This window comes from Thalassophryne amazonica, chromosome 5, assembly GCF_902500255.1.
Source record: "Thalassophryne amazonica chromosome 5, fThaAma1.1, whole genome shotgun sequence".
NCBI lineage: Eukaryota > Metazoa > Chordata > Actinopteri > Batrachoidiformes > Batrachoididae > Thalassophryne > Thalassophryne amazonica.
In genome coordinates this window covers 60,018,589-60,090,677 of record NC_047107.1, presented here as the reverse complement: position 1 = coordinate 60,090,677, position 72,089 = coordinate 60,018,589, and the positions used below count along the sequence as shown (strand labels likewise).

The 72,089-nt window shown below is 39.5% G+C and overlaps 2 protein-coding genes across 3 annotated transcripts; one reads left to right on the top strand and one right to left on the bottom strand.

The window, feature by feature from the left end:
- The first annotated feature begins 15,168 nt into the window (after positions 1-15,168).
- bri3bp (bri3 binding protein) lies at positions 15,169-29,948 on the top strand. Its single transcript, XM_034170415.1, has 3 exons — positions 15,169-15,489; positions 27,306-27,408; positions 27,672-29,948. The coding sequence occupies exons 1-3, from the start codon at positions 15,313-15,315 to the stop codon at positions 28,091-28,093; spliced, it is 702 nt and encodes a 233-aa protein (XP_034026306.1). The 5' UTR covers positions 15,169-15,312; the 3' UTR covers positions 28,094-29,948.
- Positions 29,949-38,523: 8,575 nt separating this feature from the next.
- Positions 38,524-70,893, bottom strand: wdr31 (WD repeat domain 31). 2 transcript variants are annotated; one of them, XM_034170413.1, is made up of 10 exons: positions 70,526-70,893; positions 53,409-53,475; positions 53,032-53,167; positions 52,741-52,815; positions 52,205-52,349; positions 50,281-50,381; positions 50,115-50,182; positions 44,892-45,057; positions 39,556-39,718; positions 38,524-39,477 (listed from the first exon to the last, which is right to left on the bottom strand). In XM_034170413.1, exons 2-10 carry the CDS (start codon positions 53,453-53,455, stop codon positions 39,275-39,277), a joined length of 1,104 nt encoding a protein of 367 aa, XP_034026304.1. In that variant the 5' UTR covers positions 53,456-53,475; positions 70,526-70,893; the 3' UTR covers positions 38,524-39,274. The 2 variants fall into 2 exon arrangements, with proteins under 2 accessions (XP_034026304.1, XP_034026305.1); XM_034170414.1 differs by having other exon boundaries at positions 44,892-45,033; positions 70,526-70,870.
- Positions 70,894-72,089: the final 1,196 nt, after the last annotated feature.

Genomic DNA, 72,089 nt, shown 5'->3' with positions numbered 1-72,089 from the left:
TGCAGAACGGATAAACCCTGAACCTCCCTTTACTACTGTGGGTTTGGATGTGTTTGGTCCATGGACTATTGTCACATGTCGTACTAGAGGGGGTACAGCTCAGAGCAAAAGATGGGCTGTTCTCTTTACATGCATGTCAACCAGGGCCATACACATTGAACTGATTGAAACCATGTCCACAGACAGTTTTATAAATGCTTTAAGGAGATTTTTCTCCATTCATGGCCCAGCAAAGCTCTTGCGCTCAGACAGAGGGACTAATTTTGTAGGAGCTTGCAATGAATTGGGTCTAGACAAGGACAACACAGCAGTAGGAAAGTACCTCCAGGAAAAGGGGTGCTCATGGACATTCAACCCCCCACATGCGACATATGGGAGGATCCTGGGAACGTCTCATAGGAGTAGCTAGATGTATCCTAGATGCAATGTTGTTGAAACACACTCAGATGTGCCTCACTCATGAGGTTCTAAGCACGTTTATGGCTGAAGTAATGGCTATCATTAACGCAAGGCCTTGTTCCAATATCAACCGATCCAGACTGCCCAGCAATATTAACTCCAGCAACGCTACTCACACAAAAATCAAGTGCTGTCTCCGCCCCATCTGGAAACTTTTCCTCAGCACAGCTCTTTCAAAAGCAATGGAAACAAGTACAACATCTTGCAGATACGTTTTGGAAAAGGTGGAAAGGAGAATATTTGTCTACCTTACAGAAACGCATAAATGGACTGACAACAAACCAAATGTTAAAGAAGGAGACATTGTACTGCTGAAGGATGCTCAAATAAGCAGGAACGAATGGCCCATGGGACTTGTAAAAACTCTGCCCAGCAGTGACAGTTTAAGTCCGCAAGGTGGAAGTGCGGATCATAAAAGAAGGGACTGCAAAGGTGTTCCTTAGACCCATCGCCGAGGTTATCGTTCCCCTTTCAGACATGGAGTAATATGTCTGATGACATGTAACATTGAAATGTTTTATTGCGTTATTTGGTACTTGTGGTGATATAATTTTATTATATCAAGGGGGGAGTGTCATGTCTATATGTTTAAGACAGTAATAATTTCACGTGGTTTAAATTTATGTTTATATTAATTGGGATTTGTGGAAGAGTTAAAAACTGGTTATAAATACATTGTATAATTTATGGTGGAAAAGTTCTGAAAATATGTTTAAGGGAAAACAAGGTGAGACATCGTCTCTAGAGAGGATCGTTTTAGTAGCAGCAGAGTGAGCACTCCTGTCTATCATGGACAATCTTTGTTGTTTTTCCTCTCAGTGCATGCAAACGTGGTTGAACAGCCTCATGGACACGCTGACTTGTTCTAAACACTTGAACCTTGGGAAATTTTCGTCTTTGTGAGTATTTACGTGTACAAAGCATCAAACTACTTATGTAGTGTTAACTTTCGAAGTTTTGGTTTTATTTGTGATATGGCCAGTACTTAATTGCCTGTAGTTTGCGTGTTCAGGCTAGTAATTGCGGTTTTCTTTCTGTTTGTTACAGTTACCACACACAATCATACGTTTTGTTACATTTGTATGTGAACAAGAAAGCTTCACTAAAGCAAGAAAAAGCAAGCCTTGTGTACGGAGTTTTCTTTATGGTTCGCTGGCTGTCCAGCAACATACAGACACGTGTTGTGAGGACAGCACAGTATTTAATGTATTTGTAAATGTTTTCTGCATTTGCTCATGCTGTCTTAATTTAAAAGTGTTGTGGCCCCTATCAACGTCTGTAAGAACCTCTCCATGACATTTAGATAGTAAACTTCACTGATAGATGATACCAATATTTACAGGTATCAATTTTGCAAATTTTCTTTGACATAACAGTGAACAAGAAGGTCCATTTTTCATGTACAAACAGCCACTCATCTAAAAATTGTAAGTCTGATGCAAGTACAGTTGTATGTAAACGTTTGTGCACACCTGATGATTTCCATGATTTTCCTTTATAAATCATTTGTTGTTTGGATCAGCAATTTCAGTTAAATATATCATATAGCAGAACTGATTTGAGAAGTGAAATGAAGTTTATAGGATTTACAAAAATGTGCAATAACTCTTTAAACAAAATTAGGCAGGTGCATAAATTTGGGCACCCAAACAGAAAAAAATGCATCAATATTTAGTAGATCCTCCTTTTGCAGAAATAACAGCCTCTAAATGCTTCCTATAGCTTCCAATGAGAGTCTGGATTTTGGTTGAAAGTATTTTGCACCATTCTTCTTTACAAAACATCTCAGGTTTGTTGGTTTCCGAGCATGGACAGCCCGCTTAAAATCACACCACAGATTTTCAATAACATTCAGGTCTGGGAACTGAGATGGCATTCCAGAACGTTGTACTTGTTCCTCTGCATGAATGCCTTAGTAGAATTTGAGCAGTGTTTAGAGTTGTTGTCTTGTTGAAAGATCCAGCCCTGGTGCAACTTCAACTTTATCACTGATTCTTGAACATTGTTCTCAAGAATCTGCTGATATTGACTGGAATTCATGTGACCCTCAACGTTAACAAGGTTCCCAGTACCTGCACTGGCCACACAGCCACACAGCATGATGGAACCACCTCCAAATTTTACTGTTGGTAGCAAGTATTTTTCTTGGAATGCTGTGTTCTTTTTCAGCCATGCATGCCGCCCCTTGTTATGTCCAAATAACTCAATTTTAGTTTCATCAGTCCACAGCACCTTATTCCAAAATGAAGCTGGCTTGTCCAAATGTGCTTTAGCATACCTCAAGCGACTCTGTTTGTGGGTGTATGCAGAAAATGCTTCCTCTGCATTACATCATACAGCATCTGTTTGTGCAAAGTGTGCTGTATAGTTGAACGATGCACAGAGACACTATCTGCAGCAAGATCATGTTGTAGGTCTTTGGAGCAGGTCTGTGGGTTGACTATGACTGTTCTCACCATCCTTCGCTTCAGCTTGTCTGAGATTTTCTTAGCCTGCCACTTCAGGCCTTAACTAGTACTGTGCCTGTGGTCTTCCATTTCCTCACTATGTTCCTCAAAGTGGAAACTGACAGCTGAAATCTCTGAGATAGCTTTTTGTATCCTTCCCCTAAACCATGATGTTGAACAATCTTTGTTTTCAGGTCATTCGAGAGATATTTAGAGGCTCCCATGTTGCCACTCATTAGAAGAGATGCAAAGAGGACAAATATTTGCAAATGGCCACCTTAAATACCCTTTCTCATGATTGAATTCACCTGTGTAAGGAGGTCAAAGGTCAGTGAGCTTACCAAACTAATTTTGTGTTCCAATAATTAGTACTAAATGTATTCAAATCAATAAAATGACAAGCGTGCCCAAATTTATGCACCTGCCTAATTTTGTTTAAATAATTATTGCACACTTTCTGTAAATACTAGAAACTTTATTTCACTTCTCAAATATCAGTGTGGTTTGTCTGCTATATGATATATTTAACTGAAATTTCTGATCCAGACAACCAATGATTTATAAAGGAAAATCATGAAAATTATCATGGGTGCCCAAACTTTTGCATACAACTGTAACATTGAGCAAATTTATACCAACAACATAATGGACTGGAAAGGTTAATAACAGTGCACTGCCAGTCACTATTGACAGTAAAATTGCCTGTTTACTTTGCCCTCACTGCTTCCCCCTAAAGCCTACCATTTTCTTGCAGAGCCTTCCAGCCTGTCTTCCATCAGCCAGAGCGGCCTTAATGTTTCCTGAGGCAAGCAGCACGTTGTAGGCCCCGGGGCCTGGAACCTCTGACACTACCTCTTCAAAACGCCTGGAGCGGTTCTGAAGACTGTGTCCACCGTGAATGTTTAGCTGAAAGAGTGAAGTTTTGAGACAACAAGGAGAAAGAGGGAGAATGAGTCTATGATCATATTTTTTAGTTGTAAACATGTGGACAACATTTTTGGTACTCCAATATTTTAAGTACACATTTTAATATACGTACAGTCAGAAATAAATGCAAACAAAGCAATTTTGTTTAATTGAAGCATTTTAAAAAATGTCCAAAGTATTTGGCAACAAGAACAAAACTAAAAGCTTTTTTATGGTGAAACCAAAAATGCTGACATGCACGCTTTCATGAATTGGGGAGCACAGTCTCGTTTGAGAGTGGGTGCTAAAGGGGTAAATATGATGCATATGATGTAATTTCTCTACTCCAGGGGGACCAACCACAGCATTTTCAATGGGTTTTTGGGCAAATTACAGGCAAACAAAGTGAAAATGCAAAGAAAAAGTGATGATGCAGTGGGAAAGTGGACATGAATTGCGGTTTGCTTATGACCCAGAGCACAAACGTGTCAAGGCGGTTTTGCAGGCGACAGAACGTAGCTACTCTGGTTAGCTGTGTAGGCTAACACTTACGGACACGACATCTCCCATTTGCCTCATCTTCCCTTCTCCAGTGGGAACCGAAAAAACACTTTTCACAACTGCTTCGGTGTTTGCAGCCAAAAACAAAACAGTACACCATTTTCCCGTGTGAGGTTATGCTGTGTATACGAGGTCTGTCAATAAAGTATAGGTCCTTTTTATTTTTTTCAAAAACTATATGGATTTCATTCATATGTTTTCACGTCAGACATGCTTGAACCCTCGTGCGCATGCGTGAGTTTTTCCACGCCTGTCGGTGACGTCATTCGCCTGTGAGCACTCCTTGTGGGAGGAGTCGTCCAGCCCGTCGTCGGAATTCCTTTGTCTGAGAAGTTGCTGAGAGACTGGTGCTTTGTTTGATCAAAATTTTTTCAAAACCTGTGAGACACATCGAAGTGGACACGGTTCGAAAAATTAAGCTGGTTTTCAGTGAAAATTTTAACGGCTGATGAGAGATTTTGAGGTGATACTGTCGCTTTAAGGACTTCCCACGGTGCGAGATGTCACGCAGCGCTCTCAGGCGCCGTCGTCAGCCTGTTTCAAGCTGAAAACCTCCACATTTCAGGCTCTGTTGATCCAGGACGTCGTGAGTGAACAGAGAAGTTTCAGAAGAAATCAGTTTCAGCATTTTATCCGGATATTCAACCGTTAAAGGAGTTTTTTTTAATGAAAGATGTGCGGAGGGATTGCAGCGTTGGCTCGCAGCCGCCGCGACGCTCCGCCACAGGAAAAACACCTCCGTTGGAAGCCTTAAGGACAAGTTGGAACATGTCCAGCTGTTAAACAATTTCTCATATACTCACTCCACTGAAAGCCATCAAAAGCCGCCTGGATTTTACAAATGGTTATCAACATGGAGGTGTTTTTCTTGTGCCGCCGCACCACGCCAGCTGCGTCCCGATGCGCGGACCCGTCCGCACGTCTTTCATTAAAAAAATCTCCTTTAACAGTGGAATATCCGGATAAAATGCTGAAACCGACTTCTTCTGAAACTTCTCTGTTCTCTCACGATGTCCTGGATCAACAGAGCCTGAAATGTGGAGGTTTTCAGCTTGAAACAGGCTGACGACGGCGCCTGAGAGCGCTGCGCGATGTCTCGCACCGTGGGAAGTCCTTAAAGTGACAGTATCACCTCAAAATCTCTCATCAGCCGTTAAAATTTTCACTGAAAACCAGCTTAATTTTTCGAACCGTGTCCACTTCGATGTGTCTCACAGGTTTAGAAAAAATTTTGATCAAACAAAGCGTCAGTCTCTCAGCAACTTCTCAGACAAAGGAATTCCGACGACGGGCTGGATGACTTCTCCCACAAGGAGTGCTCACAGGCGGATGACGTCACCGACAGGCGTGGAAAAACTCACGCATGCGCACGAGGGTTCAAGCATGTCTGACGTAAAAACATATGAATGAAATCCATATAGTTTTTGAAAAAAATAAAAAGGACCTATACTTTATTGACAGCCCTCGTATATTACACAATGGAGTGGCTGTCCCCATAAGTGGTCAAATCCCGCAATATCGTGCAGGGTTCAAACAAGACTGTGGTGCCCTATTTACAGTAAACCATCACTTCTACAGCCAGTTTTCTTTAGACAAGGCAGGGGGTGAATACATGAACATTTCCAAGACACTGAATATATCTTGGACATCATTTAAATCAATCTTTAAGAAATACAAACAGTATGGTGCTGTATGGTAAATCTGTCTGGAGGAGGCAGTTTTGAAAAACTGAGTGACCATACCATGTGTCTGTGATAGGAGAAATTGTTCATAGTAACTTCTGTCTGTCCACTCACAGTCTCATAGTGAAGTGGAGAAGAGAAGGATTTTAATACAACCTTCTGGCAAACTGTAGGTTAACATTTTCTTTTTGAGAAAATCCTTCTCCATCCCACTCCACCATGAAGCTGTATAACTGGTGATGCAACAGTTAAAAGTTCGTACATGTCAACCCCTTTGAGGGTCCACCTGTATAACCAAGTGAGAAAATAAAATTGACACAAAATCCTTATAACCTCCAAATCACACGAAAATCAGTTTTATTACAGTACACACAACTTTATAGCGGTATCACATACCTGGGTTTTTGTCCACATATATGTGTTGCCACAATGACATTAAAGTCAGGATCATTAGTATTTCCTCCACAGTTGAATTTCAAACAATAGAGTATAGTATTCATGCGTCAAGCTGCATTTTATAGAACTGAATGTGTCAAATTTAGTTATTTTTACAAACAAGAACTGTGTGTCACTAGTGGAAATACATTAATAAAATGAAAAATAAATTGAATATAATGAACAAAATAAAACATACCTCAGAACTTCATCAAGTGTATCGAAAATCGCCTCGCCAGTGCCGATGTTGCAGATGGCATGTCGATGATCCTTGACTTCACCCCTTGTTTATTAGGGATGGGTATTGATAAGATTTATCGATATCGATACCATTATCGATTCCCTTATCGATACCTCTTGTGAATTTTTTGCGTGCTAAAAGTAGGCTTTACAGGTTTTCTATGTCAGCAGGTCAAAGAGCTTTTTCTTATCGTGCACCTGCTCTGTGGAATGGTCTTCCTGTGACCATGAGACAGTCGGAATCCGTGGACATTTTAAGTCAAGACTTAAAGGCTATTTTTATTCTCTTTCTTATGAATAGTTTTTATTTTTTTAATCTGTTTTATTCTTTTACTTCTGTTTTTAATTCTGTATTTGAATTTTTTATTTTTTATTCATTTATTTAAATTTTTTATGTTGAACTGTTCTATGTGAGGCACCTTGAAACGGATTTTGTTGTGATTTGGCGCTTTATAAGCTGATTAATTAAATTGAAAACATTTTATTGAGTCTTAAAGTAAATAAATATGAAATTGGTCACTGGATCCTTAAACTCTGGACCTAAATAAACTCTACATGGTGGATCCTTGATCTCTGGACATAAATAGGAATAAACAAAATCTGTAGTTATTGTCAAAAGCATTTCCTTTTAGACATTATTGGCATAAATGTCTATCCATACATGACCTGAGCATGTCAGGATGTAATTTATAGAGAATACAGCATGTCTCATTTTGGGAGGAAAAACATTTTAGTGGATTGTAGTTTCTTATCTGTAATACAGCGTTTGTAAGTGGTTTCATTTTATTTAAAGCAGCAATTCATTTTGAAGTTATTAATTCCAACCGGACTCTGTCTCAGCAGTGTTTGGAGCTGTGCCAACGGAATGGAGGACGATTCTCATTTCTTGACTACAACAAGATAAGAGTCCCAGTTAGTGACTTTAATCCACACAAAAGTGACTCACTGTATTTTAATGGTGTTGAGAGGGGTTAAGAAGCAGACTTGCCGTTTCTGAAGAGCAGCGAATCAAAGAACCAACGAACTAGTGGATCGAAGCATTGCTTCAATGGCTCACGCTTCAAAGTGGAGTCGCGCTGCAGAAACGGTTGATTACAGAGCTGCTGCAGACCAAACCCTGAATATCCGTAAGACTTTATTTGTACGTCCGCATGACCAGGCTTGGGGAGTAACGGAATACATGTAACGGCATTACGTAATTAGGATACAAAAAAAAGGTAACTGTATTCCGCTACAGTTACATAAAAAAAATGTATTCAGATTACAAGTATACGAGGTCTGTCCATAAAGTATAGGTCCTTTTTATTTTTTTCAATAGAGCCTGAAATGTGGAGGTTTTCAGCTTGAAACAGGCTGATGACGCCGCCTGAGAGCGCTGAGCGACGTCTCGCACCGTGGGAAGTCCTTAAAGCGACAGTATCACCTCAAAATCTCTCATCAGCCGTTAAAATTTTCACTGAAAACCAGCTTAATTTTTCGAATCATGTCCACTTCGATGTGTCTCACAGGTTTAGAAAAAAATTTGATCAAACAAAGCGCCAGTCTCTCAGCAACTTCTCAGACAAAGGAATTCCGACGAGGGGCTGGACGACTCCCCCACAAGGAGTGCTCACAGGCGAATGACGTCACCGACAGGCATGGAAAAACTCACGCATGCGCACGAGGGTTCAAGCATGACTGACGTAAAAACATATGAATGAAATCCATATAGTTTTTGAAAAAAATAAAAAGGACCTATACTTTATGGACAGCCCTCGTATTTAGTAAAAATGGGGATTAGTTCGCGGGATTACAATTTTAATGCATTTTATGATATTATCTGTATTTTTTTTTTCTTTGAAGCAAAAACGTCCCTTCATGGACAGCGACATGACGTCTCCTAACCGGGCAAAATATTGATGAAGTACACGGATGTTAATGCATTTTCAATGGAGATTCGCAACTGAACACACTAGAAAAATGCTTGCAAAATACGTACTAAAATGCCATTTTGACCTGGATATCGAGCCAGTAAAATTAAATTACATTAAATTATGTCAGGAAAGTATTAAACTTACTCTGACACACACACATTCCCAAATATTAGTGTTGAAAGTTACACGGATCTGCGTTGTTAAGCTACGCTGCTAGGCAGAGCTGCTGCTGTGTTCAACGCAGCGCGGCTCCTAAAACCATTAGAATACATTTATTATGTATATATATTTTTACACAATTATCCTTTATTGACCGAGTTTCATTCATGAAGTCAGTGGTGTGGGTACACATCTCTGTGTGGGTGTGACTATGAGCGGCACAGCGCGGGTCATTATAATCTCATTATTTTAAGGTGCAAAAAAAAAAATCTCCAGTCTTGTCGAACAATTTTAATCACTAACGACAAGTATTTTAACTAGACATTGGTCTAGCAGTGGAAAATATCAACTAGACATAAGTGAAGAGTTAATGGTCCGTGTCATCGGGCGACACAGGTACAGGAGACATACAGCTGTTTATCATCCAAATATTACGGACAAAGTGACAAAAATAACCAAAACCACTTACATATGGAAGGAATATTGTCTCCCTTGTTCCTCCGTTTGTGGCTTTGCCAACATGCGCAGCTTTCTGGCATATTCCACGTGTTTCTTGAACTTCTATGCACGCAAATCACAAACTTGCCTGGAATTAAAATGGCGATCACGCCTCCATACTGACAGTATTTACTTAATGGTTTTCATTATGCTATTCTTATTTTGAAAGTTCAATAAGTGGACTGATATGTTAAACATGGTGCGAATGCTATGTGAAAGACTAAAGTAAGATAATTTTATGTTTACTGAACAAGTAGCACATTTTTTGTTTTGTATATTGTTCTGAAAGCCACTTATAATTACAAATTCATCCACACAACGCCTGAGTTTTCATTATTCTTCATTTGTTTGGCATTTTTTGTTGAAAATTTAGCAGGTGAACACTGAGTGTGTTTAAAACAATATTGTGGTGCTCTTAATTCATAATGTGAAGTAAAACAGCATGCCATGTAAAAGAAACAGTTTTATTTTTGCTTAATAAACTGTTCTATGTGGTCAAGACTATTTATATTTAGTTTTTTGTCTGTATTAGCATATTTGATATTGGAGTAATCCAGAACTAATTGAAAGTAATCAAATTACATTACTTTAATATTATGGTACTTGGATTACGTTACGGACTACATTTTTCAACAGGTAACTGTATCGGAATACATTTTTAAAGTAACCCTCCCAACCCTGCGTATGACTCTGAAACTCGGAAAAATCTGTATAATTTACGGACAGTCCTTATAGGTTGACATGTATGAAAGTTACACTGTGCTCAGTTTCTCCAGTAAAAACCACAGAGGCCTATAACATCTTCAAAGCTGTCATGGGTGTCCTTGTGGCTTTCCTCACTCATGTCCTCCTTGTGCGGTCACTCAGTTTTTCAGAACTACCTTGTCCAGCCAGATTTACCAGTACCATACTGTTTGTATTTCTTAACAGTCATGCAAATGATGTTCAAGACATAATCAGTGATTTGGAAATGTTCACATATCCACCCCTTGACTTGTCTAAAGAAAACTGGCAATAAAAGTGATTTACTGTGAATTCATCAAAGGGTGCCGATGTATATTTTTGCTTGTGTGTATTTGCCTCAACAGGTTGTTTTCCTTTTTACATGTTGTTATAATGTATTAGTTATTTTAAATGTGATATTACATATTTCTTTTCTAGAGCTCAAGCTCCCATATTGACAGTGACTCCACACAGATTTGTGGCTTGGTTTACAGCTCATTACTCAGAACAGGTCTGAGCACGGTACAATGAAAGTCAGCGATGACTTTATAGCTACTGAATCTGCTCAGGCCCAGAGATCTTTTTATGGCAGTGATTGATTGGAAAATGCAATACCTTGACAGGTGAGGAATCATAGTCTCCAGGTCCTGGCAGCTCCTCACCAGACTGACTGAAGACTAAATCTCTGCTGGACAAAGAAAGGAATGGAGCATAGCCACCTGGAAAAGAAGATTACATTTCTTATTTAATATTGCATTTTATGATTATAGCAGCAGTATAGACCAGGTCAAAAGAATCACTAAAAGCGTAATATTGCCATAACATTCTTATCATTAATGACGAGTGCATGTAAGCTGCTGATCTGAAGTGTAATTTTAAAAACTAATAATATAGTCATGATAATATAGGTGCGTCTCTAAATCTAACGAAAGAGCAACAGAAAACAATCGGACTCAAAAATGATAGACTTAAATGAGCACCTTTCACACAGTGCCAACTGAATTAAAAGTTAAAGACCCCACTATGCATAGCTGATATGTACTGAATTCAACAGAAAGTGTTTCTGTAGCCTGTGGCTGTTTAGTCTAAAGAGGTCTGTGAGATAGAGGTGGGCGGGTCGATCCTAATATCGATAATATCGATACCAACACTGGTATTGATATTAAACGATCCTCGTGTAAAAAGATTGATACTCAAGCTTTTTTTCCTTCCGCACGCAATGACTGCTGCGCACGCAGATTAATCAAAGTCTACTCTCTGTCTGTAAGAGCAGCGCTGCACTGTGTCACACAACACGGAGCAGCCACCCTTGTATTGTGGTTTGTCAGCCCTCTACCTCAGGAGATTTTGTTTTAAGTTGTGTTGAGTGATTTTTTAAACAAAAATGTTGATTGTGATAATAAAGTATTTTGTTGTCACGTACAATGTTTGGTGAATTCCTATCCTATGTCTTTTGGATCCTTTGAATCTATGAAGCTTAAACATGAAAAGGTATCGATATCGGTGACACTGGGCCTGTATTTACTTGGTATCGGATCAATACCAAAATTCCCAGTATCGCCCACCTCTACTGTGAGATTTCTGAGGGTAAAGTACTATTGTCTGCAGATAGCCTCAAATATAAACACAGTCATTTTAATAATGTATTCTCTGATAGGTCGTGTATTTCTCAAATTAGCTTAATGTTGATTTTTTTTTTTTTTTTTTCCTGCCCTCCTACCTGGCAGCTTGTTGTTGTACTGGATGACGTCATAGGACCCGGGGCCCACTTTAGCCGAGGTGCTGCTTTTTGTCGTGAAGATGACTCTTGGAGAACGTCCGTACATAACGGTATAACCAAGCTCTCCACAAACATCAGAGTACAATAAGAATAGACTTTAAAAAATTATGCTGTTGAAACTGAAATTAAAACTTCCGCGGTGTTCAGTGCTGCACCGTCACTTGCCTGCTGTGTTTTGTGAGTGCACCGTTGCCTGGATACCATATACATATACATTACACAGCACAATTAAACAAAGCGACTTAAATTTAAAACAAAAGACTGTCATCAGAAAAAAATTACGTTAAAAACTGATATTCCATCACAATGGTTATATATTACATAAACTTTATAATTGTGTGTTAGTGTCATACAGCTCTAGAATTTGTGTCGACAAAATGCAGCCCAATGCTGCCATCTAGTGGTAGAATAAAACGTCAGTCAGACTGTTCCTTGTGATTAAAATAATAAGTTTATATAATTGATTAAACGTTTCGGTGGCACAGCCACTGTTTGTCAGAAAAATATCTCTTACCTCCTCTGATTGTGTTGTGCCACTCTTGTTGTCCCTTATTATTTGCAGTTTTGTCCTACTTTTTAGCCCGAGTCATAGTTTAAAATGGAATGTTGTCACCCCCAGTTACGTTAAAAGGCCGTTTAATAAACGTCTACGCCCACCGTTGAAAAGATGTTCATACAATTGTAGTGGTATTTTTTAACCTGTACAATGAGTAGCTAGCAAAGCACGTCGACATTCTTAGTGCTGGCAATAAAAACGGTGTTGAAAAATGGTCTAAATGCGAACGTTTATTCGCAAACTATAAACTTTCACTTTTAAACCGTTTCGTCTATTCAGTGTTAAAAATTTCCCCTTTGGAAGTCTTAATTAATCCAGCACATAGACCGACTTTCATGTAATGATGGAAGCGCTCACATAGTCCATTAGCCTGGGGGGTGATACGATGTGGTCCGGTGAAGCTTCACCCCCAGGCTGTCAGCGATCGTGTTCCATAGTTCTGACATGAACTGTGATCCTCTGTCTGAAGAGAGGTCCGCCAGGGTTCCAAAATGAGCAACCCATGTACCAATGAAACACCCGGGTCACGTCAGTGGTTGATGCGGACATCAGCGGTACTGCCTATGGCCACCGGGTGGTCCTATCCACCATGGTGAGGAGGTGCGTAAATCCTGAGGAGGAGGAAGGGGTCCCATGAGGTCCACATTAATGTGGTTTGTATTTCTTAATAATTGATGTAAATAAAATCCAAGATGTATTCATTGACTTTCATGTTTCCATCCCCTGACTTTGAAGAAACCTAATAAAATTAAAATAATAATAATAAAATTGATAAAATAAATCAATAAAATTGATCAATAAAATTGATTATTATTTACAGGTATTATCAAGTTTTAGAGATTTACTTTCAGTTTGAATTTGAGGAAGATAATTTTAGAAAATTTTATTCTTTATATTTTTTTCTATTTCTTGCATATGAAATGGAATAAACAAATTAAAATGTGTGAAATTCCAAGTGTTCCAATACTTTTGAATGAGTGTGGTATTATTACTGTTTTGTTTAAGAGTGTTTAATTTTCACTGTTGCTGCACTTTGCGTGAAACCATAGTCATATCGTATATCATACTGGTAACATTGAGATACGATAATGTTTGGAAAGTGTAGGAACACGGACCCACAACAGGGGGCGCAAATGAACGGACAATGGAGAAAGTCAAATCACAAAGTTTTACTGTTGTGAATTCACACAACAAACACAACAGATTACAAATACAGCAGTAACCGAATTCCAAAGGTGTCGTGTGGGCAGGCTCGACGATAGGAGACGTCTGTCCGAGTCGAACCGGAACCACCCGATTTCCTCTGCCACCGAACCCCGGGGATACTGGAGCCGCCAAGTCCCGAACCCCAGGTGGCCACTGCCTCCGCTCGTCGGATCCGGTACTGCTGGCAAGGAACAGAAACAGTCAGGTGTGGGTGCGGCTGCACCCAGCAACACACAGGGTGGAAACACCACCTCCACCTCTTGTCAGGAAAATACAGGTGAGTGCAGGAATGTGAGTACTTATCCAAAATACAGTCTCCTGCTGTCTTTTCTCTTTCTGTGTAAAGGCAAAATGTATTTAATGGTCAAAAGATAATCCGTTAGGCTGGATACGTTACCTCCTTGGTAGAGCGATATCTCGGCAATGAGGTGGAGATGCCGTCCTGCTGATATACCTCCCTGTTGATTGATATCAGCTGTCTCGTCTCAGGTGATGGGTGACAGCTGTCACCCTGGCTGCTCCTGTGAGGCGGCAGCGCCCTCTGGTGCCTGGAGCCCGCACTCCAGACAGGGCCCTCTGGTGGTGGTGGGCCAGCAGTACCTCCTCTTCAGCGGCCCACACAACACGATAATTTGGCTCTATTGTACAGCCCTTCTGGCAACTAGCTGAAAACTTTGAATATTAATTTACATCTACATTTAAAAAATGCTTAAAGTGGAAGGGGGTTAAGAGGGCTGTAATTAGGGGGGGTCTGTGGGGTGGAGCTCCCCCCCCCAGAAGCTGCAAGGCAAAAAAAGAAAAATACTTAAAAAGGTAGAAAGGTTTTAGCCATGCTAATGCTCCCCTGAAGCATTTGCTCCCAAAAAAAATCTTAAGGACCTAAATGACATGGTGAGATGCTGAAGAGCTTCACTCATTCATGTCTGCGACATGTACATATTACATTTATTAATTTCTACATTCCAGTATAAACCGTCTCCTGTTCTGTAGAATTTGTTGGACTCTTTAATCATCAGTCGATCATCAAAACGAATCCTTGGAGATTTCGTGGGTCAGTTTTAGAGAGTTGTCAGATGTTTTATCAGCAGTTGCTGAAAGTCCACGATTGTGTCCTTGACTACTTAGTGAGAGTAGTCAAGGACATTTATTTAGTCTTAATGCATGTTTGGTCCTCCAAGACTGAGCAGATTGGCACGGACGTCAACTATGTTGACGCGTGGGGGCAGCAGTGAGCTAGTCTGACTAAAAAATCACATGGCAAAACGTGCTGCTTTTCAGGACTATCGAAAATCTGATAACTCCTGAAGGCAGATTCCATAAATTGACGCTTATGTTGCAAAACCAACAATTGAATGCTGCACCGTCCCGGGCTATATAATAGCTGTTAGACTATTAATCCGGCATTCTAAAAGTGTCGAGTCATATGTCATTGCTTTTTGCCAGTTATCTGATCTGTTTTGTTTATATAGTTTATTGGCACAAAAAACGGGAGTATTCGCTATCAGGTTCATTCATGATCGACGGCTGTTTATTTGTTAAAATGCATACATGTAAATCACTGCTAGCAAAACCCTCAACCCGACGAGATGTTGAAGTCAATATTCCGACAGTCCTTGAAGGTATCGTCCGCTCTTGGCTCCACCATCACGGTGTCTTTTTCCCCCGCCACACTGAGGTGCACTTTGAGGCAGCTATTGGACTCATTTACGTCCATATTTCGGCTTGACATCACGGTATTTTTGACGCAATGAAGACAATCAGGTCGGTGGCGGTGTTCTTGGTGCTTTTGGTGTCTCTGCTGTGCGTAGCTGAATCTGCCAGGAGTCGAACCAACAACCAGAACAGCTTCCGACGGGCAGCTAACGGTGTCTACCAGACTCTGAGCAGCGTGTTCGGCGAGGACAACATTAGAGCCTTACATAAGGTGAGTGTGGTCTGTTTGACCTGTGGATGTCCTACAGTCTGACGGTGTATGAGAGCATGAAGAGGAGGCGTGTGGGCCTCGGCGGCGATGTGACGGATGCCATTTTGAAGGTTTTATCAGAATGGGCCCTTTTTTGTTGGCTGTTATAGGTTCTCTCATAAAGTTTCCTCATAAAGTGTTTCCTGCATGTAACTGGAAAAATATCAGATGTCGAGCCACACTCGTGATGTTCACTATCAAACTGCAGTGCTGCTGATGCACGTTCGGTTTTTTGTCATTACCCATAATGCAACGTATCGCTACGCAACAGTGCTTGGCGCGCGAAGTCATTGGAAGAGTTCCGGTTTGTGGTTTCATCTATGGCCATCGCTAATGTTTCACATTGTTCAGGAAGATCCCTAAAGTTTAGGGGTTTGTCAGACAGGCAACTCACAATGATCAATAATCTTTTGTATTTTGTGCGGGTCCTCAAAGGAATTGGAATTCTTACATGTGTGCGGATTAACGGAAACATGCCTTAAAGAGTAACGAATAAACAAGTGGAATGCAGATTTTTATTATTTTAATTTTTTTTTTTTTCCTAGCTGTTTTTAAAGAACAGACTCACTGAAAACTGTATAAACATAAAAAGCTTAGTAGTTCTGGTTGGTCGTCACATGTTTCACACATGTAATTGCGTGCATGCACAGAATGGATTTGGGAGGTGGAACAGATCTGGTACGTACAGGCCCAGAGGTGAGACTTACCACATTTCCAGACAGAAACAAGCCCCCCAAAAAAACGATGGGGCCTCATAGTCTGTTTCGAACACGCTTATCCTGCAGTCAGACAAATGTAAGCACTCATATTTCATCTATTCTGGCAGCTGTGTCCAGCCACTCTCTTATTGAAGCCAATTGTCACACAGCCGAAAATCGTCCAGACCAGTTACAACCTTTTATCTGACATCGGGTGGGCTTTACAGAGTGAGAGACCATTGGCTTACGTAAATTACTACAGCTAGGCTAAGATAGCTCAATGGATCAGTAAAAAATGTGGCTTATATGTATACAGTGCATAATTATTGGGCAAGTGTATATTCTGACCTTAACATGTCTATGCATATTCCCCATCTCCAAGCTATAGAAACCTTGGTGCTTATTGGATTTAAACATTTCGAGTGTATGTACAGGGTTGGGAGGGTTACTTTAAAAATGTATTCCAATACAGTTACTAGTTACCTATTGAAAAATGTAATCAGTAACGTAATCCAAGTACCATAATGTTAAAGTAATGTAATTTGATTACTTTCAATTACTTCTGGATTACTCCAATATCAAATATGCTAATACAGACAAAGAAACTAAATATAAATAGTCTTAACTACATAGTACAGTTTATTAAGTAAAAATAAAACTGTTTCTTTTACATGGCATGCTATGTTTTATTTCACATTTTGAATTAAGGAGCGCCACAATATTGTTTTAAACACACCCAGTGTTCACCCTGCTAGATTTTCAACAAAAACATGCCAACAAATGAAGGATAATGAAAACTCAGGTGTTATGCAGATGAATTTGTAATTAAAAGTGGCTTGCAGAACAATATACAAAAAAAAAAAAAGTCTACTACTTGTTCAGTAAATTCACACCATGTTTAACATATCAGTCCACTATTGAAACTTTCAAATAAGAACAGCATAATGAAACCATTAAGTAAATAGTCAGTAAGGAGGCGTGATCGCCATTTTAATTCCGGGCAAGTTAGTGATTTGCGCACATAGAAGTTCAAGAAACAGGTGGAATATGCCTGGAAAGCTGCGCATGTTGGCAAAGCCACAAATGGAGGAACAAGGGAGACAATATTTCCTTCCTAAGTAAGTGGTTTTGGTTCTTCTTGTCACTTTGTCCGTGATATTTGGTTGATAAACGCTGTATGTCTCCTGCTGTACCTGTGTCGCCCGATGACACAGACATTAACTCTTCACTTATGTCTAGTTGATATTTTCCACTGCTAGACCAATGTCTAGTTCAAATACTTATTGTTAGTGATTAAAATTGTTCCACACATAGAGATGTGTACCCACACCACTGACTTCATGAATGAAACTCGGTCAATAAAGGATAATTGTGTAAAATATAATATACAGTGGTCCCTCGTTTATCGCGAGAGTTACGTTCTAAAAATAGCCGCAATAAGCGAAAAGTAGTCCGCGTTATTTTTTTTACAATTATTATAGACGTTTTAAGGCTGTAAAACCCCTCACTACACACTTTATTCACTTTTCTCAAACAGGCATTAACATTTTCTCACTTTTCTCTCATGTGTAAACATTCTCAAAGTTCAAACCTTAGTAGAAAAATAAAACCAACCTGTGTTCAGGACCAAACATTTGGTTTGAGAAATAAAAATAGAACGTTTTCCTACAAATAATTATGAGGCTTTAGAACTAACAAATTAATTTTAACTATCAACCCTACGAGGTTTGACACATAAGAAATTATAATAGTGACTGACCAGTATTTCACAGTTCCTCTGATCACGCCTCTTCATCCTGGCGGCCCCGCCGCTGTCGCGCCTTTTTCCACTGAGCCACACCTCGGTGCAGGTGTCTTTTCTCCGAGTGAAGAACACAGTTACGGGTAGTTGTTGGCTCTCTTTTTTTCTTCTGGGCGAGAAGATTCTTATAAACAGACACCACAGAACACAATGCGCGTACTCTCCCCACTTCGCGGTTGCCGCGACTGGCCTGCTTGGTGAGGACGCAGAACACAATGCGCTGTAAAAAAAAAAAAAAAAAAGCATGCAAAACTGCGATGGCCGCGAAAGGTGAACCGCGTTAAAGCGAGGGACCACTGTATATATAAATGTATTGTAATGGTTTTAGGAGCTGCAGCAGGACGCCTGACCTCAGCAGCTTGAACAGCGCAGGATCCGTGTAACTTTCAATACTAATATTTGGGAATGTGTGTGTCAGAGTAAGTTTAATACTTGCCTGACATAATTTAAATGTAATTTAATTTTATTGTCTCAATATCCAGGTCAAAATGGCATTTTTAACACGTATTTTGCGAGCATTTTTCTGAGTGTGTCCAGTCGCGGATCTCCATTGAAAATGCATTAACATCCGGTACTTCATCAATATTTTGCCCGGTTAGGAGACGTCATGTCGCTGTTCATGAAGGGACATTTCGTTTCAAATAAAAAAAAATATTATATACAGATAATATAAAATGCATTAAAATTGTAATCCTGCGAAGTAATCCCCATTTTTATTAAATATACCTGTAATCTGAATACGTCTTTTTTCTGTAACTGTAGCAAAATACAGTTACCTTTTTTTTTTGTATCTTAATTACATAATGCCGTTACATGTATTCCGTTTACTCCCCAAGCCTGGTATTTATTGTGTAATAAGGTAGGGTATTGGCATGAAGTGATTAATACATGAATCAAGGTGTGCATAATTATTAGGCAGTTTCTTTGCTTCAGGCAAAATGGGCCAAAAAAGCATATTTAAAACCTTCAAAAATCAAAAAATGCAAGCTGCTTTTCAGAGGGATGTAGCACTCTTAAAATAGCTAAGCTATTGAGGTGGGATTACTGAACAGCCAAGCGTGGGGGTTTTAGTTTTTTGTTTGTTTGTGTTTTTTTTTGAAAATTAGAGCTCCTAGCGCAATTCTATTGTATTTGCATTAATAGTAAATGCCCACCAGGTGGAGATAGTGCTCCATGTCAAGAACCTTAAGTTACAGGCTGCTGTGGGGACACTACGGTGACCTGTTGCCAGTGTGGGCACAGCTAACCAATCAGCTAACTGAAAAGTTATCTTTTTTTAACGCTAAACCAATAAACTGCCTAAAAACGTATCGGAAGCTATAGATAAGTGATAACTTTCAATTTTGCCTCAAACACGCTCTTAGGTACTAAGAAGCTGATTTTGAGTTTAGACACTGCCAAAGCTTCTGATAGAATCAGTAGCGATCACAAACACAAACAGCCATTGGGCCAGCACTTGTCTTTGTGTACTCTGCTCCCTGCTGTAGGAGAACATCATTTACCTGACATAATACAGTGGTCCAGTGATGAGGTAGAGGTCTTAAAATGGAAAGCAGGTTTGAATTATGGTTTTGCTTTATAAATAAAATTATTCTGGATAGAATAAACTACATTAATGTAAACTCTTAAAATGTACAAAGTGATATATAACACATCTGTTAATTTTAAAATAATGCACTAATTCTGAAGATTTGAACATTAACACACAGAAGCCCAAAGGGATTATGGGTAAACTATGAACCAATAAAGGAATAAATAAGGGAAAAAAAAAAAAATTTCCAGTGTGTTGTCTTCATCTTCCCTGGGTTTTTTGACTCTCACACATGGAGCGAGTTGCTGTGCTCCATTTGGTGTGGAAAGCTGACAAACATTGCCAGTGGTGCCGTCCCTGGGTTCACAACATCCTCATGAGACGTTCCCAATTTGGGGAGTTTCATTATTGCTGCAGCTTCTGCAGCAAATAACTGGAGCTGCAGGAGCTCCAGTTTGATGACCTCCTGTCCCGTTCACGCGCGCACATGTAAACAAAGTAAAGAAAAAAACTGGCTGCCACTGCGGTTCCTTGCTCTCTCTCCCCTCAAACTCTGTCATTGTGTTTAACAGTCACCATTTGTTTTATTATACATCTGTGTAGTTTAGGGCTGCCACAACTAGTCACGACTACGTCGACTATTGAAACCTTCAACGACTAATTTATTAGTTGACGAGTCGTTTATTTTATTTAAGTCTGTTTTTGCCTCACTTCATAGTTTTAGGCAGCGAGCCGTCCTGCTGTCATTTGGACGTTCAAACTTGGATAAGATGGCCAATTAAAACAGTGGCCGTCTTGTTCAAAGCAGTCTAAAATGCGCAGTTTACCGACAGAGGTGTGTGTGTGTGTGTGTGTGTGTCAACTGAACGGAGGCACGAGATGTTAGGTCAGGGTTGGGCAACGAGGGCCGAGACACTGCATGTTTTCCTTGCAACCAATCACCTCAGCAGGTGGGTTGCTGATGAGCTTCTCCCTTGAACATAAACACCTGGTTGTCAATGAAATCACCTGCTGAAACACCTGAACATTAATGAAATCACCTGCTGAGATGATTGGTAGCAAGGAAAACCTGCAGTGCTTCTGCCCTTCATGGCACATGATTGCCCACCCCTGCGTTAGGTTCTGCTGAGAACCATCAGTGCATGTGAGACAGCGAGCATGGAGCAGAGCGAGAGGATTTTAACCCAAGTGAACATGTTAAAAAAAACAAAAAAAAAAAAACGTGGAGCTGCCTTTACTCTCTGAACTTTCTCTACCCGTGCGGTTTTGATGGCACCGACCTGTTCAACACCATGTGCATGTCGTATACTGAATTTATGAGCTCATGAGATGAAATAAACAGTTATACGAGTACATCCTTAAAAAATGAGACTATATAAATGAACTGAGCAAAATTACACATACACGGGTTTAAAAATAAAACCCTGCTGTTGTAGGAGCTGTACAGTGATGTTCAGAGGCACAGGTCACAAAAGCAGTGTGAGACTCTGAACTTTAATAGCATTATTTCCCAGATGTATTTATTTATTCAATCTTAAGCTTAATGTAGTGTTCAAGCACAAAACGTGACTGATGAGGAGAAGAAAATGACTTCATCACACTAAAATGAACTGGAGTCAGAATAAAAATACAAGCTACGATTTTTGTTATTTTTCAAAGTTATTATAAGCTGCAGCTATATGTTTTATTCATTTCAAGTGAGTACCTCTTATTTTATTCTGATTTATGTATACAAAAATATGGGGAGTCAAATCAGCCTGCTTTGTTCTGTTTAGTTCTGTTTTGTTCTGTTCAGTTTATATCATATAAGTTTTCCTGCACATGTCTGTGTTTTTTTTTTTTTTCTTTCCTTCTTTATAAGAGTTTGGTGTTTGCATTTGCTCCACAAAGTTTTACAACACAATAAAATGTTGTCACACTTTTCTTTATGGCAGTTCTGTAATTTCAGAAATGCAACAGAAACAACCACAAATCAGAAAAAGTTCGGAATATATGTAAAATGAAGATTAACAATAAAAATGTTGCACTATTCCCAGTTTCTCCACCCACAGAAGCCAAATGTTTTTCCAGAGTTGTGTCTTGGTGGCTTCCCTCACTTGTCTCCTTCCAGCATGGACGTTTAGTTTTTGAGAACTGCCTACCTGACACAGATTTACTATAAAGTACCACACTGTTTGTATTTCTGAATGATTGATGTAAATGAAGTCTAAGAAATAGTCACTGATTTGGAAATGTTCATGGTTTCATCCCCTGACGTTTCTCGGAAAATTATTCAGGCCTTAATTTAGGAATTTACGTATGATCCGACTAGTTGACTAATCGCAGAAATAATCGTTTGACTAGCCGACTATCAAATAGTCATTTGTGGCAGCCCTAGTGTAGTTAATAAAATTATCTTCACGGACGATTCGTTCGCACTCGCATGTGGAAAAAAAAAACTGTCTGCTGCTGCTGCTCTCCCCTCAAACTCTCCCCAGAGAGGAAGAGTCTGACACATCAGAGGAGGAGTTTTAAGGTTGATATAAGACTGACTTTTGGTTGTGCAAGTAACTTTTTTTGGTGCAAGTAATTTTTTTGTTACTAGCACCAGTGCAAGTAGGTTAAAAAAATGTATTCGACCCCTGCCTTTTGAATGCTTGAATAACGATGTCAGTCGCACAAAGAACTCAAATAATAGTGAAAACGTATTCGGTGCGGTGTCATAACACATCAATCAGTCGCTCCGTGAGGCGTCATGACATCAAGCTTGGTTCACATGGCAAGATAATTAGGCCGATATCGGACCCAATCTTCCCCTTCCGACAATCTTAAGGACACCCCAACAATCGTGATGACACTAAATCTAATCTTATCAGATATTCCTGCAATGTGTGGTGTGTTAAGAAGGACGTGAGGAGCTAAATGTGACATGCAGCTAATCAGAAAGCGAGGTGTGTGACCTGGGAATGTTTGTGTGTGAAAACTGTTGTGTATGTTGTTTTTGCCATGTGGCTGGCACGACACACTGTACAACTAAACCTGTCAGATCTATGATTTTTTTTATCTCCACGTGTGTGGTCTCTCAGGTTTTGGAAACCTACTTTAAAATTACCTAATTTTAAAATCCTGCGGTCAGACAACACTGTGATATAACCAGTCGCCAGTAGATGGCAGTGTTCTATGCATTTTGACGCCGGTTATATCACACGGCCTGAATCACAATTTAACAAGACTTTTCGGCTTGAGAAGCAACCTGGGCTTCATCTGGCATTTTTACATAAAACAAACACAATAACAACGTCTGTAAACCCAGAGAATATATTCACGAGAGTTTTAGGCACAATATACAAAGAGATTAATGCTGTTGTCCCTGTGGAGCCTGATCAGAGCATCTCAAATTCATTTCTTCTGTCGTGAATGTACTGAGATACCCATAATGCACCTGGACACATGTCCACACTAAAACCTTCAAAATGAGTGCATTACTTTAAAACTAAAACATATATCTGATATTTTCACTTTATAAAACTTCAGATGTGACGTTAATTTAAATAACTTGTCCAAAATTAGTTTGGTTAAAATTTTAACCATAAGTTAAAACTGTATGCCTCTGGATGACTTGGGTGATATTGCCAGTGTGTTAGTATGGGGTCAAAAGAAAAGATTTTTTTTTTTTTGTTACCAGCTCTCCTTTGCCTGCAGAGGATAGAGCGGTTTCTTCTAGAACCAGCTCTTCTCTGTTTGCAGAGGATAGAACTGTGCATCTACTACAAAAAGCTACGTCTGCAAAAATGTTAGTGGTCTAAAAATTAGCAGACCAAAACTTATCGGAATATAATTGGTCCAATGATGGTTTTCAAAGTTATCTGAAAAGCTAATCCGATAATGAAAACATTATCTTTGATAGTTAGCGGATTAGTGGAACTGTGCCCACCACTGCCTGTTGCTCATATTAGTGCATAATCAACAGGGTTGCAAGAAACCTGTAGAAATGATAAATGATGAAATTAACTGCAAAAGATGAGAAGAATTAGTAAGGTTGAACTAGATGGACCTTTTCAGGTTGAAAATGGACTTAAAACCCAAACCTATGTCCAGTTTTTACTAAAAGATACTTTGCTGAAGCAGTGGAAATTGTGCATAGTGCATATTTTGCATTTTGTGTCCCCAGTTATACAGCTTCACGATGGAGTGGTATATAGTAGAGCTGAAACAACTAATCGGGTTAATCGATTAAAATCGATTATTAAAATAGTTGTCAACTAATTTAGTCATCGATTAGTTGCTAAATAACTTTGTTTTACCGCAAATGTTTTGTTTCTTCCATATAATCAACCGAGCTTTGGTTTGAATCTTGAACCAATGAAGGAGTGCTTCGAGCTGCTGCTTTGTCGGTTTAATTTTTTTTATTTTGCTTTCTTAATTTTTCCCCACTAAAACCCTAAAGAGCATATGTCTGTGAGGAATATTTATCTTTTTTATGTTAAACTGACCTGTTATGGTCTTCTGAAACAGTTGATTGATGTATTTTATGCTAATGCCGATGCTAATGCATTAGCATGTCTATGGCGTTTTCAATGTTAAAGTTAGCATTAAGCTGCTGGCATTTCAGCATGTTTGTGCATTTGTTTTCTGTATAAGAATTAATGGCACAGCATTTGTTGTCGTAAAAGAGCCAAATGTATACAAATTATAATATTTTTAATTTATTTTTATTTATATATTAATAATAATAGCAACAATAATAATACTAATAATAACTAATAATGCTGCAATACAATTTTAGAGAAAGAGACATGAGTCACATGTGTCATTGTGAAATGACCACATAGTTTACAAGTTATACGGAGAATGTTGCACATATAATGAGTCAGGCTACAGTTTTTGATTTAGGTTTTATGGTTAACTGGTTATGCTAATTGCTCATTTGCAGCAACAAAAATACCTCTTTTTTCCCATATATTTTATAACACATATATTTCAATATTGTTTTATGGCAACTCAGCACTTTGATAAAGCAATGCCATTTGAAATAATTATTTTGTTCTTTATTATAAACTGTTTTATTCTTTATTATTTTATATTTCAACAGCCAAGGGACATTTGACGACTTGTTGTTTTTCAAGTATTTTAAGTTTTCAAATAATGTTCTGTTGTTAAATAAAGTGATGGAAGGAGAGAAAATTGTTTCCCTGGCACATTTTTAAAAAATTCCCTGCTAATCAGATTAATCGATTAATCATGTCGAAACCCCATCAGATTCATCGATGATCCAAATAATCCGTTTGTTGCAGCCCTAGTATATAGGAGGATTTTCCTAAAAACAAGGCCTGAAAGTTCGGCTACAATTTGGCAGTTACAGCTGAGATACAAGCCTAGATTTGATGTTTTGGTGAAAGAAAATCCTTCTCTATACCTATTCATCATGAAGCTGTAAAACTAGTGATACAAAGTGGTAAAACATGCACTATTCACAATTTCTCCAATCACAGCTACATAATCCTATAACTTCTGGGTGGTCTTGGTGGCTTTCCTCTTCTCCTTCTTGCACAGTCACTCAGTTTTTGAGAACTGTCTACTCCATACAGATTTACCATAGAGTGCCATACTGTTTGTATTTCTTCATAATTGATGTAAATCAAGTCCAAGACATATTCAGTGACTAAGAAATGTTCATGTATCCATCCCCTGACTTGTCTGATGAAAACTGGTAATAAAACCGATTATTTACAGGTATTATACCAAAGGGGTCCATTACTTATCCAACCCATCATCTTGGCTTTAATATAAAGTTAGCTATATCAAGTTGTAGAGATTTGTTTGGAGTTTCAGTTTAAGGAAGATAATTTTAGAACTTTTTATATTGAGAAGCCTGATTTACTTTTTGTATTTGAAATGGCATAAATGAAATCTGTGAAATACTAAGGGGCCAAATACTTTTGCAAGGCACTGTATTCCTCTAGCCCAGTGATTTTCAACCTTTTTTGAGCCGCGGCACCCTTTTTATATTTACAAAATCCTGCGGCACACCACTGTCATGTGTCACGTGTCACGCACCACTAACTCGACTGTCTCTACACGGTGCATTAGCACCTTAGCAACACGTGCGGTACAGATATGACGTAACATAGTATACTATAGTCATGGAGCTGTATATAAGAACTAGAGAGCGCAGTCCCATTGCTGCACACTAAACAAAAACATCCCTTCATGAACGGCGACATGACGTCTCCTAACCGGGCAAAATATTGACGAAGTACCCGGATGTTAATGCATTTTCAATGGAGATTCGCGACTGAACACACTCAGAAAAATGCTTGCAAAATACGTGTTAAAATGCCATTTTGTCCTGGATATCGAGCCAGTAAAATTAAATTATATCAGGAAAGTATTAAACTTACTCTGACACACACACATTCACAAATATTAGTGTTGAAAGTTACACGGATCTGCGCTGATAAGCTACGCTGCTCGGCTGAGCTGCTGCTGTGTTCAACGCAGCACGGCTCCTAAAACCATTACAATACATTTATATATATGATATTTTTACACAATTATCCTTTATTGATCGAGTTTCATTCATGAAGTCAGCGGTGTGTGTGTGCACATCTCTGCTTGTGTGGCAGCACAGCACGGGTCATTAATCTCATTATTTTAAGGTGCAAAAAAAAAAAAAACTCCCCAGTCTTGTCGAACAATTTTTAGTCACTAACGACAAGAATTTTAACTAGACATTGGTCTAGCAGTGGAAAATATCAACTAGACATAAGTGAAATTAATGATCCGTGTTATCGGGCGACACAGGTACGGTAGGAGACATACAGCTGTTTATCATCCAAATATCACGGTCAAAGTGACAACAATAACCAAAACCACTTACTTATGGAAGGAAATATTGTCTCCCTTGTTCCTGCGTTTGTGACTTTGCCAACATGCGCAGCTTTCCGGCATATTCCACCTGTTTCTTGACGAGACTAAGTGAACTTCTATGCACACAAATCACTAACTTGCCCGGAATTAAAATGGCGATCACGCCTCCTTGTCTGCACACCGCTCAGCGCTACTGCGCGCTTTGCTGCCATCTACTGGAATAAGAGCATTACACCATCTGCCACACTATTACAGCACATACACCCAATAATGGTGATATTTGATTATTGCCCACGGCACCCTGACGATCGATCATGGCACCCCGGTTGAGAATCACTGCTCTAGCCAAAACTCATTTTCCTATTTAACATTCTGGTTTGAGATTTATTAACCTTTTGGATTGACTAAACACTATTTGTTCAACGATAAAATTAATCCTCAGGAACTTGCCTAACAATTGTGCACACAGTGTAGGCCTGGATTCCTGTTGGTGCTGGTTAGGGGTGTCCCAGTCTGATCACAGTGACTGGAATAGGCTTAATCAAGGCTTTTGTTCTTTTTTCTGTCATTGATCTTTTCAGATAAATTAAAACAGGAGTCATACAGATCAGTGAGTGTTCTTGCCTCTCTGCTTCACGAGCTCTGTGCTGACAGAAACCACTGCTGCTTGCTGCAGGCTCACCCAGCAGCAGTGCAGTGCATATTTCTGCTCTGCTTCTCTTCAAATGCACATGAAATCTATATTAGTCACAAAGATCAGTGTGCTTTTCTGTCTTGTTCCAGGGGAAGCTGGTATTGAACATGCAACCACGACTACTGTTATTAGTTTGGACAAATCAGGTCTGGTCTGTCTTTGTTTTTGCTCTAAACACCCACACCTCTTTCTTTGATTCTGCAGTTTTTCTCCAAGACAACAGAGCGGTTTGTCCATGGTGTGGACTCTTTTCTTGACACCATCTGGAAGATCTGGACAGATCTGTTGGATGTAATGGGCATTGACTGTAAGAGTTCATTCTTAAGCTCACATTCATGACATTTCTGTTTCGTGTAATGTCTGACAGGGATAACTGGACACAGGAATGCATTGTCTTCGAAAAGAGCTTTGAAATAATGATTTTTGATTCTTTTTTCCTCCCTCTCTCTCTCTCTCTCTCTCTCTTTCTCTCTCTCATGTGCTTGCATTGACAATTTAGTTCAACTGTATGCTCGAAAGAAACACATTTCATGAGTTATTTTTCCTCTTCTCTCTTAATTTCCTTTGTAGCATCAAACATCAGCCACTACTTCTACCTGACATCTCTCACTAACTCCCCGGCTCGTATCCTGCTCCTCATCGCCATGATACTTGTGGCCTACTGGGTCCTCTCCATGTTCCTGGAGGGTTTCTTTTATCTTCTGCATGGCGTCTTTGGACGCTTCTTCTGGCTGGTGCGCGTCATTCTTTTCGCCTTGTCTTGCCTCTACATCCTACAGAAGTTTGAGAGTGACCCTGAGCGCACAGTGCTGCCACTGTGCTTCATCACGGCGCTGTACTTCATGACAGGGCCTGTGGGAGTATACTGGCGTCGGGGAGGTGGAGCAGGTTCACTGGAAGAAAAAATCGACCACCTTGACACTCAGATCAGACTGCTCAACATCAGGCTGAGCCGTGTCATAGACAGCCTGGAATGCACCAGCGAGCAGTAGCTGACAGAACCAGTGAGGTAGAAGGAGAGTTGGAGAGCAGTGGTATGTTGAATTGGCTGCAAAGCTGATTCCTTCTCACATTTGCAACAGTACAATTATTGCATATTCACAACTGTTTTCAGGTGAGGACAAGGCTACATATGAAAACAGTATTTAACTGTTTAAGTTCCACTTCATTTTGAGTTAGGTGAAATCCTCAGAACACTTGACCTGAAGATTATGTGATCAAGCGTTTTTATTTTTTATTTATTAATCTTAACTTTAAAGTTTTTGAGATATCTTTGCTACTTCTGTGAAGAGGTGATAGTTCAAGTGGTTTTCTAGGTACAGTCCTAATTTGGTGCCACGGCTTCTTTTTGGATAAACTCCGGTATGTATTGGGGGTTTGAATTTTTGATGTTTTAAAGCATTTTCAATACTTTTGTCACATGAACAAGCATATCTTGGGTATGTATCCTTGTGAATATTCATTCCTTATCTATTCCATCCACAAAAACATTTTCCCTTTTTGAAATGTTGAAATAGGTTAGCTGTATTATATGGTGGACAAATAGAAACACATTTCTTATATATCAAAGTCGCAAGATGTTAGACAATTGTTCATTTAAAAACTTATTTATTCCATTTTCAGTCCAAACAGGTATAGTATTGTAGAAGTCTAGAGTGTTGTTAAGTCACCAATCTATCTTAGCAATAGTTGACATCAGGACCTCTTTTTCCTGTGTGAATGGGTGTATGATGCATCAGGATCGTGTGTGTTTTTAAATTTATGAAATGGAACGCAGTGAGTATTGTAAAGCACCATTAAACTGGGAGAAAATCCAGAAAGGCAGCAATATCTCAGGGACTTGTTTTACAACTGTATCAGACTGCAAGGTTATCAAGTACACTGCAGTCAAAAGATGTATTCAAGTTGTTGCTAATATTGACATGAAATTTGATTATAAAACAGGCAACCTGAGTAAACACAAAATAAAGTTCATTAAATCATTTTTATTACTTAATGAATTCATGTGAAAATGTAATTGCCAGTTGCCTTCACTCTGTCCTTGAACTGGCTGTGACAGTTTTAGCAGCAACGACCAGGGGTTAAAGTGGGATTTGGCAGGTGGAGGAACCCTAAATTCCAGTGTGGCCATAAAATGACACCTTAAATAACTTCCATATTGTTTTGTACTGCAAGCACCGATGGACTCCAATGGACATGCCATGTGATCAGCTGACTTACAGTAGACAAAGACGAGTCTGCAGAAAGTTGTTGCCAACAACGACAAACACTTCAGATATCTGGAGATCAGTGTTTCCTGCCACTGAAGGATTTATCTGAACCACATTGTTGGGTTTTTGTGTATGAATCGCATTACGCAGCCATGTGCAAGACAGTGGTTCAGTGTTTAGCACTCTTGCCTCACAGCAAGAAGGTCTGGGGTTCAATTCCACCCATGCCCAGTTCCTTTCTGTGTGGAGTTTGCATGTTCTCCCCATCTCATCTCAAAAAAAAAAAAAAAAAAAAGGGCGGCACGGGCCAAGCCTGCTGCAGGCTTCACCCACTTTACCTCAGTTTGGAAGACGGACTGTTTAGTGCACATAAGTGCACTAGTGCACATAAACAATGTCAAATGTATATGTGTTGTCTTTAATTCTGATGTGCCATTTTTACGGTAAACAATAATTGTGGATTAATTGCTGTATCTTGACTGAGGTAATTGGAGTGTAAACGTAATTTTGTTGTTGTTGCACTTGTGTAATGACAATAAATCTCATCTCATGTCTGTATGGGTTTCCTCGGAGAACTCTGGTTTCCACCCATCATTTAAAAACGTGCACATTAGGGTCTGCTCCTTGCAATGTACCTGACCAAGGCAGCATCTCTACATCTTGTTCCCTGGGTGCTAGACTGTGGCTGGCCCCTGCTCCTAGTGGTTGGATTGTGTCTAACGTTAATCAAGATGGTTAAATGCAGAGGACAGTTTTCATTGTATGTACAATTAGAATAGATAGAACATTATTAATCCCTTGGGAAGACTCCTTAAGGGAAACTGAGGTTCCAGCAGCCTTGCATAGCAGCACACAGTTTCAAAAGTGAAAGTAAAAAACATTTGCAAATATAAATACCAGAAATACTGCTTGGTACTGGTTTACTGGCTACTACTGTTCCTCTGATTCCCATCCTCTGTCTTCCTGTTATTCCTCCTCCCCGAGTGAGGAGTTCAACAGTCTGATGGCCTGAGGGAAAAAGGAGTTTTTCGGTCTGTTGGTTCTGCACTTGGGAAGGAGTAGTCTGTGGCTGAAGAGGCTCCTCTGGTTGCTGATGACCGTGTGCAGAGGGTGACTGGCATCATCCATAATGTCCAGCAGTTTGTCCAGTGTTTTCTTCTCTGCCACCGTCACCAGAGTCCAGCTTCATGCCAACCACAGAGCCAGCCTGCCTGATCAGTTTGTCCAGCCTGGATGTGTCCTTCTTGGATATGCTGCTTCCCTCCAGCACACCACTGTGTAAAAGAGGATTCTGGCTACTACAGACTGGTAGAACATCCACAGGAGTTTCCTGCAGATGTTAAACGACTGCAGCCTCCTCAGGAAGTATAGCCTCCTCTGTCCCTTCCTGTACAGGTGGTTGGTGTGGGTTGTCCAGTCTGCTGTCCAGCCACAGCCTGAGGTACCTGTAGGAATCCATAGCCTCCACCTCAACTCCCTTGATCACAACTGGTCACAGTCTTGGTCTGGACTACTTCCTCCTGTTTTGCAGAGGTTGACTGGTTTGTTAAATCATATGTTTCATAACAACTATTTTACTACCACTGAGTACATAATGAATATTAGAAACATGTATGGCAGAGGGTGCAGATACCATTTTGAACTTGCTGACAGATGCCCAGGTTAAAACTATTTTAGGTTTGCTCAGGTTGCCTGTGAGTTCAAAAAGAATGCGTGTCTATATATATATATATATATATATATATATATATATATATATATATATATATATATATATATTTTTTCTTTCATTCATTCATCTTCTACCGCTTACTCCAGTTAAGGGTCGCGGGGGGCTGGAGCCTGTCCCAGCAGTCATAGAGCGCGAGGCGGGGTACACCCAGGACAGGACACCAGTCTGTCGCAGGGCCACAAATAGACAAACAGACACACACACACACCTATGGACAATTTTAGAGTCCAATCCACTTAACCCGCATGTCTTTGGATGTGGGAGGAAACCCACGCAAACACGGGGAGAACATGCAAACTCCACACAGAAAGGCCACGGGAATTGAACCCATGACCTTCTCGCTGTGAGGCAACAGTGCTAACCACTAAGCCACCGTGCTGCCCGGAATATATATATATATATAAAATGTGTGTGTGTAATATTTTTTCCCAGCATTGTACTGAATATATGACTTATTTGTTCTGATTATGGGTTGAAACGTCTCAGAAATTCACTCCGTTAACAAATTAATTCAGGTTGAAATGTAAGGTTTGACTCATATCTGATTTTCTTCAGTTGTTTAAAAGCTTAATGCCAGTATCTAATAATTTAATTTTATTTTTGCTTGGATATGGTTAGTTTGTATATTTAATTTTGAAAGTGGAATTTTAAGTGACTGTGTGAAGGTAAAAGCATATCACCTTAGGCTAATAAACCAGACCCCACTCGCTTCACAAATGCATTTGCTTTCCCACACTAATATTGTCTACCAAGAAAAGTAGAAATTGTGGTGTTATTGTACCACCACAAATTGTCTGAAAACTTAACACAGTTTTATACATCTTTGAGCGTTAGAATGGTCATGTATGTCTAGTTTAAAATGGAACTGTTCAACTTGATTACAGTTGGCTCCAGTGCCTTTAATCTTCCACTATGCGTATTTTGGACTTGACTTTGAATTGTTCATTCATGAAAGTTCTTATTAACAATTTTATAACCCCCCACAATCCCCCTAGCACAATGTTCTGTTACCAGCAATGTTTGTGTCACTGCAGCCAACTGTAATAATTTTTTATCACTACTCTCATTGACCTACATTTTGTGGACATCTGTTCCCATTAGTCCTCCATAAAGTCTTGTTTTACATTTGATAAAACCTGAACTTATCGATAGTTGAGTATAATACAATGGGCTGTAATATCCTGACAAGAATGTCAGTAATGTGGCATGGGGATATTTAAATGATTAAACAGCTGGTGCAGCTCATGACCTAGACCAGTATTTAACCCTTTGTCACTGAAATGAAACCACACAGCAAGTGCACTAACTGCAGTTATAGAATGACTGAATAGATCCTTGTCATTTAATTGGTGGTTTGTAGGTCACATGACATGGATTATTTGTACCATTTGCTATTGTGTTCCATTTACTGTGCAATTTTTCTACTATACAGTTTGTGCTGTTGCACACCGCTCACAGTGATGGCGCTTAGTTTAACAACACACATGGTGGAAGTTTATTGAAAGTGCTCATTTTTCGAACACAAAAAAACAACTCCAGTATCCCGTAAAGCCATCTAGACGCATTTGCAGTATTCGCTGGGACGTCCCTAGCTGAAGTAGAACCTCTGTCAAATGAAGACCTCGACATTTCTGTCTCAATTTTTCGCTGGACTGAGAAATGCAGACAACAGTCTGTACACAAAGAAGTCCCTACACAACCTCAGCTGTGGACTACATCGTCAGGATTGTTTTTAAACTATGACTGTTTTTGCAAGTTGACTAAGAATAATTTTGGATTGGACTGGTATTTAAAATTCATGTTGGACTGTCAAAGGACCAGCGACGCACACAAAAATTTAAGTCCCCTTCTCTTGTTTCTAAATAAAATATCAAATGACAAGGATCTATTTTAGCCGTTATATGGAACAAATAATGAATGCTTTTTCATTTGTGCAATGGAAACTATTTCATGAGGTGAAAAATGGAATGTTCCATTTTTCACCTCATGAAATATTGTTTCCATTGCACGAATGAAAAGAAACATTCATGATTTGTATATTAGCGCCTGATGCCAAAGCATGCCATATTTTTATGCCTGCAGTGGTGCATTAAATACTTGTTACCCATCTAGGTAGAAAACATGTCCAAATTGACTGGAAGTATCTAAGCCTTTGTGTTTTATTTGGTTGTTCCACTACAATTAATTAACATTTGCACTTACTACTGTACTGTAGAGACCAAATTATTAAATTGTAAATGGACTGCATTTATATAGTGCTTTTATGGTCACTTTACAGTGATGTGTCACATTCACCCATTCACACTCGCACACTGATGTCAAGGTGCTGCCATGCAAGGCGCTCACTATTTGTTGTAGGAATGTGTTAAGTGAATAATTGGAATGCAGTATGTTACTGAAGAATGTTTATAAGTGTTTTCTTAGGGGATATTTAGCACTAAGGTTCTGAGGTTGGGTGAGCCTGCAAAGTTCATTTGAAGGCGATACCCTCATTGAAACCACTGTAATGTCAACATTTAATTGAGGTATGTAATACTGTACTAAAGGTGCCATGACACTTGCACAACTTTGATCCGCGCACTTGCATGCACGTCGTGATTATCCCACCTGCTGTGTTCCCAACTGGATGCAGCGCTTCCTTCCACCGGCTGCCACGTGCTCTGCGCTGGAAGCTGTGTGTATAAAATAATTATTTTGTAGCGGATTAATCATTTTCTCTGCATGTTGGCTGTTGAAAATGGCTCTGATTGCTTCCTGAATCACAGAGGACCACTCCAGCAGCAGCCGTTCACGCACGTGCTGAATGAGTTGGAGAAAGCCTTTGGAGCCATCTAAAAAAGGTAATTGTCATGTTTACATTGTCATGGCTTGGTAAAACAGTTGCATGTTCTTTCCTTCTTGTGTGCAGCTGTAAAAGTATGTTTATGATAGATTTAACATCTCGTTATAATCATTCAGACGAGCTGCGCTCTGATGCGGTGCGCAACCACTCACTCTGTTCACTTCTTTACTTGACTTGATGAGCTGCACGTAGTGTTGGCAAGCAGATCGTGCCATGTTGCACGACATTTATGCGTGAAAGATTTTTTTTTTTAACATTTAAAAATTCTCTGTGCAGTTGCATGCCCCTCTCACGTTCAGTCTACACCCGTTAAAGACGAGTTTACTCCTACATGACACAGGGTGTGCAATGCATGCATCAAAGTCATGCAAGTGTCAGGGCACTTTAAGACTGCCTGTGTGAGGGTAAGTTCAATATTTTGGGGCTTTTTTCAGACACTGAAAATGAGCTGTGGGGAAGAACCCGTGTGTCTGACAATTTCATTTAAGTTTTGTCTATGTTTTAATAATTATGCCTAGCAGCGTAAAGACATTGAGATAAACCATCCAAAAATAGACATAGACTGCATGAGGGGGTTCTGAACTGTTCTTTCCAGTCTTATGTAGGAGACACTGTATATTTAAAGTGGTTAATGAGCAAAAAAAAAAAAAAAAACATTTTTTTTTTCTTTTCAGTAAGTGAATCTGATACAGGAAGATGCCAGTGTGTCAGTCGATTGGCACCTCTGCACTGAATTGTCAAATTATGTTTATATTTGTTGAAAATGTCTTGCATTCTAATCATTTAATGTATTCCACTTATATTCCTCCATGTAGCCTGCTTAAAAATGTGGCGTGCCAATAAATATCTTCATTTTTAGGCTTTTTTTATATATATATATATATATATATATATATACATGTTTTGTAATGTTCTGAGTAAATTTAGCTGTTTATTTTTTACTTTTTTTTATCAGTAACTGTGTAGTACAGTGATATGGTGAGCACCAAATACTTCTGCCTGCTGTTTAGTTTGTGTCCAGTATCACATGTTGGTGGGTAAATTATTCTTTTGAGACTTGTCACTGAAAATGAGGTCCATATTTGAATAAATTATACAGAATATGAAAATGTCTCTTGATTCTTGAATAAATTCAGAGTTGTAATGTGGAACATTATACCAAGAAAAATGTATAGGCTACAGCATGTTCAAAGATTTTTTGCAGGCTTGACATTTAGTAAAAAATTGTTTAAACTTTTTTCCTCTTTGTTTAGTTATACTGTATTTCTCATGACATCACACATTACAGCACTGTCTTCTTTACTCAAACTAAATAGATCTAACCAATTCTATACCATTAGTATCAGTACTTTTTGATTAAATTTTCTTTATACAGCACCAAATCAAGTAATCTCAAAACACTACACAGTAAGCTATAACCTTTTCCCACCCCATGAACAGATGGAGCCAGCGGGAAGGAAAGGCTCCCTCTGTCTTGATTACAGGAAGAAACCTCAAGCAGACCAGGCTCTGGGGTGACCATCTGCCGTGGCTATACCAACAAAAGCATAACACAAGATTGCATGAACATGCCTTCACAGAAAGGGGAGTCACAGGATATTTTGAACATGTTCTGCAACTGAATTTCAGCGCACGACAATGCAGAGACATCTTTTTTTATTATTATTATTCAGTGACCGTCAAAAGAATGTGCATGAAACCACTGTGCTGCTCTGCATACCAATTTTGTGTAATCAAGTTATTTTAAAAACGTTCAAAGGTATTGAACAGAAACTACAAAATTCCTTTCATAAACTGAAATATAAAAAATTTAATTGTGTACTGAACACTTATTGGCACCCTTTGATGAATTTACAGTAAATAACAGGTGTTCTTGACACGAGTCAGTTTATAGACACATGAATATTTCCAAGTCACTGAATATGTTTTGGACTTAATCTCCAATCATTAACTAATACATAGAGAATGAAGATTAGCTCATGGTGCCGATAAGGTTGAGCTTTTACACATTTTAATTTCTTTATGCCATTTTCAAAAATGTCATTTAGGCTCTATATCAAAATTCCTACAATTATACATTTTAAATGTAACTAAAAAATAAAATTCAACAACATGATATAAGCTGAATAAAAAATAAACACCAAAATTATGTCTTTCATAAGCAATGGCACCCTTTAGTAAAATACAAATCATAAATTTTCCAACCACTTCTCTTGAGACATGTCAGGGGATGGATACATAAATTCCAAGTTATTGAATACAGTATGTCTTGGAGTTCATTTACATAAGTCATTAACAAATAACAGTAGTACTGCATGGTAAATCTGAAGTAAATAGTTCTCAAAAACTGAGTCACCATGCAAAAAAGGATATGAGTGAGGGAAGCCACCAAGATATCCATGATAAATCTGAAAGTTATGGGCTTCTGTGATTGTGACTGGAGAAGTTGTGCGTAGTGCAACATTTGACTTGCATCACCTGTCACAGCTTCATGGTGGAGTAAAACAGGATTTTCTTTAAAAGAAAACATGAAATTTCAGCTAGTTTGCCATAAGCCACATGGGAGACTGAAACTAGATTTGATCAGTTTGTATGAAAATTTGTAGTCTCATTGTTAGTTATTTATGACTGTTGATGCAATATACAAACGTTGCACAATGTGTAGTTTCTCGAATCAGATCCACATATGTTTACAACATTTTTACAGTTGTCATGATGATGATGTTTGTATAGTCTCTTTTAGAAGAGTGAAATAAATAAAAATGAAAAAAGTCCATTTAAATCAAACGTCGATTTTAAATAGAAAAATTTCAAAAATCCTGACTTTTTTTTTAACCAGCCCTGTTTTAAGGCCCGGCCGCCCAGTAATACGGCACATGGCATTAGCTGAACGAAGGGGGGGAGCCACAAATCGTTGAGAAAAAAATGAATGAGCCGGCACTTCTCCCATCACCGAAAACCCTGCAAGTGCAGAGCGCATAAAGGACCGAAATGAAACCGAAACTAACAAAAGAAAAATGAAGCAAACGGTGACCTTGATGCTTTGCAGCTGCGAGCCCTAGTTGTGTTGTCAACAGGTCTTCACTACAACAACGTGTGCGCGCACATGCATATGCGTAAATAGTTAAAGTAGTTGATGAAACATTCTTGCCGCTATTGTTTCTGTATGAAAACGTTGCTTTTCAACCCACACATGGACGAGTCACGTTCAGCTCGTCTGATCTTTAGTTATTGATCTGTTCAGATATCGTCAATGTTCGTGCATGACGTCGGACTTGGTAGGTTCGATGAAGTTGGACGACAATCAAACAGAACACTGACGGTACGGGAACTACGCAAACGACGAGGAACCATCAAGGCAGAAAACAAAAAGGAATACAGACAAATTGACGTCAGGATTCGTTCACATTTTCAACAGTTTGAAAATTCTGACAGCGCCAGCTGCAGGAACAAAGCTGGACGATTGTTAAACGATGTCTTTGAAAGTCAACGTAAGTCCAGATTTCTTGTTTCGTTTTGGCTTTGGTGTATTTTTTTTAGTGCCATGTGACCGGGGCTTTAAAATATATGATTCAACAAAACTGGTTCATTTGCATTTATTTCTCAACACATTTTAAATTCTGTACTTAAAATATAGAGGTAACAGTAATTCCAACCAGGGGTGTATATAGTCCAGTGTAAACGATGACGGGATGGTTAAAAAGACAACCAGGAGGTGAAGATGAGAGCCCCAGTAAAATACAATAAGTAAGGCTGTGACTGGATTGATGCCAGATTGCACACTGGAGTGAGCTGTTGCCATTTCTTCATCCAATATGGATGCATCTCCAGTCTCCCCACAAAATGGACCCACATCCTGCAGAGCAAATTTAAATGTTCCGGTTTAGAATGCACACGTTAACGCAAGTACAATCATCCCACACTGACTCTCATTATGCCTGGTTCACATGACAAGATAATTATGCCGATTTCTGACCCGATCTTTCCCTTGGATGCCCGACTATCGTGATAGCTCTAAAGATAACATGGGTCAACATGATTTTCCTTGCATGGAGTTTTCAATGGATTTTGAGTCATTTGGGGTGCTTAATCTGAATCTGGTGTTAGCTTTTGCCAGTCACATCACGTTTTTGAGATATAAAAACATATTTCTCAGATCAAGCATTGAAGCAAAAGCTACAGTGTCGTACACCTCTTCAGCGCCATAAATGATATTACGGCTCTTGTTCACATTTTGCAAACCTGGGCCCGTATCCGCAAAGCAACTCGAAGCCCTCTCAAAGAGCTCCTAACTTAGCCTAAAATTTCCTGGCAAGCAATCTTGGCCTGAGTGAGCCAGCAGGTGTCTGAGAGCGACTTTGAGTGAGGAGGAGACAGAAACTCCTATCTTTGTGAGGAGGCGGGGTTGACCCCATTGCTAGGTATGACGCAGTCCTCCAAGAGCTGTGAGTGGTTGTCACGGAAAGGGGATGAGACATAAAAAACAAATGTACTCTGCCCTCCTAGTCATGAATGGACAGTGAAATCAACCGATCATATAACCTGAACTGCATTAAGATGTGCAATCGTGAGGATAATTTTGTCATGATGATGAAACCCAGCCTGCTTTTGCAACAATTCATATCGACTGATTCAAACTTTGATTATTATAACAATATTTTAAAAATTAATTACTCTGGTATTTTGCATAGGCATTTCAACATTGAAGTATACAGAATATTGGCATAAAACTATTAGCATCTTCACTTAAAATATTGTCAATAGATTAATTCTATGAAGGGAAAAAGCATGTAAGTACATTCATATCTGTGTTGAAAGTATTCCATTGTTTTTAAACTTCACAAGGTTAATGCCATCAGCACTGCTATGTTTATTGATATTAGCCAAAACTAAATTATGCATGTACTTCATTCTTCAGTTTTGCAGATATTAACAATTAGCTATGAAAGGCTTAACAAACAAGACAACATATCAGACTGTCTTCTATATCAGATTCTTCTGTTTAAAAAAAAAAAAACATTCAATTTGTGTTTGGAGTGCAGTTCTCTGTGAGATTCAGGAAAAATGATACAAAGTTCCTGTAGCAACTCAGCACAGGGTACTGAATTTATCTGCATGGCAAGTGTGGATCTCCAAATGTGGACTCAGGATGCTTAGTCTCAGTGCTAACAAGTCTTATTGTGTGCTTACATTCTTGTTGGTTAATAGGTAACTGGACCTACTAACCAGTCCCCCAGAAAAGCAGATGTTACAGGTAACCCAAGTCCATTCTGCTATTTTCTCACAGATCTCCTGTATGACTATTACAGTAGAAAGCAAATTTGATTTTAAAAATGTTCACATCAGTCAGTGCTGCTGGCTGTTGTGAGGTGATATCTCAGTCGGATTATCAGAAGCGTGCAACAACTTTCATGTCAAGTACACCAGCAACACCTGAAGCTGCCTCAGAACCATGAGCCCGGTTTGATCCCTGCTCCATCTGGATATGGTGAAGGCCGGTATTGAAGCTGGCACATAGCAGATTGGTGGAGTCAATGGTAGCCAGAGAAACCAGGGGACCAGCACCATCCAGAGACAGCGTCCCTAAACAGACTGAACAGAAGAACAAGTCTAAACCTGTGCTTGCATTCGTCTTGTGTACACTCATTTTCATCCCTGAGAGCCCATTACCTGCTGTGTTTTGGTCCCAGATTTTGACAGAGCTGTCATGGGAGGATGTTGCTATCCGAGCTGTGCCATCATAAGGAGGGGGCAAAAACACACAGCAGGCTGTGGTCTGGAGATGACCTCTGTACTCGACCACCTTACAACCAGGCTGACGCAAGTCCCAAAGCTGCCAACACAGACACAACTCCACTGAGAACACATGATGCCAGAATAAGTAACAAGGAAGACAACATATAGAATGTCATTAGTTTCAACAATTATGATAAATCAGACCTTATTAATAACGAGAACAATTGTTATAAAACAATAGTAATAATTTAGAGTAAGTAATGTTATCTGGAGCAGGCACAAAATGGATCTTAAATAGCTCTTCAACTGAAATGGAACATCATGACTATAAATTACTTTTAATTTGCTCTTAAAGGTGTTAATAAATCCTACTAATTCATATGCATTCAAAAATTACTAAAAGGTTGGGAAGACAGTTCAGCATCTGTCTAAGTGTCCCCATGCATGAAAGAATGACCAACAAGGTAACACCATTTAAAAAAAAAAAAACATGAGCTGTAGTATGCTAAAAAGACACAACCAGACAACACAGCAGAAATATGGAGTTGACCTGAAATGGACAACTGAAAAAAGAGAGAGACACCATCTACTAAAAAATAATGGCCTACCTGAAAAGGCGGGCTGATCTCAGATGACAATGATATACAAATAATGAATGTTTGAGGTCAATGGTACAAATATTTCATGAGGGGGAGGTGATGGTCTAGTGGTAAGTGTTGGGCTTGAGACCAGAGGATCCTTGCTTCAAATCCCAGCCTGACTGGAAAATCACTAAGGGCCCTTGGGCAAGGTCCTTAATCCCCTAGATGCTCCCGGTATGTAGTGAGCGCCTTGAATGGCAGCACCCTAACATCGGGGTGAATGTGAGGCATTATTGTAAAGCATCTGATGCAGATTGAAAAGTTCTATATAAATGCAGTCGATTTACCATTTACAACTCCAATTCCAATGAAGTTGGGACGTTGTGTGAAATGTAAATAAAAATGTAATAGAATGATTTGCAAATACTCTTCAACCTATATTCCTTTGAATACACCACAAAGGCAAGATATTTAATGTTCAAACTGATAAACTTTATTTATTTATTTATTTTTTGTTGCAAATATTTGCTCATTTTGAAATGGATGCCTGCAACATGCTGCAAAAAAGCTGGGACAGTGGTATGTTTACCACTGTGTTACATTACCTTTCCTTCTAATAACACTCAATAAGTGTTTGGGAACTGAGGACACTAATTGTATCATGATTGGGTATAAAAGGAGCATCCCCAAAAGTCTCAGCCATTCACAAGCAAAGATGGGACGAGGATCACCATTTTGTGAACAACTGCTTAAGAACAATGTTTCTCAAAGTTCAATTGCAAGGAATTTAGGGATTCCATCATCTACAGTTCCATAATACAACCCCTGGCAAAAATTATGGAATCACCGGCCTCGGAGGATGTTCATTCAGTTGTTTAATTTTGTAGAAAAAAAGCAGATCACAGACATGACACAAAACTAAAGTCATTTCAAATGGCAACTTTCTGGCTTTAAGAAACACTATAAGAAATCAAGAAAAAAGATTGTGGCAGTCAGTAATGGTTACTTTTTTAGACCAAGCAGAGGAAAAAAATATGGAATCACTCAATTCTGAGGAAAAAATTATGGAATCACCCTGTAAATTTTCATCCCCAAAACTAACACCTGCATCATATCAGATCTGCTCGTTAGTCTGCATCTAAAAAGGAGTGAACACACCTTGGAGAGCTGTTGCACCAAGTGGACTGACATGAATCATGGCTCCAACACGAGATATGTCAATTGAAACAAAGGAGAGGATTATCAAACTCTTAAAAGAGAGTAAATCATCATGCAATGCTGCAAAAGATGTTGGTTGTTCACAGTCAGCTGTGTCTAAACTCTGGACCAAATACAAACAACATGAGAAGGTTGTTAAAGGCAAACAAACTGGTAGACCAAGGAAGACATCAAAGCCTCAAGACAGAAAACTTAAAGCAATATGTCTCAAAAATCGAAAAATGCACAACAAAACAAATGAGGAACGAATGGGAGGAAACTGGAGTCAACGTCTGTGACCGAACTGTAAGAAACCACCTAATGGAAATGGGATTTACATACAGAAAAGCTAAATGAAAGCCATCATTAACACCTAAACAGAAAAAAAACAAGGTTACCATTTGCTAAGGAAAAGCAATCGTGGACTGTGGATGACTGGATGAAAGTCATATTCAGTGATGAATCTCGAATCTGCATTGGGCAAGGTTGCTGGAACTTTTGTTTGGTGCCGTTCCAATAAGATTTATAAAGATGACTGCCTGAAGAGAACATGTAAATTTCCACAGTCATTGATGATATGGGGTTGCATGTCAGGTAAAGGCACTGGGGAGATGGCTGTCATTACATCATCAATAAATGCACAAGTTTATGTTGATATTTTGGACAATTGAAAGGATGTTTGGGGATGATGAAATCATTTTTCAAGATGATAATGCATCTTGCCATAGAGCAAAAACTGCGAAAACATTCCTTGCAAGAAGACACGTAGGGTCAATGTCATGGCACAGGGTCAATGTCAACGAGCAGATCTGATTTGATGCAGGTGTTAGTTTTGAGGATGAAAATTTACAGGGTGATTCCATATTTTTTTTTCCTCAGAATTGAGTGATTCCATATTTTTTCCTCTGCTTGGTCTAAAAAAGTAACCGTTACTGACTGCCATAATATTTTTTTGTGTTTCTTCTAGTGTTTCTTAAAGCCAGAAAGTTGCCATTTGAAATGACTTTAGTTTTGTGTCATGTCTGTGATCTGCTTTTTTTCTACAAAATTAAACAACTGAATGAACATCCTCCGAGGCCGGTGATTCCATAATTTTTGCCAGGGGTTGTATAATCAGAAGATTCAGAGAATCTGGAGAAGTTTCTACACATAAGCGGCAAGGCTGAAAACCAACACTGAATACCCGTGACCTTCGATCCCTCAGGCGGCACTGCATTAAAAACCAACATTGTGTAAAGGATCTTACCGCGTGGGCTCAGGAACACTTCAGAAAACCAATGTCAGTTAACACAGTTTGTCACTACATCTACAAGTGCAAGTTAAAACTCTACCATGCAAAGTGAAAGCCATACATCAACAACATCCAGAAATGCCGCCACATCCTCTGGGCCCGAGCTCATTTGAGATGGACAGACGCAAAGTGGAAAAGTGCTGTGGTCTGATGAGTCCAGATTTCAAATTGTTTTTGGAAATCATGGACGCTGTGTCCTCCGGACAAAAGAGGAAAAAGACCATCCAGATTGTTACCAGCGCAAAGTTCAAAAGCCAGCATCTGTGATGGTATGGGGGTGTGTTAGTGCCCATGACATGGGCAACTTACACATCTGTGATGGCACCATCAATGCTGAAAGGTACATCCAGGTTTTAGAGCAACACATGCTGCCATCCAAGCAATGTCTTTTCTAGGGACGTCCCTGCGTATTTCAGCAAGACAATGTCAAGCCACATTCTGCACGTGTTACAACAGCGTGGCTTCATAGTAAAAGACTGCGGGTACTAGACTGGCCTGCCTGCAGTCCAGACCTGTCGCCCATTCAAAATGTGTGGCACATTATGAAGCACAAAATACGACAACGGAGACCCCGGACTGTTGAACAACTGAAGTCGTACATCAAACAAGAATGAGAAAGAATTCCACCTACAAAGCTTCAACAATTACTGTCCTCAGTTCCCAAATGCTTACTGAGTGTTGTTAGAAGGAAAGGTGATGTAACACAGTGGTAAACATACCACTGTCCCAGCTTTTTTGAAACGTGTTGCAGGCATCCATTTCAAAATTAGCAAATATTTGCACAAAAACAATAAAGTCAGTTTGAACATTAAATATCTTGTCTTTGTGGTGTTTTCAATTGAATATAGGTTGAAGAGGATTTGCAAATCATTGTACTCTGTTTTTATTTACATTTTACACAACATCCCAACTTCATTGGAATTGGGGTTGTACTTATAAGATGAAAGAATGAATGTTGCATCTTTCACCAAATTAAATATTCATTCCATTGAAAGAATGAAAAAACATTCATTATTTGTTTTATATAATGGCAAAAATAGATCCTTGTCATTTGACATTTTCTTAATTTATAAGCAACAGAAAAGGTCCTTACATTTTGGTGTTCATCATCGCTGGTGCTTTCATCCACAGTTCAACATGAACTTTAAATTGGAGTCCAAAACGGTTCTCAGTGAACTTGCAAAAACACTCAGATAGTTCAAAAATAATTCTGACAATGTAGTCTGTGATGCCGTGTACTGACTTTGTGTACTTCCTCAGTCCAGTGAAAAATGTGGAGGTTTTCAGCTTGAAACAGGCTGATGACGCCGCCTGAGAGCGCAGCGCGACGTCTCGCACCGTGGGAAGTCCTTAAAGCGACAGTGTCACCTCAAAATCTCATCAGCCGTTAAAATTTTCACTGAAAACCAGCTTAATTTTTCGAACCATGTCCACTTCGATGTGTCTCACAGGTTTAGAAAAAATTTTGATCAAACAAAGCGCCAGTCTCTCAGCAACTTCTCAGACAAAGGAATTCCGACGAGGGGCTGGACGACTCCTCCCACAAGGAGTGCTCACAGGCGAATGACGTCACCGACAGGCGTGGAAAAACTCACGCATGCGCACGAGGGTTCAAGCATGTCTGACGTAAAAACATATGAATGAAATCCATATAGTTTTTGAAAAAAATAAAAAGGACCTATACTTTATGGACAGACCTCGTATCTGAAACACACATTTCAGTAAATACTGACTGACTAGCATTGGGTGTTCATGGATTTTACCACATCTCATGGATTACAGAGCAGGTGGCATTGTGGGATAGGAGCTGGGCTATCAATTTAAAGACCAGGGTTCAATTCCAGGTGTGTGCTTCAAGCTACCTGTCTGTGTCCTTAGACAACATCTTTCATCTACATCTCCCCAGTACACTCAGCTGTAAATGGGTACTGGCCTTAGTTGGAGAAGTAGCTTGCGATGAACGGGCATCCCGTCCAGGCACAGCCATAGAGTCTCAATTGTTTCACACTATGATATGCAAGGATAAGCACCAGTCCAACAGCCTACAGGGCCTGTACAGGACTGACTTCATGGACAAAACATAATGTTCCACTTACAGATGAAGTAGAACCCATTCATCTTATCCTTACAGTGAGAAAACAGCTACCTTCAAACCATCTGCCAGCCCTATATCTGCATAAATGCACTTCAAATAATCTCACCGTGGCTTCACAGCCTTGGCCTCCAAATCCATTGCTGCTGGACACCAAGTAGTTTCCATTTGGAGAAACATCACAGTGGGTCTGAATGTATTGCTTTGCTGGAAAAGTATTGGTCACCTGCCACGCACGGCTGTCCCACACCCTGCAGAGAAACACAACCACAACGCTGCAGAAAGGTACAAGTGGAGTGTTACACATACATGTAAGAAATCATACTGATGTCTCAGCAACACAAATAAATTAATTGATGTTAATGACAGGAGTACATAATTAGAACACTTCTGCAGATCTCACAAATGCAAGCTTCTTAAATAGGCGCTTTGAGCCTCAATAAATATAAGAATACATATTTATTGTGAGGGCCTGACTTTTCTTAAACATACCTTATCCAATATTGTATAGTTGTAAAATAACATTTAGTTTGGAACCTGAGGTGCCAAAAAAGTTGCTCAAGTTAACTTGATATTAAATGCATAGTCACTTTTTATGCTAATATGGGTGCTTCTTTGTACATGGAGCAGAACCAGTGTAACTGCTGAATATCCCTACACACAGGATCAAAGGATAAGGAGAACAGGAAGTTGCTGAAATAAAAATTAAACATTCTCTTGAATAAAATGTGTGCAATTATCAAGCAGGCAGAGTTGTATTATTGTATTCCTTGATTACAACATTTTGTAAAACAGTTATGTGTTGGTCTTTGGGTCCTCACAGATTATTGTGACATATAGAGATATACACTTACAAAAGGCCAGTCGGTCCAGTGGTTTGTCCTCCAACTGAAGGGATTCAAAGGATGGATTTACAGTTAGTTCTGTCTGTGTGTATAAGTACTTGTGAGTGAAATACTGTACCCAAAATATCCAACCTGAAGAAATCCTTCTGGTAGTGGGATTAGCATTCCACCTGCTGTAAAAAACATTCACTCACCTTGAAACCTTGAGGACAGAGACTGCTGTGGTGCAGAGAAGTCATCTTACAAGGAAACAACAACCATGCAATAATGCATGCTCCTCACAGACAGCAATGTTTCGACTGTGATAAATTTATTACAAATAGAATTAACCGACAAACTGAATGAACTGACTTTTTCTATTGTATACTCAACAAAAATATAAATGCAACACTTTTGGTTTTGCTCCCATTTTGTATGAGATGAACTCAAAGATCTAAAACGTTTTCCACATACACAATATCACCATTTCCCTCAAATATTGGTCACAAACCAGTCTAAATCTGTGATAGTGAGCACTTCTCCTTTGCTGAGATAATCCATCCCACCTCACAGGTGTGCCATACCAAGATGCTGATTAGACACCATGATTAGTGCACAGGTGTGCCTTAGACTGTCCACAATAAAAGGCCACTCTGAAAGGTGCAGTTTTGTTTTATTGGGGGGGGGGGATACCAGTCAGTATCTGGTGTGACCATCATTTGCCTCATGCACTGCAACACATCTCCTTCGCATAGAGTTGATCAAGTTGTCAATTGTGGCCTGTGGAATGTTGGTCCACTCCTCTTCAATGGCTGTGCGAAGTTGCGACGACGAACTGGAGTCAGGTCGAGACCCCGATGAGGACGACGAGCATGCAGATGAGCTTCCCTGAGACGGTTTCTGACAGTTTGTGCAGAAATTCTTTGGTTATGCAAACCGATTGTTCCAGCAGCTGTCCGAGTGGCTGGTCTCAGACGATCTTGGGGGTGAACATGCTGGATGTGGAGGTCCTGGGCTGGTGTGGTTACACATGGTCTGCGGTTGTGAGGCTGGTTGGATGTACTGCCAAATTCTCTGAAACGCCTTTGGAGACGGCTTATGGTAGAGAAATGAACATTCAATACACCAGCAACAGTTCTGGTTGACATTCCTGCTGTCAGCATGCCAACTGCACGCTCCCTCAAATCTTGCGACATCTGTGGCATTGTGCTGTGTGATAAAACTGCACCTTTCAGAGTGGCCTTTTATTGTGGGCAGTCTAAGGCACACCTGTGCACTAATCATGGTGTCTAATCAGCATCTTCATATGGCACACCTGTGAGGTGGGATGGATTATCTCAGCAAAGGAGATGTGCTCACTATCACAGATTTAGACTGGTTTGTGAACAATATTTGAGGGAAATGGTGATATTGTGTATGTGGAGAAAGTTTTAGGTCTTTGAGTTCATCTCATACGAAATGGGAGCAAAACCAAAAGTGTTGCATTTATATTTTTGTTGAGTATATTTTTCATCATGGTGTGCTCATGCAGAAATTAAATACCGAAACTCAACTTGTGATTTGTAACTAATCTTCTGTAAGATCAATGCGGTGAAGTCATACATTAATGGGTGATTCTTTAACTACGGGCACTATTGGCCTTGTAAATGTAATTTCCACCACACCATTGCCTTACAATATAAAGCGTCTTGGGGCAACTGTTTGTTGTGATTTGGTGCTGTATACATGTGCTCTGATGTCACTGTTTATCTCCATAGAAACTACCCAAACAATCTTTCATACAAACTGTTTAGGGACATTACAGTGTTGTGGTGGAAATTACAGCAATAGTGTGGGACAACTACATTTTGTTTAAAAAAAAAATCACAACAGTTGTATGACATTGAATACCCCAATTATGTTTTGATTATTTTACTGATATTTTATTCAGAGATATTTTAAAACATTAGAAAAAACGTTTCTTTACCATTCATTTTTATCATTGAAGATCAAAAGTCTGGGTGTGGGACAAGCACAAAACGGCAATATTTGCATATAATGATGCTGAAAAAAGGTGAAAAAGTCATCATAGACTACTAGAACAAATTTCTTAACACACTTTCATTGTAAAGATAACTATAAAAGTGTGAAATTTCCCATTTTTTCTGTTTTTCATACAATATGATCAAAGGACATAATAAGTGCCCGTAGTCTAAGAATCACCCTAATATGATATTAGGCAACTGTACTCCAATATGAACACAAAACAGTATTTTACTCTCCCAAAACTAAGTCAGTACGTGGACTATACGTGGACCTGCAATAGACTGGTGTCCTATCCAGGGTGTACCCTGCCTCACAGTCTATGACTGCTGGGACAGGCTCCAGCCACCCTGGGACCCTTAACTGAAGTAAGCGGGTATAGAAAATGGATGGATGTGCATGTCATATTTCTACATTATAGACTACTCCATTATCACTTAGGTATACAGTCCAGCACTGCCACTAGGTCAGGGACAAGCTACATTGTTACACAGTACTAACATGGGAAATAATGTTGCCTCATCATCATGAAATGAAAGGCTCAGTATCTCCCAAAATATTATAACTGGCTTCTAACAACAATTCATACTGCAATGCATTACAGTTAGCACAGAGTTCTGACATGGCAACAAAGCACATATGTTGCTCATCACTACCACTACATTCTACCTTCCAACACAACATGTTACTCAAACCCAGCATCCACTTAGAGCTGCACACCATTTTTACACACAGAGTTTGTAGTGACACAAACCTGTGCCTCACTGACATTCATCTTCATTCATCTTCTACCGCTTAGTCCAATTAAGGGTCGCAGGGGGCTGGAGCCTATCCCAGCAGTCACAGAGCGTGAGGCGGGGTACACCCAGGACAGGACACCAGTCTGTCGCAGGGCCACAAATAGACAAACAAACACAGACACACCCACACACACACCTACGGACAATTTTAAAGAGTCCAATCCACCTAACCCGCTTGTCTTTGGATGTGGGAGGAAACCGGAGCACCCAGAGGAAACCCACACAAACACGGGGAGAACATGCAAACTCCACACAGAAAGGCCACTGGAATTGAACCCACAACCTTCTCGCTGTGAGGCAACAGTGCTAACCACTAAGCCACTGTGCTGTGCCTCACTGACAAGCACTATTAGGGTGATTCTTAGACTACGGGCATTTATTATGTCCTTTTATCATATTGTATGAAAAACAGAAAAAAGGGGAAATTTCACACTTTTATAGTTATCTTTACAATGAAAGTGTGTTAAGAAATTTGTTCTAGTAGTCTATGATGACTTTTTCACCTTTTTTCAGCATCATTATATGCAAATATTGCCATTTTGTGCTTGTCCCACACCCAGACTTTTGATCTTCAATGATAAGAATGAATGGTAAAGAAACGTTTTTTCTAATGTTTTAAAATATCTCTGAATAAAATATCAGTAAAATAATCAAAACATATTTGGGGTATTCAATGTCATACAACTGTTGTGATTTTTTTAAACAAAATGTAGTTGTCCCACACTATTGCCGTAATTTCCACCACAACACTGTAATGTCCCTTAACAGTTTGTATGAAAGATTGTTTGGGTAGTTTCTATGGAGATAAACAGTGACATCAGAGCACATGTATATAGCGCCAAATCACAACAAACAGTTGCCCCAAGGCGCTTTATATTGTAAGGCAATGGTGTGGTGGAAATTACATTTACAAGGCCAGTAGTGCCCGTAGTTAAAGAATCACCCATTAATTCATTTTGTGAGAATGTAATCAGGTGCATGTAGCAAGAGTTCCTCAGAAACTCAAATGATGTGAAATATCATAGACATAAGGTGAATTTTCACCTTTCAGTACATATACACTGCAGTGTTAAATATGTAACACTACACAGTAATAAATCTTGTAATTTTTGTTGTTAAACTTTCTGGACTGGTAGCACAACAGCACTCTTCAATTCTAGTACCATTATCATGTGAATGTGCCGTGCTAACAATGTATAAATTAACCACTGAACAAGATGGTACATCTCTCAGTATTTTTTTTTTCTTCCTTTCTGGGCTGTTACTAAAATGAGATCACCATGATTGATCTCTTTAAGCTTTGTTTGCATGGGGTGAACTGTACAATCATTTCATTATCAGTAGCAGAAGGGGTTCAAAAAGTAAAAAAAAAAAAAAAAAAAAAGTTGGAGAAATGAGAGTATGTCAGGAACACAATGACACTGCCTCAGAGAAAAAAAACAGGGTGAGATAATTTCCCAATCCGCAGAACAAAGCTAACTGGGACATGAACTCACAAATGACTAATTTAGTCAAACACAGAGCTGATTTAATCAGTTACTCTCCATAACAAAGATAGGGAACAGAAGGTACTTATAACTGCACCAAAATATATCAATTTACTGATATGACACAGTGCACATGGTATGTTAACAGTAACATGGTGCCACCTGCTGTACAAAGGTGTGATCATTAATGTTGCTGCACCTTATAGTCTTATCCTCAGATGTCTGGACAACAGAAGAGCTGGCTGGCACCCAACACACATGAGTCACCTGGACACATAAGGAAAAGTGACAGTTTTAATCCTGATGGTCATGAATTTTAAATAAATAAGTAATGTGTGAACACAGAAGAATAGGTTTCTTCTTACCAGGTTTCGAGAAATGTTGTGCTTTTGTTCACATTTTGCAGATTCTATATCCCACAAGCACATCCAGTTATCACGGGAGCCACTGCACAGCTTTGTCCCATCTGTAAGCCACATTAAAAATAGTGCCTTTTTGTTTGAAATACATTTCACTGTCAGTAAAATACTAAATCACAACACACTTAATGTCACAGACCCAATGAAATTTTTTTTTTATGAAAACTAAAGGAAAATAGAGTAACTGGGCCCATGGAGTGGAAAAATTGTAATTTGGCTGGAGGGCTTGCAGACATGGACACAACTGGTGATCCGAAATAGGGTGTGGGAGTTCTTCCGCAACCAGACCTTGAAAGTTGCCGAGGATTGTACTGGAGCCACTAGTGTCCATAGGAGGAGGTGTTTCATATTTGAGGGCACTCTAAAGATCATACAGAAGAGTTGTAGTGCACACTATGATGGAAATCTTACGATGTACAAGGAGCTGAGAAAGTGGGCTGTGATGGCTCTGAGAGTGGACAAGGAGGCATCTTTTCGAGGAATGTGTGCTAAGGTGACACACCATGTGTGGTCTAGTGACCCTTGACCTGCTTACAGAGGAATCAAAGCACTTTTTTCCTGTAGACCACTGGTGTCCAAAGTATTCCAGAAAGGGCCGAGAGGGGGCAGGTTTTCTTTTCAGCCACTGGCTCCAGGAGGTGATTTCACTGATTATATCACTTTGAGCAGATGGAATGAGTCCATCATCCCATCTGCTCAAGTTGCATTGTGAAGGAACATCAGCTTTGACATTGGCCACATTTGGCCATGTGGCATGTTTATATATGCCTGCTCCAGTACGTTTCACCTGGCTGCAGCAGGTAGATGTTTTTTTAGAGACATGGGAATGGACCTGTTATCCGCCTGGGTGGGTGCCATCCAGGACCAAATGCAGTTCAGTGGTCTCATGCATGTGGCGAAGCATAGCACTAATATCCTGTTCTGGTTTTTATGGTTTTGATTCCACATTATTCCCAACAGTTTCAGTTTTACTTTAGGAAAATGGGCTCACTATATGAATGTGCAAATATTTAAAAGTAAACCCCCCCAAAAACGGACCAGTCTGTTAAACTCTGAGTATAACTGGAAAAGTTATCAACTACCTATGATACTGTTTGATCACATACATTTTTAGCACTTCACTGACTGACATCCATTAGGAACACATATTACACACATGTATTGCTCTATACAGAATAAAGACTGTGGTATTCCCCTTTTAGTTTAAGGTTCATAAAACTAACAGATCCTGTGACCTCCATGGAGCCAGCTGTGGTTTTATCCTGTGTATCTGGATTTAACAGGATTACACAAAAACTCAAAACTCCTTCTTATAAAACTTGGTGAAAGGTTAGAGGCTGACCTAGAATAAGTCATCAGCCAAATTAATGTTATGAAGCCTAAAAATCTTAAAAGAATTCTGTGTATTGGCAAGACAGAGTGTTTGGATCTTGGCAGAGCACCATAAGCTGCTTCTAAAAAGGAAATTAAACTGAGACTGTGTATACTTTGCTTTCGTATAAAAATAGAGATGTACCGACGCAAATAATAAAAGAACAGAATATATTTTGGCAAAATGATATTCATTTTCCATTTGACAATTTCATTTTCATACTAAAAAGATTTAGTACCACAACTGAGCAATATTGAGTTTATATCTGTGTGCACATATATCTGACTTTTTGAGGACCTGCTTGTATTTTACACCATTTGTGTCATGACATTTTCAACAGCTTTCACTACTTCAGAGACTACTTGAGGGCAAATCAGGGTGAGGGGTGGAGTATGGGCATGTTTGTTAGTGTCAGTGCCCAGGAATGTATCTTCTCAATGACATTCCTCACCAGTACAGAAATATCAACTTTTGCACGTGGTATATGTGCATGTGTACCAGGGTTGACAGCTATTCCATTAACCACGAGCTCATGTCCACAAAATTCCTGAATATGTTCATCTCCTTGGTTTAGGTCCCACATTAGAACAGTCTTGTCTCTTGATGCACTAAAGATCCATGTACTACCAGGATAACACAGGACCTGACAGGCAGAAGGAGGTAAAAGTCAGAGTTCAAATGAGAGGAAATGAGAGATAGCTCAAATGAAATTTGATTGTACATGAATTGCATTGAACACTTGCAAATGCTCAAACTGCTTTAGAATGACACATTCACATACAGACACACACACACACATACACTAAGGTGGTGCACAGCAAGGCGCCCAAATGCATTGGGGGATTAAGGACCTTGCTCAACTGCATCTTAGTGATTTTCCTCTCTGATGAAGGAACTGAACTTATGACCATCTGGTCACAAGCCAGCTTGTTTAACCATTGGCCCACCACTTCCCCACTGTGTCAAATGTGCATCAGCTTTCAATAGCATCACAACTTCATAAGCTATTTGGACACATACAGTATTGATTTTACCTTGGTAACCTCTCGGTTGTGACCCTGGAAGGACTGACACATCTGACCTTGTGTCCAGTCATACACCACCACTGCCTACAGGGACAGATATACACACAAGTACACATCTGGATCATATAATTTACAACTTATTTTTCTTTTTTTCTTTTTTACAGCCTACCAAATTATTCTATACAGTCCAAATGAAAAGACAAAGAAAAAACAAAATCTAAATAATAATCATCAGTACTGTAAAGACATTTCAATTACATAGAAATACTTTATCATCTAACAGACTGGGCTATAATTTACCTGGTCACTCCCACCAGAAACACACAGCTCTGGGCTGAGACTGGTGACAGTGTTGATGGATCCATGATGGGCTGGTTCAAACTGCACCACCTGACTGCCAAAGACAGTATTATCTACTTTGTCCTCCTGGGAAGCTCTACAGATAAACAGTAAAAAAAAAAAATTAATTCAACACAAATATACAATATACGAGTCAATTTTACAATAAGTAGCAGAAAAAGCTGGCTCATACTTCATGGAACCTTTTTACTTTACCTTTTTAATTTACGCGTAATTATTTATTTATTTAGGAAGTGAGCACTGTAGACGTGTAAAATCAGGTTAAAATTACTTTGTAATGTGGAACTGGGAACCTGTTTCAGTGGTCCACTTCTCACCTGTAAAGCTCAGATCTCTTGCGAAACTTACTCTGTAGTTTTCCCATGCTTGTCTAGGAACCCGCCACTACAATGATACAAGAGACATACAAAGTTGATTAAAGTAGAATAAAAATCATGGCTCTAAGCACATCACATTAAAAAAAAAATGTAGTTCTGATTTGTGTGGTTGAAAATTTGTTTAAACATAAGTATGGATGGACAGACCAACAGACCGACAGACACACAAATAGGTAGACAGATTGAAATGAGTAATAATCTAAACTAAATAAAAGTTAATCCTCCAGTTATAAGTGTAGCTAATGAGTTCTTGCTCATGTTCCATGCAGCACTGACCAAAAAAAAAAAAAAAAAAAAAAAAAAAGACAGGACTTTCATACCAAGGTTAACCAACACCATTAAAATAAATTTATACATAATTAGCATGTGGCCCATGGGGATCCACGGGCTCTACATTGGGTAGTTTTTATAAAATAGGTAGCTGACATTTTTCAAGGGTGATAATAAATAAAGCAATGAGCTGAAATGGCGTGTGAGTCCAGAATGTTTTTAGAACCTTAGACCTCAAAAATTTTTAGAAGAGGAACTCAACCCTTTTATTTTCTATTAATTATGTAATTTTTAATGTTAATTTACTGTCTCAATGTATTTAGAAATGATTTAGGTTGTTGTTATCATATACACACACTATTATTATTATTATTATTATTATTTTATTTTATTATTACTTCTATTTTGTCATTTTTTAAATTGGCCACAATGGAAATAAGTGTTTTCACTTTCTTGTGTCATCCATGAAAATTCAGTAAGGGATCACTTCTATTATACATTCCAAATCTAAGGTAGAACTCTACTAGTGTATACTAAAGTATATCAAAATTTCTAAAAAAAAAAGAAGAGTAGAGCCACTTAGGTGCCTGGACTTGAGAACCAGGGATGGTAGGTTGAAAAGCTTTTTACCCCATGGGAACTCTCCCTATCCACCTAAGCGGCTCAAGAATATGGACAGCATGTATATAAGTGACATTTAAACAATCAGGGTAGTATGAATGAATGAATGAATGAAAACTGTTTATTTTGAACATTTGATACAACAACAAATACAAGATAGATCAGTGAAAACAACAAAAAAGTTCCTACTGTGTACCCAACATGTCCAAAAAGGGGTAGGGTGAAGCATCAGCTTATTTATCCCTACCCCTTCTTCCCCACAACCAGTAATACCCTTTGCCACATATACACATAGATTCCTACACACCTAAACCCATATCAATATATATATATATATATATATATATATATATATATATATATATATATATATATACATACATACATTATACACAAACATAAATATACACCTACACATACCTACTTACATACAAAATAGTATATATTTACAAGCCGAAGCAAAAAACAAAAACACCCTAACCCTCATTACCCTTCCTCCTCCCTATACCTAGAAAAAAACATATTTTTGTACCGCTGTTTGAACTGGTTCATGCTTGGACATTGCTTGAGCCCCACTCCCAATCTGTTCCACATCCTCACCCCACAGACAGAAATACAGAAACCTTTTAATGTTGTTCGTGCCCACTGATGCTTTAAATTAAATTTCCCCCTCAGACTGCAATCCCCTGATCTGTTAAAAAACATATTTTTAATATTTGCTGGAAGTAAATTGTTTATTGCTTTATACACGATTTGTACTGTTTGAAAATGAACCAAGTCTGTGAATTTTAAGATTTTGGATTGTAAAAACAGTGGATTTGTATGATCTCTATAGCCAGTATTATGAATGATTCTTATAGCTCTTTTCTGCATTACTGATAGTGATTGTTTTGTACCTTTATAAGTATTACCCCATACCTCTGCACAGTACTGTAAATATGGTAAAACCAGTGAGCAGTAAAGAATGCGGAGTGAGTTGTGGTCCAGAATATGTTTCGCTTTGTTTAGAACTGAAATGCTTCTTGACAGTTTACTTTATATATGTTTTATATGAGTCTTCCAGTTTATCTTATCATCTATTATCACCCCCAGAAACTTATTTTCATGTACCCTTTCAATATCTACCCCCTCGACTTGTAACTGAACCTGTATGTCTGTATTACAATAGCCAAATAACATGTATTTTGTTTTGAGTTTAATGATAATTTGTTTCTGTCAAACCATATTTTCAATTTTCCCATTTCTATACTGATCCTCCTCAGTAACTCCTGCAAATCCCCCCCTGAACAAAAAATGCTTGTGTCATCTGCAAATAATACTAATTTTAATATTTTGGAAACACTGACAATATCATTTATATAAATTAGAAAGTTTTGGACCCAATACTGACCCCTGTGGGACGCCACAAGCATTGTCCAAGCATGATGATGTATATTCCCCCAACTTCACAAACTGTTTTCTGTTACTTAAGTAGCTTCTCACCCAGTGCAACACCAACCCCCTAATCCCATACTGTTCAGGTTTATTGATTAATATGTCATGATTGATTGTATCAAAAGCCTTTTTAAGGTCTATAAATATTCCAACTGAAATGTAATTTGTGGTATATGGCGTTTGTAATCTCAACTGATTCTATTAATGCAAGTGATGTTGAACTATGTGCTCTGAATCCATATTGACTATCAGTAAGTAATTTATATTTATTTATGAATTTGTCTAATCTATTATTGAATAACTTTTCTAATAATTTGGAAAATTGTGGAAGCAAAGAAACAGGTCTATAATTTGTGAAGTGGTGTCTATCCCCCGTCTTATACAGCGGCACAACCTTAGCTATTTTCATTTGATTGGGAAATTTACCGGTTTGAAATGATAAGTTACAGATGTATGTTAATGGTTCTGCAATCCATTCAATGACCTGTTTTACCACTACCATATCAATTTCATTTAAATCGGTAGATGTTTTCTATTTACAATTATTCACAATGTCTATAATTTCTTTTCCATCCACTGCTGTGAGGAACATTGAACAGGAATTTCTTTCTATGAGATTATTATCCCAATCCTCAGGTTGGGAATCAGGAATTTTTTCTGCCAAGCTTGGTCCAATAATTACAAAAAAAATATTAAAACCGTTGACTACCTCATCCTTATTTTCCTTCTTGACATTATTATCAATGAAATACTGAGGGTAACTCTGTTTTTTATTACCATTTTTGATAATGCTATTTAATATATCCCATATTCCTTTAATATTGTTTTTGTTATTATATAATATGTTACTATAATATTCCTTCCTACATACCCGTATTAGTTAATCTATTTTTGTATTTCTTATATCTATTTTCTGCCTCTTTAGTCTTTAATTTTATGAATTCTCTATACAGTGTATTTTTCTTATTACATGCATTTCGTAACCCTTTCGTCATCCATGGTCGATCTTGGATTTTTTGTTTTCTGTAGTCTTGTTTAATTGGACAATTTTTATCATATAATGATGTAAATATTTGTAAAAAAGTTTCATATGCACTATCAACATCACTTTCACTGTATACCTTTTCCCAGTTTTGCTCCTGTAAATCCTTCTTTAGTGTGTTCATGTTTTCCTCTGTCCGCACTCGCCTGTATTTTATTTTCTCCTCTGGCTGATTCCGCCGATGGTTTCTATTATAAACTATGAAAACTGGTAGATGATCACTAATGTCATTGATTAATAATCCACTCACAGTGTTATTCTCAATATCATTGCTGAATATATTATCAATTAAGGTAGCACTATGGGATGTAATTCTGCTTGGCCTGGTGATTTTTGGATATAAACTCATACTGTACATTATACTGATAAATTCATCTGTTGTTTTATAGCTTATTTGGATTGAGCAGATCAATATTTAAGTCACCACAAATGAACACAGTTTTTTGATTAGTTTTTGAGAACGTTTTTCCCATACAGTCAGTGAATGTTTCAATACTAGATCCTGGTGCTCTATATATACAGCTGACTAATACATTTTTGCTTTTTTCTTCACATATTTCAATAGTTATACATTCTAATAAGTTATCGATCACAGTTGTCATATTGTCTACTATTTTATAATCCATGTTCTTATCCACATACACAGCCACTCCTCCTCCACTCTTATTCTTTGTTTACACAGTTAAATTCATATCCATCCAGTTCAAAATCCATTCCTTTATCTTCACTGATCCATGTTTCTGATATAGCAATTATGTTAAATATTTTTTTAAATTGACTTAAATATTTGTTGAGAAATGGCCTATAATGAAAACCATTATATGATTGACTAAGGCAAATGACTTAAGGACGGACATGAAGGGAAACCATTTATGGTGTTTATCATTTAACTAGACATAGCTGCGCTAACCTTAGAATAGTTTCTTGATTGGTTGACTAAATAGTGGTAACGTAGGGGTTATTTGATGCATTTAAATAATAAATGTGTGACGCTTTAACAAAATAATATGTAGAACCAAGTATAATGGATTGGAGCCCCTGGTTGAGTGAGACAATAGATGCCAGAAGATGATTGGTTGCACTGATGTCAATGTAAAGCCTTTACTTTGCTATGATTAAGAGGTTGCTGTAACTTGTTTTATGTGGCCATTTTAAGTGCCTTGAATTACACCAAAACTCAATGTTTGAATGTCACCTTGCGTTGATATAATCCAGCTAATTGATCACCTTGTGCCTTAGTATGTAGGTTCACCTGCACTTCAATATATTTACCGTGTGAAGTATCACTGATATTCATATCCGCACCAGAGTTATCAGTAATTCGAGTGATGTGTTTTTCTTTTTTATTGCAATGCATAAATGAGGATGTCTTGTCAGTAAACAACCCAAGAGTATAGTTGATGTAATGGGACTCTTTCGAGTCCCAGAGGAGGGACTGTAGAAGAATTTTTAGGTCCTTATTTGAACTATGATGAACTATCAAGTGTCCTGATCTGAACTGTATGTCCTCTCTCTGAACTAGCAGGTGTTCAACCCAAAAAAAAAGGGCTCTATTAGTCATTCAGTCTGTCAGGGGCTTTCCAAGGCCTCTTAGGTGCTTTCCCGCAGGCCACGTGCAGGGGCCTCGGGCCAGCTGCACCTGTGGCTGAGGCCACGTGCGGGGGACCTCAGGCCAGCTGCACCTGTGGCTGAAGGTCTTTTAAAAAAATCAGTTGTAAATCCTTCAAGTTTTAATAGGAGCATTTGTCACATTGAAATAATGGCCTAACACCTGCTTAGGGTTCACTAGAGGACGCTTCCAATAGAAAACCATGTTTTGGGAATAAAATAAATAAAAAGTCGAAGGAGGAGCGATGCCCGCGGGTCTCCAATAAATAGATGAGCGCGGTCGTCACATATTCAGTCTCTCTAGAGGACTCAGTTTGTCTAAGCTCTGTGTCGAAGGCTTAAATAAACTTAAAAACTCTGTGCATTTTATCTTGCTTAAGGCTGAATTATTCCAAAGTGTTGTGTCCTTTTCTAGCAAATCACTTGCAATTAGTTTGTGTTATCTAAAAGAGGACATCCCGAGAAGACTAAAGACGAACCACGACAGAACTTGGCGAGCCAGCTTCAGGAGGGTCCAGGGGCATTCCGGCAGCCTGGGGCAGTCCAGCTCATCCCTCCAGACCGTAAATAACAGTGATCACGACTAAAAGGTAAGCAGAAACCTTTTGTAACTTCTGCACGATCTGGAGGAGTGAGTCGGGATTTCCGCCCAAGTTGACAGGTGATATTTTTAATTGCCTCTTACCCAAAAGAACCTGGACTAAGAAAATTGATAAGAGACTAAAAAAGATAAGATTGAAAATTATCAGGCCTTGTAGATAAAATGCTCAGAAGGTGTGTGTGTTCCCGGGAAAAAGAATGTCTGTGTGAGTGAAAGGTCAGGAATGTTCATGAACTCTGGTGCGGAAAAGAGTGCGTGGAGAACTAACCTGGATGCTTGGGGAATAATTGGTGTTGAAATTCGTTACTAATGTGCCGGCTGATAGCATGCGCTGTAGGGGTTAGTTTAGGGGAGTATACTGACAAATAGGTACAAGATAATACGAGGTTATTTAAAGAAAAAGAGACGGAAGTAAAATAAGTGAGGAAAAAGAGTTTAACAAGAGAATACGTGCAGAGAAAGCACAAGATAAGCGCCTGAGGGGGTGCAGTAGAAATACCGTACGTGATAAAGAGATTTAAAGAGAAAAGTGCAAAGTAGCACAGCTGACAGTAAGTAAAAGAGCTCAATAAAGGACGTCATTTTTTAAGAAAAGAGAAAAACTATAAAAAAAAATAAAATAAATAGAGAGTTAGTGCAGAATACATGAGAATTAATGAAGCAGAAAATAGTGCAGTAAGGCACCAAATACACGCTTGTGGGGCGTGGGAGAAGCATAAGTAATTAAGTACACAGTAATATGAGTTTTTTTTTAAGAAAAGAAAGAGAGAGTATTTTCAGTGCAAAGGCACATTAAGCTCACGAGGAGCTCAGTAAGTGAAAAAAGTAGAAAATTTGGAAACAAAGGGGATTCCTGAGAGCAGATGGCACCCCTGTCACTCATGGAGAAGCGATTTCCCAACTGTTACAAGCTCTCCAATTACCGTCTGAGGTAGCCATCATTAAATGTGCAGGTCATCAAAAGAATAATAACATCATAGCTCAAGGTAACAACCTAGCAGATGACGCAGCTCGCAAAGGAGCACAAGGAGAAAATATGTTTCCCCTGCTAACCATCCAAGATTGTGCCCCACTGGTTTCACTTGACGCACTGATAGTGGCTCAAAGTAGGGCCAGTGGAGAAGAAAAACGAATGTGGGTTAAACGAGGCGCTATTGAGACACGCAGTCAGGGGCCAGCGGACAAGCTGTGGCGCAGTAGTCATGGACATTTTGTGTTACCCACCAATTTATTACGACATGCAATCATTTGGGCCCACGGACCTGATCATTGTTCGCGAGTCCAAATTATGAACAAACTAAAAGCTGTCTGGTGGTCACCATATATGGCAGCTACAGTGGACCGTTTGTTGAATGAGTGTGAGGTATGTGCACAGTACAATGTCCGGAAATCATTCACAGCCCCTTTAGCCCACATTCCGGTCCCTGATGGGCCATTCAGACATCTTATGATGGATTTCATAGACATGGGAGCTGAAAACCGAGTTAAACGAATGAGATATGTTTTGGTAGTGATATGCAGGTTCAGCCGATGGATTGAGGCAGTAGCCTCTGCAAATCAAGACCATAAAACGGTAGCCAAATTCTTGTGCCGAAATGTCTTTCCAAGATTTGGCATTCCAGATACTATCTCATCTGACAACGGTAGGGCTTTTGTAGCTAAGGTTACACAAGAAACATTCAAACAATTGGGTATCAAACAGAAATTTGGGTGTGTTTATCACCCCCAATCAAATGGGGCGGTGGAACGGGCTAATGGCATTTTAAAGAACAAACTAGCAAAAATCATAGCAGACAGCAATGGCAAACTAACCTGGCTGGATGCGTTGCCGCTTGCTTTATTGTCAATGCGCTCACAAACTAACCGACTAACCCATTTGACACCATTTGAAGCTCTTACAGGTCGGCCGATGCCTATTCCATACCTGAGAGGACCCTACGAAGGACCATCGCTGGAGCAGCTACAAGACGAATGGCATAATTATCTGAGACAGTTAACCCAAATACACAAAACTATGTTTTTGCAGGTCAAAGGTGCTACAGAAGACAGAGAAGCAGAGATTCCACTCGAAAATTAGAGCATCCAGCCTGGTGATCTGGTTTACGTCAAAGTGTTCAAAAAGAAGTGGGACAGGCCCCGCCGAGAAGGTCCTTTTAAAGTTATTCTTGCCTCATGTACAGCAGTCAAAGTAGACGGTAAGGACACTTGGTTTCATTTAAACCACTGCTGTAGGGTTGGTGGCCCAGCGCCCCTGCGGCCTCGGCAAGCTCGTCTTGGCAGAGCCGCCGGGCCAAGGGGGGAAGCAAGAAAAGCCAGAGACCCTACAGCAGCACCGAGGGACGGCCACGCCTCCCTGCAGCCAGAAGAAGCACCGAGGGAAGGCCACGCCTCCCTGCAGCCAGGCGAACACCGGCCAAGGCGCTCACAGAGACTGATTGAACAAAGACGACGCACAGCTTCAGAGAGTAGTGGATCCCTGCCAGATAGAGCAGCGACAGACTCAGATGCAGACTCAGAAACAACTGGAGATACAGACCGACAGATAGACAGGCCACAGGAGACATCAGACTCGGACAGCAACTCAGTAGATTTACCGACAGAAGAACCGCAGGAAGTACAACCCAGACAAAGCACAGATACACCACACATCCCTAGTGACAGCTCATCTAGTGACGGCTCACTCAGTAGCACATCTAGTAGCACATCTCAACAGTCATCAGAGCAATGATTAAGGAATTAGTCAAGGGATTGTCCATACTACTGGTGGTCAGTATGGGAGAAAATAGACATCCAAAACATACAACGGACTGTGCCGTGGCCATGGCCGCAGTAGCAGCTAAACAAGGCATTCTAAACACAGGAAAAACATATAATTTGGTATACATTAAATCAAAAGCCTACAAGAACATAGGAATACAGGGAAAGCTGGGGGATTACATATTAGGCGAAGCCATTAGCATCAAATGTGAAGAGGAGGGAACACTCAACATAGAGGTAATTTGTGATAAAGGAGGATGCAGGGAAACCAAGCAAGACGTAACTGTTACAGTACATGAAGCCACAAAATGGGTAAAAATCAAACCAAGGAAAAAGAGGACAATTAGAAGCCTAGAAACAAGCAGTCACTTAGGGAGATGGGATCCCAGTACAGACCTAGCCCGCACACAAGGGTTGAAGACCAATTTATTTTACCAATGGTTGAAATTTTCGGCTAGGCAGATCAGTGAAAAGCCTTGCATAGCCTGTCACCGGAAAGGTGTGATACCTCAGGCTAAACCCCTACCTGATATCAACAACTGTTATAGGAGCCCCCAACATAACTCAGACCAAGCAGAATGCTATACACAATGTGTTATGAAAATGGCAGTAGGTGATGAAAAATATGCTGCCGACAGTAAACTTTGTCCAGTGCCTCTAAGTACAGAAGGAACCGTTCCACCTATGATTAAAATAGAGAAAGGGATGATACACCCATTCTGTATAGCTAAAGGCTTAGTAGCACAATACATAAGCGATTGGCAGGTAGGGACGACCCAGCCAAAACACCACATACAGTGTATGCAAAAGCAGCAAGAATACAAACCGGCCAAAACAGCATGGAACATTACCGTCTGTCACACCCTGCCAGCAGCAGGCATACAGTGTGAACAAATAGTACCGGCCACAGGGGGGTCTGTAATTGGACTGAATCTCACCCATGCTTCATGGGTATCTACTCCAAATTTAGCTAAGGGAACGGTCCCCTTAGCTGACATCTTTTGGATATGCGGACAAAGAAGGAAACTCCTGTCATCGCTGTCCCCTAATTGGAAAGGCCTTTGTGCTCCTGTGATGCTCACAGGAGCTATAACAGTAATTGAAATGCCAAATTCAATACAACCCATGCCACAGAAACTTCGTAAGAAAAGAGGAATAATGACACTGAAAACAGACTACAACGTCACAGTAAGAAACGGGATACCAGAAGGGATACCCCGACAGTTAGAAGCCATAGACAGTAGCAGAGTTAAAGCAGATGAAGACGCGGATAAATGGGGATGGGCATTGGCGCTGTTCGGGGTTACTCCAAAAATCCGTTCTAGGTTCCAGGAGGTGCAGTGGATTAATTACTTGTGGTATAATCAGCAAAGATACCTGAACTGGACATTGGCAGCAGTAGGAGCCTTAACCGAACAACTGCACGCCACCTCGCTAATGACAATGCAAAATAGATTAGCTATCGAGATGATGATGGCTGATGAACAAGGAGTTTGTATTATGATCAAAGCCACCGAATGTTGCACAGCTATTCCCATGCGTACAGGGGAAGACGGAAATTTGACAGAGCTCTTAATCACACTTGAAGAGATGCAACAGGAACTGTTAAGTAACTCCATAGGAGGGAGAAATGAAACTGACGATTCTGGATACATTGTAGGGAATGGAATGAATATTGGCCCACTGTTTTCACTGTTTGGGGCTCTAAGGAGAGGGTGGATATCATGGAAAGACTGGTTATACCAGATAGGTGTAGTCTTGGCACTAACAGGGGTGGCGGTCTTGCTGGTAATATGTTGTGGTATTCCCTTGATAAAATTTCTGGTCAATAAATTGATTTCATCCACAGTAGGACAGCTCCCACTGTTAGCCATCCGAGCCCTGGAAGAAAGCACAAACGAAACAGACAGAGAACCAGAATATATGGAAATGGATGAAATACCAATTATCCTCCCCGACAGCCCCCAGCTCCCTAATATTGTGGCGTATACCCCAGATAGGGAGGACTGGGATGGACCGTGCTTGGTGATATTGTAGACGAGGAAGAAGACATGCACGCACATTTACATTCACACACATGCACCCACAAAAATGAGGGATAGGATAGACAATATCTGAAAGAATGACATGGAGCTGTAATAATGAACGTATATGTATATTACTAGGACACAGGAGTATGGCTGAGAGACCAGACTCCCCTGATCAGGGACCTATGCCTGATCTGCCTCTATCAAGTCTGATTGGACTCTCAGAACTGTTTGGAGAAGAGGATATACAGGAGGGATGGTCGAGCCATGATTGGTCGCCACAGCCGCCATCCATCCAGCAGCTAAACCAGTTGGCAACAGAAGGATCTTCATCGTTCCAGCACCTGGCGATGACGGCTTCACAGAATCTGCCTGCAGCAAGAGTCGGCCCAAGGACTCCACCATCACCTGAAGGACCCTTTGGACTCAGGAACACACCCCTTCCGCAGATGCCATGGAGACAGTCACATGTGCCAGTGGCAACGATACCCTCCAGGGGAGGCAGCCAAGGTCGGCCATATGCAGCAACTGCCCGAGTGCATCCTAGACCCAATTCACTGCTAGGACCTGTCCCCAGCTTTCCACCCCCAAGGCAGGAGAGATATTCTGATCAGCCCAGTGCCTCTGGAGGAGGATCAGCAGGGGTGGACCTTAGCCGAACTCACCCACCAGGACAGAGGGGAGCTTTGTACAGGCTGCTAAATGCCCAGAGTGTCCCAACCACTTGCCTGTGCGACATCAACAATACTCCCCCCACACACGAAATGCCTTCCCCCTTGTACTTCCTGTCCCCTGGACTGCACAACCTTAATCTGGTCATGGTCACCCCACTGGACATGGCAATCTTGGTTCGAGAGCTTCGTCTTCCACAAGAGTCTGTTCCAAAAACCTTGGAGCAGCTCCTGCCCCTCACAAATCACATTCCCCATGGGCTATTTGAGGAAATCATGCCACAACTGAGTCAGACAGCTGCATACCTGTTAAGGATACACCGTGACAATGCCAACATCTCTTGTGCTCAGGAGGGCCTCAATACTCAACTGTGTGGTCTTCAGTCTAGTATGGACATGCTAGCCAGCATGATGGAGCATATGGAAAGGGAACAGCTAGGGCTGGCCACCACCACCCTGAATGTGGGCAAGAATTCTCTGGGGGCCCTGTACAACCTGGCCAAGCAGCACAAGGAGCTGGAAAGATCCATCAGAGAACTGCACGACTGTCTGAAAGCCAGAATTCCTGATCCTTCCCCCACTACCCCTGAAAGGCCAACCTCCCCATATTCTCCAACTTCTCCCAAAACTTCAGACGCTGAGTAAATGCTGAGGAGCGTGGACTGACGTAATGGCACTGAAAACGGACTATGATCTTGGTTCTTGAGTTTGAATTGTGGACTGGTTCCAGAAATCCGAGTGTAAATAAAAACAAAGAAGGATATATGTTAGTAACGAAGGTCGGGTAAATGTCTGTCCTTACCATCATCTGCGTAACACAGATAAAGCTAAATGCGTACACATAGATATCACATTGCAAAGTTATAAAAAGGGGACCCTTACACGGCGTGTTTGTAGATTTAGTAGTAAAGATGCACCATAGGGACCCCTTTTTCTTAAATTATAGCATGCCTCAAGAGACATGCATCGCCTAAATTTGGCGTCAGGCCAAAAAGGGCATTAGAAAACAAGCTGAAAAAGAAGAAAAACAAAGTGGAGAATGTTGAGAAATGGCCTATAATGAAAACCATTATATGATTGACTAAGGCAAATGACTTAAGGACGGACATGAAGGGAAACCATTTATGGTGTTTATCATTTAACTAGACATAGCTGCGCTAACCTTAGAATAGTTTCTTGATTGGTTGACTAAATAGTGGTAACGTAGGGGTTATTTGATGCATTTAAATAATAAATGTGTGACGCTTTAACAAAATAATATGTAGAACCAAGTATAATGGGTTGGAGCCTCTGGTTGAGTGAGACAATAGATGCCAGAAGATGATTGGTTGCACTGATGTCAATGTAAAGCCTTTACTTTGCCATGATTAAGAGGTTGCTGTAACTTGTTTTATGTGGCCATTTTAAGTGCCTTGAATTACACCAAAACTCAATGTTTGAATGTCACCTTGCATTGATATAATCCAGCTAATTGATCACCTTGTGCCTTAGTATGTAGGTTCACCTGCACTTCAATATATTTACCGTGTGAAGTATCACTGATATTCATATCCGCACCAGAGTTATCAGTAATTCGAGTGATGTGTTTTTCTTTTTTATTGCAATGCATAAATGAGGATGTCTTGTCAGTAAACAACCCAAGAGTATAGTTGATGTAATGGGACTCTTTCGAGTCCCAGAGGAGGGACTGTAGAAGACTTTTTAGGTCCTTATTTGAACTATGATGAACTATCAAGTGTCCTGATCTGAACTGTATGTCCTCTCTCTGAACTAGCAGGTGTTCAACCCAAAAAAAAAGGGCTCTATTAGTCATTCAGTCTGTCAGGGGCTTTCCAAGGCCTCTTAGGTGCTTTCCCGCAGGCCACGTGCAGGGGCCTCGGGCCAGCTGCACCTGTGGCTGAGGCCACGTGCGGGGGACCTCAGGCCAGCTGCACCTGTGGCTGAAGGTCTTTTAAAAAAATCAGTTGTAAATCCTTCAAGTTTTAATGGGAGCGTTTGTCACATTGAAATAATGGCCTAACACCTGCTTAGGGTTCACTAGAGGACGCTTCCAATAGAAAACCATGTTTTGGGAATAAAATAAATAAAAAAGTCGAAGGAGGAGCGATGCCCGCGGGTCTCCAATAAATAGATGAGCGCGGTCGTCACATATTCAGTCTCTCTAGAGGACTCAGTTTGTCTAAGCTCTGTGTCGAAGGCTTAAATAAACTTAAAAACTCTGTGCATTTTATCTTGCTTAAGGCTGAATTATTCCAAAGTGTTGTGTCCTTTTCTAGCAAATCACTTGCAATTAGTTTGTGTTATCTAAAAGAGGACATCCCGAGAAGACTAAAGACGAACCACGACATATTCTTTAATGTTGTTAAAGTTTGCATATAGACTTCTGCTGTTGAAATGGATTATTGATAATTTGTTATCTGTTTTAATGATCCAATTAAACTGTTCATCTGTATAATAGCAACAACTGTCATTGATATTTGAGAAGAAATTATTGTCCGGGTCTATATCGTGCTCCAAGTCCAGTACATTGTGGTCTGTGTATTTAAATGTTCTTAGTTCTACTTTTCCATGATCAGCAATCCTTTGAGTTATATCCTTCTTGTCTCCAGATGTAGATGATGTAGTAGATGAATAGCTTCCTCTGGTCTGTGTCATGGTGTTGTGATGTGTTTGTGTCCTCATACCTTATTGGTCGTATTTGTCCAGTTCCTCGATGTTCCTGATTACCATAACCTTCGCTTGTTCTGGTGTTCCATTCAATTTGATAAATGTTTTGCAGTTGGATGTCCATGTCTGTTGAATTTTTCCCTGCTTTTTTAAGAAACGAGCTTTCCTGGCGATGCCTGTGTTTCTTTTGGTCAGATGTTCATTGATGTATACGTTTGTTCCTTTCAGTTTCCGTCCCTGTTTTAACAATGCCATTTTATGTTTTCTGTTGACAAACCTCATTATAACTGCTCGCTTGTCTCCATCCTCTCTCCTGGGCAGGGGGTGGCACGCTTCAATGTTATTACAGTCCATCTGAATACTTTTAGATTGCAGGAAGTCAGCCACCTGTTGTTCCACTGAGCTGGCCTCCTGCTCGCTGGCAGCAGCATGTATGGTATGGTTACTACTTAATATTATGGGAGTTAGCACCTGAAATCTAAATATTCATATAGGAGAAGATTGTAGTATATGTCTACCTAGTCTGTAGACTTGTAAAATTAAATTATAGCTAGTAGGCTAAGCTATAAATATGGTTATGTTATTATAGGAACAGAAGCTATGATGTAATGTGTTTTATGTATCTATCTAAAGTATTTATATCTATCCATGTGTTTCTAACATATCTCCAATTATATTATGTACTTACATTGAAATTACTAAATAAAATCACAAACTCATGCTTTTAATATAAAGATGATGTACTGCCTACCCCCCACCCTCCTTTGCTGGAACGGCATGTGAGTCCAAAATGTAATTAGCTAATATCCGTAGCCACTGTATGTCGACGTATGAAAATGTACCGAATACTCTGAATACATCGAATACATTAATGCAGCTGTAACACCTTGATGATTTAGCCAGCATATGCTGATTGCCCCGTTTCCACTGGTTCCACTGGGAGAACCCTATATAAATACTGATATTATTGAGTATGTGTACACAGTCGCACGGCCTCTCTGCTCCACATGGAGGCCAAAGAGAGTAATTTAACTTTTTTAATTTAATTTTATTTTTGTCTTGGTGGAACATGGTATTTATTTTCAATGCGTGCAGAATACCAAAGAATCGACTGATGGCTGTGATAAATGCCAACATGACTGAATCAGGTGCTTTTGTGGTACAAAGTGCCGGCATTCTCTGGTTCAGGCTGAGAAACGTGCAAAACACAGAGGGACTTCTTTTAAAACGCTACGTTTCTTCAACCACGACAAGGAACTAAAGTATTTTCACGCATCATTTTCCAAAATCAGGACACTTTATGTAGATACATTTTTGTCAGGCTGTGATGATGAATCCAACTGAAACAAACAGGTAGGATTAAGACTTAAGATTCAGTGTGTGAATGGTTTTAATGTTTGTAACAGTCTGAACTGTTCGCATGGCTGCAGGTTTCAGCTGTTCAGCCAATCAATGGACAGCATCAATGGACATATTTCAACTTATGAGTAACTTACAAGAAACGTGTGTCAACAACTGACTAGCTTACCTACAACTTATGGCCCACATATGCAGGATGTATGAGACGTACGCTGGCATACATCAAAAATATTGTGCATATCCACCATTTTTTAAACATACTCACCATATTACAACGTATATCAGCACGCTTAAACATGCTCTTAACTTATACAAAACTTACCCAGAACTTATTAGACGTATGCCAGCATATACGTTTTTAATATGCTCAGCATATGCTGGCTAAATCGTCAAGGTGCGACAGGGGTGCAAGGTTACCAATTCACCCAGCCTGCATGTCTTTTGGAAGTGGGAGGAATTGCTGCAAGTTAAAACATTACAAATACAAATCAAAACCATACATATAGTAGACTCTCATACACCAATCATATACACTCTATAATCTTAAAATGTTAATTTAAAATACCAAGAATCACATTTAAATATCTATCTTTTGACATATGGTGACATACACTAGTATATGAAGGACATCAAAATCAAACCAATTTTAAAATTGCTTAGTGGAAGCTGGTGACATTGCACAGTGCCCTGTACACTGTACAAAAAAATAAATGTGGTCTCTAAAAAGCAGTGGCAGCAGGCAGGCAGATGTCACTGTTATCTCCATTCGGTCCCTCGCAGCTCTGATACAGCTGAGTAGACAGCTCAGAGTGCTGTGTGCGCTCCAGAGGACAGCAGCAGATTTCAGGTAGAGGGTCTTCTGTGCATGAGCATCCCTCATTCAAATGCTTCAAGCGAAAGAACTTTCTCCACAAGATTGTAACAGAAAGCAGAACAGACTTAGGCAATGATACTGCGTGTGCTGTTCTTAGCTGCACCTGTACTCTGCTGTCCCATTCCATTCCATTTTAATTTAACAGTGAATATAGTTTTGTCTATTTGACTCTTTTACTTCTTATGGAAGTGTTTTTCTTTTCTTTTCTTATTGCTCCAATAACCCCAGATCAAATTCCTTGTATGTGCAAACTTACTTGGCAATAAATTTGATTCTGATTTTGATTCAAACTCAACTGAAATTGCAAGGCCAGTGATTTCAAACCTACAAAAGATGAACTCAAAGCTGCAAAGAGTGGCACTTAGCTCTGCTGGACTTTTTTTTTATTACTGTTTTACATACTTTGCAATAAAATAATTAATTCATTAATCAATTAATTAGGATGTGATAATTAATTAGGATTAATTAACTAATTAATAAGAAAGAAAGAAAATTCATGGGCTCTACAGGGCTCAAGGGTGGCTTGCACATTCATAATTTATGATATTTCCCAGAGACAGAGACACAGAGACAAAACCCGCCCCTAGAGGTTTATGCAAGGATAACCAACCTTGAGAACAAACCAATACTGAAATGGCTGCATATATTATGTATACCACACATCCCAATTAAAGTAGATACAATCTCCCATTGCTTGCACAAGGAGGAGAGAGCAGCGCATACATATTTCCCACGTCCACAAACACAGCTCATCCTTCCGCACAACCCCAAACAAGCAACAGGAAGGAGCGGCACAAAATCCTGTTAGTGCGACATCATTACTGTCACAACGAATTAGGCACCTGTTATGTAGTGTGCTGAGAGTCACTAGGTAATACCGTTTTAAACATTTATTTTTCTGGCATTTAAATCATACATACAATATATCGTACAATATCTTATAAAAACAAACAACAATAAAATACTGGCACATGAAATAAAAGGACAACAAGAAATTCAAACGACTTATTTACAGTGTGCTCTACATTTTTTTAATAGGTACACTTACTGAAGATATGTTTGTTTGTGAAGCAAACGGCAAAGCGTGTTGGGTGTTTTGTGTGTCTGTGTGTGTGTGTGTGTTTACCTTTCTCCGGTAGGCGTGGTCGTTCGGAGATGATGAGGCTAGTTAGCTCGTTAGCATGCTAACTAATCTTTATCTACCATGTCAGTGTATTAAAACTAATGACACCAGCATAATGTGACTGCAAAAAAGGCACAACAAGGCAGATCCAAATGAGTACCGAGCGTCTTCTGTGGCCTGCCATGGTCTTAAGTCTGGAGGAAAATCTTTTTCGCTACAACAAATCCAATAAGCTCAGAACGACGCTTTTCTCGGTGCTAGGCGATCAGGTGACCACGTGACCTACGTGTGGGCAAAAAGGAAAGTGACTTCAAAATAAAAGTCTACGTTGCTTTTCTCACCACGTCAACATTTTATTTTATTTTATTGAATCTGTCGAGTTCAAAGCGTACATATTTTATTATCGTTAATAACATTAACATTATCATCATCATCGTCATCATCACGTTTAGTCTGTTCCACTCAAATGAAAGTGGCTCTGTTTAAAGCCCGACCTACACTGAGACTCGTTATTGTCATTCAGGAAAAGCATTACAGATGCTGACAAAAAACAGCGAATAAAGCACAGAATACCAGTCCCAGGTGTGTGATGGTGATAAATAGGTTAAACAAAACATATCGCAGACCACTATAGACTGCCTAACTGTGGTTAAATTAAAAAAAAAAAATCTGTAGTACTAAATTGATGCCATGAGAAAATCCTGAGAGTACCCAGAGGTGGGGCGGGGGGGATGCCAGTGGGATGTTTGTTACAGCAGGAGTGTTCACTTTCAATGCACTTCTAAGAAACTCAGTGTTTAAGTTTATGCAACGACTGGATGAGTCTGGAATCCCAAATCCCACTGTGAGCTGCTGTTGAAATGATGTATTTTAACTAATTTTACTTTTTTTTTTATAAATTTTAGACTTTTTACATTGTTTTGATATTGTTTGTTTTTATTCTGTCCTGTTTTATATGTATATTCGTGGACCTTGAGTCTGACAATAAAAACTTCATTCATTCATTACATATTGCTGTTGTCATTATTGTACAAGTCTACTCATCGACTTTTATTTTTGCCAGCACCCACCTCACATTTTTCATTGTTCTCTGTCCTGTGCATTACATACATATTACTCCATGAGCCAAGCAGGTTTTCAGTACCACTTAAGGGGAATAAACAACACTTTGAATCCAGCCTCAGTGTATCATGGCCCACACAAAAATGTATGATAGCCATCCCATGGCGGTAGCTGTAGCCAGGTAGGGGTCAGTGAAGATTACACAGAGGTCAAACTTTAAAAATGCTCCAATCATGTTGAAAACTATATCACGTTACTTGTCTGGTCATAACGATTCCAAAAAGGTATAGTTTGGACTATCTGTGACGAAATGTTTTGGAGTTATGGGGTAAAAACAGCAAAAATGGTGACAAAGGTCAGTTTCAGTTGGTACAGGGGTCAAAAGTTAAAGTTGCTCCAACTTCAGTACAAAATGATGCAAATTATTGGTTGAAATAAAAGGATTAATAAATGGAATAGTTTTGACTGTGTTGAATGTTTGGTCTCCAAAGTAAAGGTCAAGCAA

What these genes read in the sequence shown, in the direction of transcription:
- bri3bp (XM_034170415.1), top strand. Translation starts at nt 15,313, where the DNA reads ATGAAGACAATCAGGTCGGTGGCGGTGTTCTTGGTGCTTTTGGTGTCT. An exon ending in ACATTAGAGCCTTACATAAG is followed by an intron (nt 15,490 to 27,305) that starts GTGAGTGTGGTC and finishes TTGATTCTGCAG; the next exon opens with TTTTTCTCCAAGACAACAGA. An exon ending in GGATGTAATGGGCATTGACT is followed by an intron (nt 27,409 to 27,671) that starts GTAAGAGTTCAT and finishes TTTCCTTTGTAG; the next exon opens with CATCAAACATCAGCCACTAC.
- wdr31 (XM_034170413.1), bottom strand. Translation starts at nt 53,455, where the DNA reads ATGGGAAAACTACAGAGTAAGTTTCGCAAGAGATCTGAGCTTTACAG. An exon ending in AAGAGATCTGAGCTTTACAG is followed by an intron (nt 53,168 to 53,408) that starts GTGAGAAGTGGA and finishes GTTTATCTGTAG; the next exon opens with AGCTTCCCAGGAGGACAAAG. An exon ending in TGGAATAGCTGTCAACCCTG is followed by an intron (nt 50,382 to 52,204) that starts GTACACATGCAC and finishes TGTGGCTTACAG; the next exon opens with ATGGGACAAAGCTGTGCAGT.